General features: G+C 38.9%; 1 protein-coding gene and 1 pseudogene across 1 annotated transcript; both read right to left on the minus strand.

Annotated features, from left to right (window-relative positions):
* Window positions 1–31,349: 31,349 nt before the first annotated feature.
* On the minus strand, window positions 31,350–32,581 carry LOC129508236 (zinc transporter 6-like; annotated as a pseudogene).
* A 7,724-nt stretch (window positions 32,582–40,305) lies between these two features.
* LOC129508237 (40S ribosomal protein S2-like) lies at window positions 40,306–41,488 on the minus strand. Its single transcript, XM_055323249.1, has 3 exons — window positions 41,287–41,488; window positions 40,944–40,984; window positions 40,306–40,864 (listed from the first exon to the last, which is right to left on the minus strand). The coding sequence occupies exons 1-3, from the start codon at window positions 41,486–41,488 to the stop codon at window positions 40,346–40,348; spliced, it is 762 nt and encodes a 253-aa protein (XP_055179224.1). The 3' UTR covers window positions 40,306–40,345.
* Between the last annotated feature and the right edge of the window lie 30,601 nt (window positions 41,489–72,089).

Raw genomic sequence — 72,089 nt, forward strand, 5'->3', positions numbered from 1 at the left:
TGTTTCCTCCTCTTTAGCAAACAGTTACATGGAATTATGCAAACCAAGATGTGAATAAAGTATAATCCCAAGTCTAGCAATTTGGTTTTTTTTTTTAAGATTTTATTTATTTATTCGAGAGCGACAGGGAGAGAAAGTACACATGAGCAATGAGAGGGAGAAGAAGCAGACTTTCTGCTGAGCAGGAAGCCCAACATGGGACTTGATCCCAGGACCCTGGATCATGACCTGAGCTGAAGGCAGACACTTCACCAACTAAGCCACCCAGGTGCCCCTGGAATTTTATTTCTTATCTCTTCAGTAATCTTATCTTTAAACTAAAAGATAAATATTAGAAAATTACTTCTCCAATGTACAGTACTCAACTTTTAAATATAAAAGCCCAACATAATAATACAGTATGCGTGGCAACAAACAAAATATCCCCATAAGTATGCCATAACTTGAGGAAAAGCCCATAAAAGCAATAAGCCTTTTGGAACCTCAGAATCAACTCTCTATATAAGTTCACAATAAAGTAAACTTTTGAGTCTCAAGTTTATATAGAGAAATGGACTTCAGATTAAAAAATCATGTGACCAGGGGGATCCCTGGGTGGCTCAGTGGTTTAGTGCCTGCCTTCAGCCCAGGGTGTGATCCTGGAGTCCCAGGATTGAGTCCTACAACAGTCTCCCTGCATGGAGCCTGCTTATTCCTCTGCCTGTGTCCCTGCCTCTCTCTCTCTCTGTGTCTCATGAATAAATAAATAAAATCTTAAAAAAAAAAATCATGTGACTAAAAACTAGTAAAAAAATTTCCAATTTTCTTTAGAGATTCCAATTTTCTTATTATTTAGGTTCCCATCTTTCAGAAGTTTTGTTTTTTTCATATTATTTGATTATTTTTAATTCATGTTACTCATCGAGTAGCTTTTCAATTGAATTGAATATGTGTATCTTTGAAATGTCTGTACCAGAAACTCCACTAAAATATGGAAAGGTCTGTAATGAAATACAATTCTAGTAGTTGATACTAGTCACTAGATGAATCCAGCTCTTCTCCTGTGTTCAGACAAACACTAACAGGCTCAGAATTGTGGATTGGTAACCCTTGATTTGAATAGATGTATCTTATTTAAAGACTCGCATTTTTTTATCTATATAAATAATATTATTGGTACTGTTACCTCCTTTACAGATTTGTTGAGTTCCTATTACCACAATTCTGCAGCCCATGGAATTTTCAGGATTTAGTAAAATGATGATCAGATTCACATATTCTACACCATAATCACTTTCACTTGATGAACACTGGCTTCTCTCCAAAACTTTCAATATTAAGCCTCATGGTATCTGACTTTATGGGCTTTTTTGTTTTCCGTATCCAAATGACATATGAAAACAACCTTTTAACAATTAAAAAAAATTTAAAGATACATGTAATGATGATTGAAAGTCTCCTTTCTGTACAACCATCTGAATAGTTTACTGTACAGGTTTCCAGACTTTGTGTTTTTCCTATTTACATGGATACATGCTATCCTGAGACCTTCTTTTCCACATAAATTGAATCTAATTACATGTCTCTTTATGGTGTTCCTCAATCATTTTTTATTGGTCACACAAACTTCAATCAATGTATATGAATGGACTTATTCAACTGATATATAGTTAAGTTTTAGGTCTTTGATTTAGGGGGAAAAAACTGCAATTCTGTATGGGCTAATCTTTGTGCAAACGTAAGCAGTTCAGTTTTTAGAAGTGTTATTATTCAATTAACGCCTGAATTTGTGTCTGAAATTCTTCCAAGCAGACAAGTGCTTTGACTTTTAGTTTTGATCATCAAATCACTGCAAATGTTACATGAATAATTTAAATAAATCACAGTTTAAAAACAAAAATCATCCTATAGTTAAAACTGACAAAATACCATAAATGCTTACTCTCCTGACCTCTCTTTTTTCCTGTCCCTCTTCTATCACTCCTAATTTATTTCCAGCCAATTGTATTAACTTACAAGATCATTTTTTAATGAAAACTACAGATAATTCTTAAAATATGACTTAGCAAATATCAATCAACTTAATAATATATTGAATCAGATGTTCTAAAAATCCATCATCATGACGTCAATTAAACATCCATTTATAACTTACTGGAAAACATGTAACAATATAGTTATGTCTTAAGAACAGGCCATGTAGGAGGATCCTGGGAAGATGGGGTAGGAAGCACTGGGAATGTTTCCTTCTCTATACAACCATTGTATGTGCAGAATGAATGTGATGCAAGAATGCTGGAATTCTGGAATCTACAGAAGGCTTGGAACATTCCAGGGAAATGTACTTGGACAGTAAACTGAGGTAATGTCAGTTCATTTCAGCTCTTAGCCTACTGGCAGACACTCACCCCCACCCCTCACCCTCACCCCTCAACCCATGTCAGACAGCTTGCATGTGTTCTCCTGGAGCATCTTTCACACAGCTAGTCACAGTCCAGGTGAGTAAACAAGGATCCTGGCCTCTAAACATCATGGATCTTGTGAGGACTGCTGCTTCTGAGCTCAGAGCTGCAAAGAGATGGATGGCTACTGTCATTGCAAATCCCTCTACGCCTTGTCGAAAGTGCCTTCCAGAGGACTTAAAGAGCCAACTCCCTTTCCTCCTGTATATTTTTTTCTGTCCTGTCTTGGGAGCCAGACATCAAAGACTAAGACATTCACAAGCAAATGCATATACAGGGGAAATCAGAAAGTCACTGCAAGCCCAGGACAAGGTGCACACTTAGAAGAGACTACAGCTGACCCCACAGACCGATCTGCACAGAGATCCCACAACCAACCAACAAAGTAATAAAACAGCAAAACTTGGAAAATGACAAAAATGTGACTTCCATATTCACATTATTAGATTCAAATGTCAGTTTTTCAGCAACAACAGAAACCAAAAAGTATACAAAAGAAGAAGAAACTATGGCACATTCAAAGAAAAAAAAAACATCAACAAATCTGTCCCTGAAAAACATCTGTCCCTGAAAAGGATCAGCTACACAGAGACTTTAAAACAACAGTCTTAATTAAGGGGGCTGAGGAGCTGAAGGAAGATACAGAGAAAGGAAAGCAAATGTTGTGTGGACAAAATGGAAATATAAGAAGACAGAAAGCCTGATATGCAACCTTTATTCGAAGGATTCAAAGGCAGATTTGAGCATGCAAAAGAAAGAATCCATCACCTTGAAGTTAAAACAATGGAAATCACCAAGGCTGAGGAACAACAAGAGAAAAGATTGAGGAAAATATAAAAGGGAACAGAACCGAAGGGATCTGGAGACCATCAAGTAGCACAACAGGTGCATTGTGGGGGCCCCAGAAGGAGGGCAAAGGGCAGAAGGGATATTTGAGGAAATAATGACTGAAATAATGTAGTTTTATGAAATGTATGAATATAAATAAGAAGCTCATGAAACTTGAAGTAAAATGAACTCAGAGACTCAGAGACTCACACTGACATGCATTATATTCACTTTTTTTTTTTTTGAGAAAGAGAGAGAGAAAGAGAGTAGGGAGGTGAGGAGACGCCAAGGGAAAGAGAATTTTAAACAAGCTCCATCTTCAGTGTGGAGCCCAGTGGGCTCGGTTTCATGACCCTGAGCCTAGATCAAGAGTCTGATGCTTAACTGACTGAGCCCCCCAGGAACCCCTCATTATACTCACTTTTAAAAACCAAGGGAAAAAAAGACAGAATTTTGAAAGAAACAAGAGAAGCGATTACATACAAAATATCCTCAATACAATCATCAATAGATTTCTTATCACAAAGTTGAGAGACCGGAAGGTCATAGGCTAGTATAGTCAAAATACTAAAATAGATAGATAGATAGATAGATAGATAGATAGATAGATAGGCAGATAAAATTGTCAACAAAGAATCCTCTTTCTGGCAAAAGTGTCTTTCAAAGGTGAGGAAGGAATGAAGACATTTCAGGATAAAGGAAAGCTTAGGGAAAATATTACCACTGGATCTACCTCATATGAAAGGGAGTCCTGCAGGTCAAAATGAAAAGACACTGAATGATAACTCAAAGTTATATAAACAAATGAAGATAACAGTAAAGGTGAAGACACAGGTAAATACAAAAGCCAGTGTTATTTTAAGTTTTGACTCCTTTTCTGTTTGTTTTACATGATTTAAGAGATTGACACATTTACAAAAACATAGTAAAAATATTACTGTAACATTGGTTTGTAACTCCATCCTGTTTTCTCCATAAATTCAGAGACTAACACAATTAACATAATTCTTTGTGTTTTGAGACACACAATGCATAAATATTTTTGGGACAGCAATATCAAAAGAGCTATAAAGGAGTAGAGCTTCATATGTTATCAAAGTTAAGCTGGTATAAATCTGAATGCTATAATTTTAGGATATTAAATATAATTGCCATGAAACCACAAAAGATACAGCTATAGAATTTACACAAAGGACATTTGAAAGGAGTTCAAGTATTTATTGACAAAGAAATAAGCTAAATACAAAAAAATGATGATATTCCAAGAAATAAATGACCAAAGGGGGTTGGTAAAAGCAATAAGGCACACAGTAAACAAATAACAAATGATAGAAGTGGCTCCTTATCAGTGATTATGCTAAATGTAAATAGATTAAGTCTGATCAAAATCAGAGGTAAATAAACAAAGATTAAAACAAAATATGATAACCTGCCTATGTGCTATGAGACACTCAAATTAGATCTAATGACACAGATTAAAAATAAAATAAAATAAAATAAAATAAAATAAATAAGATATTTTACATTAATAGTAACAAAAAGGGAGCAGGGGTAGCCATACTAATATTACTCAAAATAGATTTTAAGTCAAAAAGTTTGTAAGAGATAATTATATGTAATATATATAATATATTATATATATATAATCTGTGAGACAAAATATGTAAAAATTATAAACATTTACTCACCTAATAACAAACCGCATGTGTGTGTGTGTATGTGTGTGTTTGTGTGTGTGTGTGAGAAAATTGATGGAATTGAGATGAGAAGTCAATATTTCCACAATAGTAGTTGGAGACTTCAATATCCCACTCTCAATAATGGACGGGCCAGAAAAAAGGAGGAAATAAATGACGTGAATAATACAATAAACTAACTAGATTTAAGACATATACAGACCACTGTGTGCCAAAACAACAGACTACAAGTTAGTCTAATACATTTGGAAAATTTTCCAGGTTAGGTCATACATTGGGCTAAAAAGAAGTCACAATAGAGTAAACAGAAATATGAAATATTAGGAAAATTCACAAATTGATAGAGTGGAAAGTAAACAATACTTCCTGTATTATTGTGTTATTCAATTCTTTTATTTCCTTATTTCTCTTTTTATCTGGTTGTTCTATCCATTATTAAGAGTGTTTTTTTTTCTAAGATTTTATTTATTTATTCATGAGAGACAGAAAGAGGCAGAGACACAGGCAGAGCAAGAATCAGGCTTCCTGTGGGGAGTCTGATACAGGACTCAATCCTAGGACCCTGTGATCATGCCCTGAGCCAAAGGCAGATGCTCAATCACTGAGCCACCCAGGTATACCAAAAGTTAGATACTGAACCAGTGGATCAAAGAATAAATCAAAAGGGAAATTAGAAATCACTTAAAAAAAACAGTAATACAGTATACTGGAACTATAGGACACAGAAAAAAATGATACTAAGGGAGAAACGCATAGCTTAAAAAAGCTTACATTAAATAAACAAGAATGATTGGGGCACCTGGGTGGCTCAGTTAGTTAAATATCTGGCTCTTAATTTTAGCTCAGTTCATGGCCTCAGGATTGAGATATGAAGCCCCACATTGGGCTCCCTACTCAGCACAGTTTGCTTGAAATTCTCTCTCTCCCTCTGCACCTCCCCCTGCTTGCTCTCTCTCTCTCTCTCTCTCTCTCTCAATAATAATCTTAAAAAAAAACAAGAATGATCTCAAAACAATATAACTTACAGCTTAAACTAAAGAGCAAATTAAATTCAAAGTTAACAGAAGGAAGTAATAGATTAGAGCAGAGATAAAGCAAATGGAGAACAGAAAGATACAGAAAAATCAACAAAACCAACACTGATTCTTTGAAAAGATTAATAAAGCATTCTTTTTTTAAGATTTTGCTTATTTGAGAGAGGGACAGACATACCACAAACCAGGGGCAGGGGTGAGGGAGAAAGAGAAGGAGACTCCCCACTGAGTAGGGAACCCAATGTGGGGCTCTTTCCAAGACCCTAGTATCATGCATGACCTTAGCCAAAAGCAGATGTTTGATCCACTCAGGCATCACAAAAATTAATAAATCCTTAGCAAAGTTGACTGAAAAGAGGATTCAAAGTACTGAAATCAGAAAGGAAATTAGGACATTAAAACTGATATTACAGAAATGAAGAGGATTATAAGTGCATACTCTAATTGTATGCCAATAAATCATACAATCTGGATGAAATAAACACATTTTTAGAAACACAAAACCTACCAAAAATAAATCACAAGGAAACAGAAAAATCTGAATAGACCTGTAGCTAATAAGGACAATTAATCAAAACTTCTAGCAATGGAAAGTCCTAGACCTGATAGCTTTACTGGTAGACTCTACCAAACATGTAGGAGAGAATTAACTCCAGTTGTAATTCTAATATTTTTCAAATAAATACTAACAACAACAATAATAGAAAGGAAGGACTATTTCCTAATTCATTCTTTAAGGCCAATATTAATTATTCTGATATAGAAACCAAACTAAAACACTATAAGAACAAAATACAGACAAACATGAACACTGATCCAAAAATCCTCAGCATAATAGTAGCAAACCATAATAACCAGAATATTAAAGGGATTATACAGCATGAGCAAATTAAATTTATCTGTGGAATGCAAGGATGTTTCAAATAAAAATAGATCAATGTAATACACATCAAGAGAATGAAGGACAAAAATCACAGGATTATCTTAACTGATGCAGAAAAAGCATTTGACAAAGTTCAATATTCTTTTATGATAAAAAGTATTCAACAAACTAGGTACAGAAGGAAACTACCTCAACATAATAAAAGCCATACATGAAAATCCACAGTGATCATCACGCTCAATGCTGAAAGATTTAAAGTACTGCATCTAAGGTCAGGGACAAGACAAGAAGGCTTGCTTTCACCACTTCTATTCACTATAGCTCTAGAAGTTCTAGCTATGATAATTCAGGAAGAAGAAGAAACAAAAGGCATCCAATAATAAGGAAAGAAATCAAAATGTATCTGTTTATAGATAATTTATATATAGAAGAATTTATTCAACAAAAAATATGAGGCCAAAGTCAACCACCAAAAATAAGTTGCATTTATATACACTAACCATGAACAATCTGTAAATAACTTATACAATGAAAAGTATAAAAATACTGCTTAAAGAGATTAAAGAAGACATAAATAAATAGAAAGACATCTCATGTTCATGGATTGGAAGACTTAGTCTTATTGACACGTCAATACTACCCAAAGTGATGTACAGATTTAGTGCAATCCCTGCACAAATCCCAATGATATATTTTTTTACAGAAACAGAAAAATTTAGAAGATTTCTTCACAAAAATATAATTAAGAACATGCATGCAAATTTTTGCATGTAAACATCCAGGGTGTCTTGTATCTCTGTAAGAGTTAGGGGAACTGAGACTAAGAATCATTGCATGAAACCAATTAAATGGCAGTTTTACAAGAATGTTGCTTTTTCTCAGAAACCATATTCACTCTTTTCATAATGTCCTGATGGTGATATAATATTATATCAATATATATTGATATATATCAATATATAATATACATTGATACCCATATCCATATTATTGATATATATCAATATATATTGAGATATATCAATATCTCAATATTATTATATAATATCCATTATGATGATCACAAGGGCATCATGGGTATCTGGCAAGCGAGAGAAGTTCTGGGCAGGGGTGGCTGTAACCTAGGGTAGTTTACTCCTGAACTGGGATTAACGTCAGTAACATAGGTCCTCACCTAAGCCATCCAGGTCTTCTCACCTATAGGTGAAGTGGTTTCATTCATCTCGAGGCTGTATTTCTGAGCAATACCTGCCTGTGGTGCTATCATGACATTTACAACTCTAACCAGATTACCCACAGAGCACTGCAGGTAATTTATGACTCGCGTGTCTCCAGCACCATCCATGTGCTGGGGATAGAGGGTGAGGGTCCCATATATTATCCCTCACCCTCTCTACACTCACACTACCCACTTTGGAGTCCTATTGTGACGATCCCAGAAACACCTGAACACACTAATAAAGCTCAAAACACTATTTAATGATAATGAATAATATTACCACTTGCATATTGTGTAGTGTCTTCCACACCCCCGAATGGTTTGCAGATTTTTTTTCCCCATCTGACCTTGAGAAATGCCTTATGAGCTAGTGTGGAAATCTCCATTTTACAAAGTTATGAGCTTCAGAGAGACTGAGGTGCCCTGTTGATGAATTACAGACATGGGACGTGAGCTAATACCAATATCCTTTCACTATTCACTCTAAGATATTATTGGCACTATCCTATAAAGAAATACAGAAAATTAGATTCTATTTTTAAAGTAGAATCAAATCCAGTGCCTTCAAGATATTGCCTCTACATTATAATATTTGTGATTTTGAGCCACAATTAGCAAATGGGATACGGTGAGGAAGAGTTTCTTTCCTATCAATTTGAACATACCATTTGAAAACTTTCTTAAACTAATTAAAGTTCTTTCAACAAGATGATTTGTGACTTTAAACCCTGCTCAAGGTTTTTTGAATAGCTCATTAGTTAAGTTCTTTCTAAACTGCCTCTAAATGGTATCTCACAGAAGAGATTTACGGAGTCAGGTGTTTGGTTTTGTGCCACAGCTCAAGGCACAAAATTCTCACTCTCAGCCAACATAACTCGTGTACACCCCCTTCCATAGTGCGGAGTCAAGGCTAGAGAACATTCCTCCCCTTTGTGAGAACATCTCAAGCAGAGGTGACCACTGAATGCACACACCCAAGGACCTGCTGCCCGAGGACAAGTTAAGTTTCTACTGTGCTGAGACACTCAAGTCTCGGTGTTCACTGCAGCAGGGTATGCGAGTTACCAAATACAACTGTTCAATTCTTAAAATTACCTCCTAATTATAAAAAATATATATATTCACAATGTTCATCAGCAAAATCTGCCTTTGCAACTGCATTTCTGGATAGTAATGTGGCCCACTCTCCACACTTAAAAAGAAGTCTTCAAAGAATAAATATGTATCAACGTCTTTTTTTTAAATTACAGTATTTAAGCCCAGGCAGTCCAGGCAAAAGACAGACTGAAAAATGGAACAAGACAGAAAATGCAGAAACTCACATGTATTAACGATAATGCAGTTGTAAGGTATGTGGTTTTCTGTCCCAATTAATTGCATTAGATCTTTCTGCTATCTCTATGAAAATGTTTTATTTTATTTTTAAAGATTTTATTTATGAGAGACACAGAGAGAGGCAGAGACACAGGCAGAGGGAGAAGCAGGCTCCCTATGGGAAGCCTGATGCGGGACTCGATCCCAGGACCCCAGTATCATGGCCTGAGCCGGAGGCAGACACTCAACCACTGAGCCACCCAGGCATCCCTGGTGCCCAATTTGATTAATTGTCATAAGAAGGTTGATTAAAACCATAACAGGGTATCTCTAAGGCCTCACCACAGAGCCTTGAAGGAAGCCGCAGGGATATCCAAGGACTGGATCTCTTTCAGACAATGTAGAGCTTGGTCATATCACCCTGGGTACCATCTTCATGGTCGACCTAAACAGCACACACACACATTGCCTGGGACCCAGCGGGTCCCCCCCTTGCATATACTACACACAGGTGCATAGAGAAGATCACAGAAAACAGAGGCATAAGGATGTTCACAGAAACACTCATTAAAATATCTCAAACCAGAAAAAACCCAAGTGGGTGGCAACAGTAAAAAGATGAAGGAATGTGGAATTCAGACAATACTACTACCCAGTGATAAAATGAATGTTCTTCAATGATAGCCAAAATCATGGAGGAATCCCAAAACCATGTGGGGTAAAATAAGCCATTCACAAAATAGGACATTCTGTGATTTCATAAAGTTCAGAAATACACACTGCTATTCTAGGGTGTTGGAAGTCTGGAAAGTGGCTACCCTTGGTGTGGTAAACTGAGGCAAGGTAAGGCTTAAGGGTGCTTCCTGGTGACAGTGTTTATCTGCCGCTGCTGGTTACCAACGTTCACCTTATAAATTTTCATCGTCATGGACCTTTGTGTTCTTGTATTAAACAAAAAGTAAAAATAGTCAAATGCTACAAAAAAAAAATCAGTTAGCCATGATTCTGCTGTGTGGTTTCATCTGAATTTGTAATCTATGAGATTCATATTCTAAGCACAAAGTTCAGAAATTTGATAAGCCTCTTCTAACGGTATTTTTCATTACATACAACCTTAGTGTTTACTGTGCTATGATTTGATTTTAAAAGTCTCCAAATAACCTAAGATAAAGGGATATTTGATAGGTGCCAACCATCGAAAATAGTTTCAAATGTATGAGCAATAATGTTTCTGCAAATGAGATAATAAAAGATAAAACGATGTAGGGAATATGTGCACTTCATCAACAGAACATTAGCTAAACTATCGAAGGCACAGGAGACATTTATTTATTTTTTAAACCATCAAGCCTTAGTACAGAACCGATGGGAGCCAGAGGAAGTGATATTTTATCACAGATGAAAAGACCCAGAGACAGTAACAGAGGAATAGGCTTATTGGGGAAACTGAGGTACAGGGTGACATGACCTGAGGCAAAATCAAGAATTGGATGCTCAACTGATGGAGCCCCCAGGAGCCCCAGTAATGGCATCTTAAAGTCATCTGGGCACTCACTCACTCTCCCTTCCCCCTGCTTGCATCATTCCCTCTGAAGGAACCCACAGCCATGTCATAAGCCGCTCTATGGAAGGCCCATGAGGTGAGGACCTGCGGCCTCCTGCCAACAGTTCTGTGGGTGGGCATGGAAGTGGAACCCCTAAGCCAGGTCAGGCCTTCAGATGATTGCAGCGTTGGCTAACTGTTTAACCGCAAACTGGTGAGAGGCTATTCTATCCCGTAGGGGCTTCCTTCCTATCCCCTGACCAGCCAAAAGTAGGCCGAAGTATGCTCTTCCTATCTTCACTGGAAATGCATGCAACATTTATTTTTATATATTTTTTAAGATTTTATTTATTCATGAGAGTCACAGAGAGAGGCAGAGACACAGGCAGAGGGAGAAGTAGGCTCCATGTTGGGAACCTAATACGGGACTCGATCCCAGGACCCCAGGGTCATGCCCTGGGCCGAAGGCAGGTGCTAAACCGCTGAGCCACCCAGGCATCCCCAACATTTTTTTAAATTTTGTTTTTAACAGTGGGGTAACAGTTACAATAAGAGATCCACAAAATAAAACATAAGTAATTCTAATGCTACTGACTCGCTTTTACATTTGTTTGTAGGCTAATCATAAGCATTAGAGACAATTGCTTTAAAACTACATAAAATGTTGATGAAGCCATTCACATTCCTCTCCCTGATAATAAAGCGCTTCCTTTCCAGACAGGAGATAAGGCACGACGCATATATGGTCATCAGATGTCTCACGCAGACCTAAGAGATTTTTCTTAGCAAACTTCCATAAGCTGTCACACTCTTGCAAGCTAACTATAATAAGCTGAGAATATTTCAAAACAGGAGCTAATATATCCTTTCTCATGGTGCATAAGCATCGCTAACCCGGTTGTTTATTAGATTCCGACATCATGATCCTTAATAACAACAGTGATCTCAGACGTTTCGTATTGCCATCTTTTGAGTCCTGTAGCTCAGATGCCAACTCTAGTCTCTAGCACCTGGCACCTCTGCAGCTGGCACAGCAGTAGAGACCTCAATGCAGAATTTGACACTTAAAAAAAATTTTAAAAAAATCCAAAGATACACCCATCCTCTTCAAAGTGCTTTCCTATGTTTTTTTGCTGTGTGTTGCTGTATCTCTCATTTGATTCTATAAAAATTTCATAGGGGAGTTCGGGGAGGGGGGTTACTTTCGACATTGTGCATTTCTGTGTGTCTCTCTCCTGTCTGGAATCAGGAGGACCTTGGAAAAGGCAGATGTCCGTGTCCCTCTGTCCCAGGCCACTGGCTTTCTTACCTCCTCCACACCTCCCTTCCTCCACACTCATATAGAGTTGGTCACTTGGAGCTTTAATATTCTTAACCTTCTAAGAAAAGTTTAATAGTGTTCACTATTTCTTCCAAATACAGGGTTTCCTAAATAGTGATTCAAGCATAAAACTCTTGATAAGTAAAGATTCAATCTATTTGGGGCACCTGGCTCAGTTGGTTAGGTGTCTGCCTTTGGCTCAGGTCATGATCTCAGGGTCCTGGGATGGAGTCCTGTGTTGGGCTCCCTGCTCCTCTCTCTCCCTCTGCCTCTCCCTCTGCTCATGCTCATTCTCTCTCTTTCTCAAATAAATTTAAAAAAAAAAAAAAAGATTAAGTCTCCTTAATGTCTTTGTTTTCTGTTAGTTATGACTTACAGTTGAATATTCCAGATGTTTATTCGATACAGGGCAAAACACCTCAGAAATCGTATCATGAGCAAAAATACAAAACATTCCTTTTCTCTTCTGAATAGATGTCATTTTTGTCAATAGCTCCATATAAATAAGAGCAAGGAATAAATTTTAAAAGTTCAAATCGTATCATTTATGCTAAATTTAAAAAAATGTCAAAAGTATTGTCGTGCGTGCACACACACGTAAGTTACAAACACACACAACCTCCTCCAATTTGGCATATTTACAAATTAAAAATGACTACCTTTAAGAAGTTCTGCAGTCGATTTCCTTAGAAATTACCTTAACTCACCCTGGAAGCCTAAGAAACTCTAAAGCTCTGTGTGATCTTAAAATATGTCCGCGTTTAGTATTGATTGCTCTATCTGCAGAACAGATAGCTCTCAGAATCACTCAGAAAGGCCCGTGTCTGCTGGAGTATACAGTCTGAATTCTAAAAGGTATTTGCCATTATTTATAATTTGTGGAATGGATAGCTAATAATATCTGTAATCTTGGTAGTTCTGAGAATAATACTATAGTCTACACAGTAAGACTTAATCAGTATTGGCTGAAAGCCCTGTAAGTACGTATAATGTGCCCCTTCCACTGCTATGAATAACTCTAAGAAAATGTCACTATTTCACATTTGGATCAGGTGTAGTGCTCACTGAATGCTTTACTGAGACCGTACGAATGTGATACTTCTATGTAGGCAACTACAGGATGCTTAAGAATGATGTGTGTAGAGATCATTAATTAGGAAGCAGACAGAAGTTGGTATCCTGGGTAGTTTACATAAAACTCCCATGTATTACTTGTGATACAGCTTGGACGGGTCCTCAACTCACTTTTGAGAGGAAGGAACCACGTGAGGAACATCACACACATGCCTGTGGTCGGAAGGTCACACACCGTTCTCTTCATCCCAGGGTCATTTTCAAGACCTGTTATGTCACAAGACCGGTTATGTCACCAGATTCGCGTGTATCCACAGTGTTGTTAGATAATTAGTGATGGAACCTCATCAGTGAAATCGAGTAGGAGTTACTGACACAGAAACTTCTCAAAGCTTGGCATACTCCCCAGGAGGAAACCCAGCTCTTCAACTAATATGTAAAATTGTTCATAATGCAGGTACCGTGGTTCTCCACTCACTTGTAGGGGCAATTTCCCTTCTATCAAGCAGCTGACTCTCTACATCAACTGGTTCCAATAAAATTAAAAGATGCCCTAGGTCTCTGTAAGTAACAGAGCCACCTAACACATGGAAATTGATAAGGTGTATATCGAATATCTACAGTAGGCAAGACCAGATGGTATTAGTATAATGCAAAAAAAAAAAAAAGTGGTGACGCTGAGAAGAGCATTTCTTGGGCAGGACAGTGGAGCATATGAACTAATGTTTCGCTTTGCATGGCGTCAAATCACCGACAACAGACCAGACTACACACAAACTAGAAACATAACATAGAATATACCATAATTTATCTTTTTTTCCAAGTAGATTCATTCCCGAATCTTTAATTTTTGATTCCTATAAATTTAAAAGTTAACAGCCCCGTTCCACTCAGACCTCTTCCACTGCAGCGTGAAATCATTTCATCTCTTACTGTACTAATTGCACGGTTATGCCCTGTATCTAGAATGACCACAGAAATGGGCATCCGGTTGTGTACAATTTGCAGAGTTAAAGGAGGAATATCAATAATTACATCAGAACAACAGGTGTAAACAGGGCCTGTCCTGGGACTGAGACATATGGCTATCCCAATGAACCAGGTTTCTCTTTGGATAGGAATCAAAATGGTCAAATACTGCCAACAGCTTGAGAAATATCAGGGACCAGCCATCAAATGATACGGGCACAACTGGGTGTGATCAGAGGAAAAACTTAGATATTCTAAATGTTTGCTGTGTTGTAGGCCGTGATACCCATTTGTGGGGAAAGTTTGCAAATAACCAAAGAACCTCAGAAATGAACGCTTTTCCTTAAATCTCATGCAAATGAAGCTTCCCTTTGTCCTTTTAAAGTAAACAAGGGGACACAGAGGCCATCACATAATCACTAAATTACAAAGAACAGATGTGAGCCATTTGCGGGTAAATGTGCATGCTGGCAGAGAGGAAACAAGATAAAACAGCACGCCAACCAGATTGGCTTTTGAATGACTCATACATGTGTGATTACTAAAGACAGCAACAAAAATAAAACTGTTCACTTGACTAAGGCTAATATACTTTAGTTACTTTAAATTAACTGCTAATTATGCCATCTTCTGTGTCATACATCCCTTTTTTGACAGCCAAATAGAAATGCACCTTTTCAGAAATTATAGGAGCAAAGACATCATTGGTTCCCTTGGGGTAGGTCATTACTGGTTTTGTGACCAACTGTTCTTATGGATAAATGTGTGCTTTCCTAAATCATATTTTTTTTTATTCAGAATCACTTCTGTAGCTCATACTCATAATTAATGGTATATTTAGTGATCTTTACAAATCTCTTAGTTTGATGTTAGTATCTTTTTTAAAAATTTATTTATTTATTTATTTATTTATTTATTTATTTATTTATTTATTTATTTATGATAGTCACACACACACACACAGAGAGAGAGAGAGGGGCAGAGACATAGGCAGAGGGAGAAGCAGGCTCCATGCACCGGGAGCCCAACGTGGGATTCGATCCCTGGGCCAAAGGCAGGCACTAAACCACTGTGCCACCCAGGGATCCCAGTATCTTTTTTTTTATTTTTTATTTTTTTTGGAAATAAAGCAGGGAAGGATATTATCTTTGAAGTAAGTACAACTTAAAGGCAGAGTTGCTGACCAACCTCCGTTCCCCATCCTTATTCCCACACCCACTGCATTCCAGTTCACACCGCCTCTAACCTGTAGCCCATCAACAGTCTCGTTCCACTGAGGTTGCTTCTCAGCACGCCAAATAGAAAACATGGGCCTTGGTCTTAAATTATGTCATCACTTTATGAGTGTAAACATGTATATGTTACAAGAGATAATAGTTAAGTCTGTATTTATTACAGAGACTACACGCTATGTGATTTCGGGGCAGAGAGAGGGCTTTCCAAAGTTTCATTTGAATTTCAGCAGTGGAGCAAAATCAGGGTTCAGCCAAAATGATAACAAGGGCTCACTTGGCAAAACCCCCTAACTTTTCCCACTGCTTCTCTCCAGCCACCAGGGCCTTGTGAAGATGCCCCATCTGACACACCATTCCAGAAGCTCAGTCTTCTCCAAACAACTGTGAGTACTGCACAGGAAATGGATTTAAGCAAAATTGAGAAGAGATGCTAATGTGGGTTATATACCCTCCAAGGGAAACCATGAAGTATTTTTTATATAAGCACCTTGCTAGATGAGTGCTCCCTAAAACACACCTTAAAAGTACTGCTCCAGGGGCACCTGGGTGGCTCGCATGGTGGAGCATCTGCCTTCAGGTCGGGTCATGACCTCAGGGTCCTGGGATCGAGTCCCGCATTGGGCTCCCTGTTCAGGGGGGAGTCTCCTTCTCCCTCTCTGCTCCTCCCCAACCCTCTCCATCTCTCAAATTAATAAAATCTTTTAAAAAAAGCACTGATCTATAGTTTCTCCAAACAGAAAGGCTCTCTCCTGTTCATGTCTAGAGGACATCAGGGGAAAGAAAATTTAAGTTAGTGCGTGGTAGTGAGACTACACCACGATAAGTATGTTTTAGTAGCTTTTCTGAGCCTAGTCCTGAGCTAGACAGTAAGATTCAAAACACAATACAGGGTGGCTGACCTCAAGAAATTCTTAGTTCAGTGAGGTTACTGCGTTTCTCCTCTAAGCCAATAAAACTGGGTCTTTTTAAAGAGATATTTTGAAAGCAATGTCATTCATAAAAGGGAATTCTACAGATGAAATATGGTAATATTTAGTTTGGACACATGAGAACATATTTGATTCTTTTTTAAAAAAATATTTTATTTATTTGAGACAGCAGGCCTGCCAGCAAGCATGGGGTAGAGAGGGAGAGGGAGAGGATCTCATGCTGACTCCCTGCTGAGCAGGGAGCACCATGTGGGGATCAATCCCACAACCCTGAGATCATGACCTGAGCCAAAACCAAGAGGAAGATGCTCAACCAACTGAGCCACCCAGATGCCCCTTCATTCTTTTCCGTTTTTCTGACCTTCAAGATCTAAAGTCCTCATGGGAACTAGGAGAGACATTAGTGTTTCTCAAATTCCCTCATAAGTATCCAATTCCACTCACATTTGTATCAAGAAATATTTGTAATTGCAAATAAACCAACTTTTCAATCAGAAAAATAAACCTCTATTAGAGCAAATGTGCATGGTAAATAAAGCTAGTCTTATTACTTTTCCATTTGTGATGCCTATAAACAGAGAAATGACAGAACACTAGAACTGTAATATCTGGTAAAAATCTTTTATGAAAGGAGTACTATCCCTCAAGTAAGACTTTTCCTTACTTTTGGCACTGGACAAACTCCCAGACTAAAGTCAAATCAAAGTCAGGATTTAGACTGACCTTCCCATGGTGACGAATCTAAAGTTCTCTCATGCATGGTGCCTATAAAATTAAGTTTCTGGACATTTAATTTAAATTAAATTTAGCAAGCAAGCAGTTTTTGAGCACATTTCATATGCAAAGCATGATGATGTCAAGCATTGCCAGAAAAATAGATAAAAATTCTGTTGAGGTGTGAGTCTTAAAAAAATACCATATAAAATACATGTTAAAATATCAAAACCATATTGATAAAAATGCTATTTTTCTATACAAAGGGTTTTGTTCATTGAAGTAGCACAAAAGATTATTTACTTATTTTAAAGGCAATCTAGTATAGCTAAAAGAAACGGTATTGGTTATACAATCTTCATCTCATATAAAATAATGTGATTTTTGTGGTTTCCTTTTTAATGTTTCTTGACTCATTTTCGTATTCACAGAAATTGAGCAGCACATTCACCTCACCAGAATTACAAAGTTAAGCTTTCAACAAATACTTATCTACTAAAGTCAGAAAGACATACAAGATTATTTGTGTCCATTAATTCCTCCATTCCTCTGCAAAGTTTAAGGAAATATGGGAGGGCACTGTGTTACATAGCATGATGCAAGGGTAAGACAATCTTATCTTTATTTATCTTATCGGAGGTGAAAAAACAAACATGTGCCACATTAAAATGTGAATAAATACTATACAGGAAGTTCTGGTTTTTATGGGATGGTAATCATCTCACCCAGGATTCTGTGTTTTATGGGGACTTAGCAATAAAAACTGCATCTACCTTGGGACTAAGAAATTAGCCAAGTGAAGATGTAGGAGATGGTCAAGGAAGCAGATTCCCAGTACTGAGTAGGGTGACTCTTTTTGCTATGCACCCCAGTCCCTGACCCCCTGAGTTCAAAACTGGCCTCATTTACATTAACGATCAAAAGTAAGACAAGAAAATAAAAAAAAAAGTAAAACAACAATCATGGAGTACTGGGGTGGCTCAGTAGGCTAAGCCTCCGAGTCTCGATTTTGGCTCAGATCATGATCTCAGGGTCTTGAGATCAAGCTCCATAGCTGGCTCTGCACTCAGCGGGGGGTTTGCTTGAGATTCCCTCTCCCTGCTCCCTCTGCCCCTCCCCACCCCTGCACTTGTATGTGCCCGCTCTAAAATAAATCTTTAAGGGCAGCCGGGGTGGCTCAGCGGTTTGGTGCCACCTTCAGCCCAGGGCGTGACCCTGGAGTCCTGGGATCGAGTCCCAGGTCGGGCTCCCTGCATGGAGCCTGCTTCTCCCTCTGCCTGGGTCTCTGCCTCTCTCTCTCTGTCTCTCTGTCTCTCATGAATAAATACATAAAATCTTTAAAAATAAATAAATAAATCTTTAAGAATAAATAAATAAAAATAAACATAAATCTCCCTGCCCCACTTGCAAATTTTCCTAGAGGGGATAAACCTCACCAGAGTAACCAACAGTCGCAAATGCCCAGAGTTATGAATGCAGCACGCCAGAATCTCCTGGAAACACTACAATGTTACATTACACAACGTTGTTGAGGACTCTGTCTTCATAATGTAAAAAAAAAAACAAAAAAAAAACTGGATAGATTTCCTCCAGGAAAGAACACTCTACTCACGTTCATCTCATCTACATTCACTCCCAAGACTTAATAAACACTAGGAACACACAATACTCCATGCGAGAGCTTTGAAATGTTACCTGGATAAAAGGAAACACATTCTGGAAAAGAGTTTATCACCTACATGATATCAGTTTTGATAGTACTTATCAACAGCATTTACAAAGGTGATTGCAAGTTGGGAAAGCTTGAGAGGAGGCTCTACCTATAAAAAGGAAGGGTTTCTGTAAATTTGCAAAATGGGAGGGTCTCTAGGGGCTTATCAATGTTCTAACAAGAACCAGTAACTTGGAGATCGCAACAACCCTCCCAGGCAGGTAGGTAGAGAGTCAAATATGTGTCTTGGGGATTCATCAGAGGAAGGAATAACTTTGTGCTGTCAGGAGCAAAAGCTCCATCCCTGAGGGGTGATGTGTTAGACCTTCAACAATTTGGAAGTAACATTTGCCACAGAAGGCCCAGGATTTCTTTAGCCACAGTGAAGTCAACTGGTTAGCTGGAACAGGTCTTTCTATTGGGGGAAAATCTAGTGGTAGATTGAGAACAGGATTCCTCCTATAAATGGGAAATGGAAGTTGGGACATGCACTAAACAAGGAAGCGTAGACTTTCATGGTGGTTACATAAACACTGAGCGTGAGTGTGGCCAGAATGTACTAAAACAGCGAAGGCCAGAACAGGTAGGGATTGAGGACAGAGGGTCACCCATGGTCATCTATGTTGCTGAGAGACCAGAGAGGACCTCAGGTAATCTCGTGGATTAACTGCAGCTGATGACAAGCAGCATCTACTCGAGAGGGGCCAACCCCAGACAAGGAAACCACTTACAGGTCCATACGGATTTCATCTCAAATTTATAAATAAAGAAAAGATGTACCTGTATATCAAGAAAACAAGACTCTGCTCAGTCACTACCATAAATACCAAAAGGGATGAGGGGGATGTAATATTTTAATCATTAACTTATTTTTGAAATGCTGGAATGCCACGCTCGTTGAAGAAATGGAGGAGAGGAAGGATGGTCAGTACATGGCACCTAACTGGCATGTCACAACTTTGTAGAAGCTTAATTAACCAAAAAAAAAAAAAAAAAAAAAAAAAAGGATAAAAGGATAAATGAACTGAGAATTCATCTGACCCATAATATAAAGATACCATAGAAGGGAAGCTCTATGAAGTGTACTCCTAGTTAATCACTACGATGAACCATGTTAACATCTGTACAAAGGCTGGACTCTAAGTACCAGCTAACAATCTTCTGTCGTCCCATCCGTGGCCTGTGAGGCCGTTTTCCCATCCTCATCGCCATATGTAAGTTGGGTTGCTTACGCACAGGTTATTTAAAGCAGGCAAATGACTTCTTTTGATATTGACTTTGGTGTCAAAGCCAGTTTTGGGGTGTGCCACAGAAAGGGCTAAGGCATAATGGTTTTGATTTTCCTCCGCCAAAAAGCATTGACTATGTGGCCGCTTTTCCAGTGAGTGTGCTCGAAAGGTGCCAAATCTCATTAAGGAAAAATAAAACATAGATGGTCTGGGAGTGACATTTAAGAAGAGTTCTAAGTGAAGAATTCTATGATTAAAATTAGTCAAAACTAGTGATACCTACAATATAGGATGTTGTTATAATGAATTGTGACTTCCTGAGACAGTCACATCATCACCATTGGTCTTTACTTTCTTTCTTTAAAAAAAAAATATTTATTTATTCATGAGACACACAAAGAGAGAGAGAGGCAGAGACACAGGCAGAGGGAGAAGCAGGCTCCATGCAGGGAGCCCGATGTGGACTCCATCCCAGGACCCCGAAGTCACACCCTGAGTCAAAGGCAGACAGTCGACCACTGAACCGCCCAGGTGCCCTGATCTTTACTTTCTTTCCCTCTTTTTTTTTTTTTTTTTTAAATTGGAGTTCAATTTGCCAAAATATAGCATAACACCCAGTGGTCTTTACTTTCAATTATGTTTCCTGTAACCCTCGTGTACCCAAGTTTTTCTAAAATTCCCATGTTAAATTTTGTCTGCATCATCACTATTTCTAAATAGGAAACTCCTGTCACAACATCTAACATCTTGTTCTTTTAATCTCTAAATGCAGAGGGGAGGGTTTTTTTTTTTTCCTCTCCACCTAATTAACATATTCGACATTAACATTTGCCCTTGAAAATGACACCCACAGTAATGGAAAGAAAATTTAATGAACACCAGTAAAATAGGAATAGAAGCTTTTGATTTTCTTTAAAACTACAGTCCTTTACGTGAAACTTAGAAAAGTAGGTAACATTCAAAAGTAACATGGAAATAATTATAATAGTTTTTAAAAGTGTAGCTTGAAGTAGAAGGCTTTAGCTCTAAAGAAGCAATATCACATTTCAAGTCTATATTTATCAAATTGAGATCATGGCTCTTACACACTTGTATTCCTTAGGCAGTTATTAAAAACGGTAACAGTTTACAGATAATTATTTCCTAAGATTTGAAGTTTTCATCTTTGCTGCCCTTTATCTAGAAGTCTTACTCAAAATGACATCTGATAGTGTATGGAACTCTGCAGACAACCAAGTACCATGTAGAAAAAAAAAACAATCTTTAATTCTCTACTTCTTATAAGAAAATTCACTATTTAATTAGATAAATGATAAGTATGTTACCCACCGGACTTGCAGGATTTTGAGCCATGCTACTATGAGAAAATTGGACATCAAAAGAGCTCTTGCCCTTGGCTTCTCAGGTGCCACCATGTATGGAAGGTGATTCTTTTTGGCTTCTATTTAAGCTTATCTCTCTGTCCTTGGTTTTTAAAGCAAAGCTTCCTTTCCACAAGGAGCAGGGATGTTTCATCTGGCGTTTGACTTACAGTATCTGAATCATGTTCCACTTCTATTTGCCAGAGACTCTCAATTTTAGCATTGATTACTCAGAGAAGAAGGTATGTAATATTCCTGCATGACCTTTCAGTAATTAATATTTTAATTTTTTTGGATTTTTTTCAACTATACTTTCCTACAGGCTCAAGATTCCAAATTCGATATTACTCTTCTTGTTCTCGGGGAGACAATGTACCCGTTAATGGATTCTTAAAATAAAATTGGAAATAACACCAAAAAATATAGGCCCTGTCTAAAAATGGGTTAAACATTTCAGGTACGTTATTCATCAAAATTAGTGGCTTCAGATTTAGCAAGTAGGTCAAAATGAGGCATTAACACTTTATTTGGTGGGATGTAAATAGTAGAAACTTCTAAGCCTCAAAGTTAAATATTTGCTTCTTGGCCTAAGATTATTCGCCTATTAAAAAAAAAAAAAAGGTTAACTATTTAGCCAAATTTTAAAAGAAAATTCTTTCCGAATAGTAAGCAAGACATTTAAGTGTTTAAATGATGAAGAAACACCACCAGTATGAACACTTCACTCGTCTACAAAAGTGTCACAGCTGCAAATGCTCTGAACCTCGTAGTAAGTTTCCTCTCTTTTTTTTTTTTTTTAATATTTTATATATTTATTTGAGAGAAAGAGAGAGTGGAGGGGCAGAGGGAGAGGGAGAAGCAGGCTCCTCCCTGAGCAGGAAGCCTGACTTGGGACTCAATTCCAGGATCATGACCTGAGCTGAAGGCAGACACTTAACCAACCGAGCCACCCAGGTGCCTAGTTTTCCCTCATTTCAAAAGACAGACTGGAAATCCTGTCACCAGGAGACTGCAGTACACCCCAGGCCTGGGACGTCACATCCTCAACGCAATTTTGTGACAGCAAAAAGAGGGAAGCATTATTCTGTAATCATTTTCTTTGCTATGGGTTATAAGGATTTTATTTTCTACATTATATTGCCTCTACTGAAGAACAGAGGAGGACTGTATTTCAAATTCTAACACGTTAAAATAAGTTATTCACTAACTCGTAGTCTGGAAAGGAAAACAGGTCTTCTTGAGGTTTATCTTTGAAACAGGATCACTTTGGTTTGCATAAACTTTTCTATGCAAAATAGCCTACTACTGCTATGTTTCCAAATCTCCATAAAAGACTACAGAACAGGGGATCCCTGGGTGGCTCAGGGGTTTAGCGCTGCCTTCGGCCTAGGCGTGATCCTGAAGACGCGTGATCCTGAAGACCCGGGATCGAGTCCCACATCAGGCTCCCTGCATGGGGCCTGCTTCTCCCTCTGACTGTGTCTCTGCCTCTCTCTCTGTGTCTCTCATGAATGAATAAATAAAATCTTTAAAAAAAAAAAAAGGCTATAGAACAAAGCATTCCTCACGTATGCATTCGATCATTACATTGAGCTCCTGGTGGTCGGTACACCTTGGTTTACCTTGGACTAACTTGATTAGTATGACTAATCAATATTCTCATATGCTGTTATTTCAGCATCCTTTCTGAAGCATCTACTGTGAAAGACACTATCCCAGTGACTGGCAGGGGTTTTCAAAAGGAGGTAGCCATCAAACCTGTCTTCAAGCAGCTTATAGAACATACTTGAAAATGAGACAAATACCTAAGCAGCTATCAAAAGGGAGAAAGATCAACGGCCCCGGGAATTCAGAAGAAAGAGGTCAGTATTGCAATTCAATGTAATTCTCAGACTTTGTTCTGTGTATGTTGTGAGGCAGGAATAAATCTCTCTTTAAAGGAAACTCCACGTTTGAAACGCTACTTCACTTAGCAAAGGAGTTAAAGGCAGTTGCTTAACTTTCTTTCCATAGACTGATTTTTTTTCCCCCATTTTTGGTAAAGGCTCAGAGGCCAAAGTACCAGTATCAGAAAAGGAAATGAATGATAGCAATGAAGCCTAGTATATAACTTTTACCTCCCCTTTATATAGCTAAGTAGTTTTAAATTAAGTCCTCTAAACCTGATCGTTAGTGAAAATGTTCACATATTTTTAAATTTAGCCATGTTTTAAGATTTTATTAACAGATATGGAACATTGAGGCAAAATTATTGGCTTAGAAATATATGTATATATTATACTTTTCATATTAAAGTATGTTTTAGGGGCCCCTGGGTGGCTCAGTTGGTTACGTGTCTGCCTTTGGCTTAGGTCATGATCTCAGGGTCCTGGGATCGAGTTCCGCATTGGGCTTCCTGCTCAGTGGGGAGTCTGCTTCTCCCTCTCCCTCTGCCCCTGCTGCTGCTTCTGTTCTAAAATAAATCCTTTTAAAAAGAAATAATAAACTATCAGGTTTTAATTGGGGAAAACCAGTAATATTAATGGTCTTGATAATTAGAAACTAAACCAGTATAGCCTAAAAGTTAACACAATATTAGAAATATTTTAGGAAAGGAATGAAAGTATATCTGTAACCATTTGTTTCCAGAATGAAACACAACACTTTCATCAGTTCCATAGCTGTAGACAGCATTGAGTGAATGGATAAAACGACCAGAACTGCAATCCATGAGCTTGGCCAAATGAGGTGTAACCACCTATAGACTAGCACCTGCCCTTTGAACAGATGTAAAACGATCATCTATGTATCTGTCCATCCATTACCTATGCAGATGTCTTTGGGTTTGGGTCTTAATCTCTTATAAAGAGAACTGAAAATGTAACACAGCATATCCCATGGACTCTCTGATCCACCCTTCCAGGCTCCAGGATCAGCACTTAAGATGCAGATTATTTTCTAGCTCAATGCATGTTACACGTTCTGAGACTTCCGTAAGTTGTACTATGGATGAAAGTTTGCTGACTTCAGCTTTCTTAGATGGTTTGTTTTTGCTCTTATATGGAACTCTTCAGTGTTCTAAAATCTGTTTATAGTCACTTTCCTCTTCCTGGTACTTATTTTCATTATCTTTTCTCACTTCTAGCCAAAGGACACATTAATTATATTAAATATCAAAATAAAAGTATACTCTCTCACCTATATTTTTCTGGCTTTCTTAAAGCTTTCAGGATATTTATTCCAATAATACGTGAATCATTTTGTTCCTAAAACTTCAGTATTGTTTTTGGCCTTTGCTCACTAGCAAAAACATTGAACTGTGGAGGCTATGTCTGTCTCCCTGTGGATTGTTCACCACTCAGACGGGCTGAAAGTCAAAGTACAAGAGAAATAGAAGTCTCCCTCCCCAAGTCCTGCCTGCCTGTCTCTTATTCCTATTTTTCTCTCTCCCTTCCCAATATCCCATCACCTCTTCCTCCTGAAGCTACTCTACCAATTCTTAAAAAAAGAAAAAATAATAAACATTTTTTGGGGACACTGTAAAAATATTAACTTATTTGTTCATTGCCCTACTCATCATTGTTGTGATGTTCGGGAGAAACGGTCACTTGGGCCTATTTTTTAGAACAAAACCTTAACAAACATCAGAGTGCCAGGCACAAGTACTCATCCATGTGAGATGGTGTCATATGTGCTGATACATGTGAAGGCAAGATGATTTCATGTGTGTTCATACATGTAAAGAGGAGATGGTATCATATGTATTCATATATGTGAAGGTGAGATGGTGTCATATGTGTTCATACATGTGAAGGTGAGATGATGTCTATTAATGTTTTAATCAAGAAAACAAATCTTCACTTGTTGATAGAACATTTCTGTCATCTGTCCACATCAAGCATCTATATTCCATACAATGGAATATTCCTCAGCCATTAGAAATGACAAATACCCACCATTTGCTTCAATGTGGATGGAACTGGAGGGTATTATGCTGAGTGAAATAAGTCGATTGAAAAAGGATAAACATTATATGGTCTCATTCATTTGGGGAATATAAAAATTAGTGAAAGGGAATAAAGGGGAAAGGAGAGAAAATGAGTGAAAATATCAGTGAGGGTGACAAAACATGAGAGACACCTAACTCTGGGAAATGAACAAGGGGTGGTGGAAAGGAAGGTAGGGGAAGGGTTGGGGTGACTGGGTGATGGGCACTGAGGGCGGCACTTGGCGGGATGAGCACTGGGTGTTATGCTAAATGTTGGCAAATTGAACTCCAATACAAAAATTAAAAAAAAAAAGAACCTACATTCCCCCTACAGATAGAATAGTAAAGAATCCTTCCCTTGGCACCCTAAGGTACTTGGTGAGTATAGATGCTTTCCTCAATGTGATTATTCTCCTAAAGTTCTCCTGTAGATGTTCTAACAGTCTAAAGGTCTGGAACCAAGGTTAAGAAGACAATTTAATGAAAAGGTAAAAACAAAGAAGGAGAAAGTTGACTATATGTGTGAAAAAGCAATACATGTGAAATATATTGTTTGAATTTAGTATTAGGCATTTTGTATTTATAAACTTAATAAATAGTGACTTATCCAGTACATAGTAAATTGCACTTCACAAATGTCAGTTCATTTTATACTTTTAAAAACACTACTTCATGTATGAGCACATTAACACAGAGATAAGTAATTTTCCCCAAGACTATATAGCTAAATGATTATCAGAAATATAGGTCAAACTCACGTAGTAGGACTCCAAAATCTCACCCTTAAATCCTATATTTACCTGCAATTGCCTTGGTCCTTACTGGTTGAAAACAGGGAGTGTAGCTTGGCTTTCTGAAAGGTTAGTTCCCATGTGTGAAGCAGTGCTAATGAGTTTATTACAGAAAAGTGGGGAAAATTAGGAAGCACCCAAAGCAATCTACACAGCCAGTTCAATTCCTATAAATACCAACAGCATTTTCACAGAACTAGAACACTACTAAAATTTGTATGGAATTATAAAAGACCTCAAAAAGCAAAAAAAAAAAAAATCTTAAGAAAGAAAAAGCTTGAGGGATAACAATCCCATATTTCGAGATATACTACAAAGCAACAGTCAACAAAACAGTGTGGTATTAGCATGATAATAGACCCATAAATCAATGGAACAGAGTCCAGAAATAAACCCACAATTATATGGTCAATTGATATATGCCACCGGAGGCATGAATATACAACAGGGAAAACACAGTCTTTAATAAATGGTGTTCGGCAAAAGAATGAAACTGGACCACTTTCTCAGATCATGCACAAAAATAAAATCAAATGGATTACAAACTTAAATGTGAGCCATGAAAGCATAAAAATCCTAGAAGAGAGCACTGGCAGTAATTTCTTTGACACTGGCCAAAGCAACAATATTTCTAGATAGGTCTCCCCAGGCAAGAAAAACAATAGCAAACAAACTATTGATACTGCACCAAAATAAAAAAGCTTTTGCACAGTGAGGAAGGATGCAATCAACAAAAGAAAAGGCGACATACTGAAGGGGAGAAGATAAATGCAAATGACATACCGACAAGGAGCTCCTACCCAAAATATATAAAGAACTACAACTCAACACCAAATCAATCAACCCATCAAATCAATCAACCAAACAAACAATAAATAAATAATCTGATTAAAAACAGGCAGCAGAGGAGGGGGCGCCTCGGTGGCTCAGGAGGTGAAGCATCTGACTTTGGCTCAGGTCATGATCAGCACTGTGTTGGGCTCCTCCCTGGGCATGGAGCCTGTTTAAGATTATTTCTGTGCCTCTCCCCCAACCCATGCCTGGCTCATGCTCTCTGATACACACACACACACACACACACACACACACACACACACAGTAGTTTTGTTTTCTTAAAGGGGAAAACAATAGAAAACACAACCCTAATTTTGTTTCCTTTGGCTGGTGAACATCAGACTTCCCATACTGTTTCTATCACAGAAGAAGTCGTTCTAGAAGAGCTAAGAGTGTTGACAGCAAAGAAAAAGCAATAACCACCCAAGAACAAAGCACTGTAAATGTCGGCTAAGCAACCAAGGAAAGTCAGTAACTTATTGCCAAAAGAGGATAAAAGAAGTGAGACAGATATAGGCTGGCGCAAACTCTTAGAGAAAAGTGACTATAATCAGAACTTGTGCCCATACAAAAAAAATAAATGCATGCCCATTACCCTCAATCTGTCAACTTCTCATGAAATGACAGGCATGGTACGGAGGCAGGAAGAATTATAGAGTGAGTGCTTATTGTTGCAGTTGTCCAAATACTCAGTGGCCAATAACAGATTAAAATAACCCTAAAAATATATAGGGAAATTAAAAAAAATATGTGAATAAATTGGTTTGAGGCCACAGTTTAAAGAGTTTAAGAGCTCTCTGATACTACAAGCCAGATGATAACTAATAAAGGAGTTAAGCAAAATAATAGTCTCCAGAGGAACCTGGGAGTATATTACATTACAGGAAAAAAGAGAATTAAGGTCTGTTCATCAGCAGATGTGAACGCAGAGAGATTATCCTGTACTGTCCTGATGGGCCCCAAACAATTATGGGGGTACTACTGACAAGTGGATGAGGAAAACAGAGAGGGGGGCAGAGCAACGCAGCGTGAGAAGTACTCTCTCTACCCACCTCTGCTGGCTCTGAAGACAGAGGATGGAAAGGGATTCTCAGCTAGAGTGTCCAGAGAAGCACACAGCCCAGCTGATGTCTTGCTGTGAACCCAACGAAACCTACGTCAGACTGTTTCCTGTGCAACTCCTAGGAAACAGATCGATGTCATTTAAGCTAAGTTTCTGGAAATCTGTAGAAAATTCAGGTGGTGGCCATGAATCTCTCTGTAGGAGCTGCATCCTGGTGCTGGGAGTACTGACTAGGAAATCAGGTCCCATGGCACCGTGAGCTGGAGTCAGCTGTGGAGAAGAGGAGGAGCTCCTTCACCACTCTTCATAGGTTGTCCTTGGGCTTGGAAGCAGCCGCCTCAATCTCTGTGATGCTCACAATCACTTACATTACTGTGCCTTGATCCCCATTTCCTGTTGCCCTGAACTATTTCTTATACTTGAAAACACACCAGATTGGGCTAAGGTAACTGGAGCCCATGTCACTCCCTCTTGTGTTGGAGAACCCAGACGTTTATGTTATAGGTAACTTGGAGTAAACGTGCTTGCGATAGCACACAAAAAACCACATCCAAGAATATACACAATTTTGTGTTAACCATATGCCGTAATTGCAAATGTAAGAGAATACAAGTATCGGTTATTACGTAAAAAAGCATTAAGAGAGCAGAATGTTTCATATTCCCAGTGCATTAGATAGATAAAATGGCTCCTTAATAGGTAATAAATGGGTATCAAATGATAATCCAATGACTTGCTTTCATTTCTTGCAAAAGCCTGCCTGTGGAAAGAGTCTGAGGTCAGTCGTGGACTGCATTGTTCGACTCACCACCTACGCCCTTCGGGAGTGTGGCCACGATTTTGAGAAGATCTGAAACTCTTCTGATTTTGAAGAAAACCATGTCCCAAAAGTTTAAACTGAGACTCGTAACATTCCACCAGCATATGATCTGATATATTGTAGCTTACTTTGTAAAAATTTAATATACTAATGTTTTAAGATTCAACCTCAAGGGCGTCTGGGTGGCTCAGTTGGTTGAACATCGACTCTTGATTTCAGCTCAGGTCATGTCCTCATGGGGGGTGGGATCGAGCCCTACGTGGGTTCCACATTGAGCTCCATGCTCGGTGCGGGGGGAGTCTGCTTGAGATTTTCTCTTTTTCTGCACCCCCCCCCCCGCTCATGTACACATGCACGCTTTCTCTAAAAAATAAATCTTTAAAAACAAAACAAAATTTAACCTCAAAGGCAGGCTATGAAATACTCAAGCTGTAACTATCTCAAATGAAAACTCTCAACTTGTGGTTGATTATAAATGAAATTTTAAACACCCATATTCTGATGGAGAAACGAATCATTATTGCCCAAAGAATTTGACTTGAATTATCTAATTTTTGGTAAGAAGTAAATAAATATCTCTTCTCTGCTTGTTTTCCTTTCTCTTAGTCCTCTCTTGTCTTCTTTAGGTTTAGCTTATTGAACAATCTGCCTAAGAAAATATTCGAAATTTTTTTTTCTTTAAAATACTGCCTTGTCACTGCTTGTGAATGTTATAAGGAATACTAGCCATATGGCAAGTTCTTAACATTTGCATTTAGAAAAAAAACAAAAAATAATCCACATGATTCTCATAACTTCATCAGTTAACAATTTATGATTTTGACAAAGCAAAACAAAATAACTTAGAAATTGACTGTTATAGATCTAAAATATTATATTCTATATTTTTTAAGATTTTTTAAATTTTTTTTAATTTTTTATTTTATGATAGTCACACACACACACACAGAGAGAGAGAAAGAGGGAGAGGCAGAGACACAGGCAGAGGGAGAAGCAGGCTCCATGCACCAGGAGCCCAACGTGGGATTCGATCCCAGGTCTCCAGGATCGCGCCCTGGGCCAAAGGCAGGCACCAAACCACTGTGCCACCCAGGGATTCCTAAAGATTTTTTTAAAAAGATTTTATTTATTCAATCATGAGAGACACAGAGAGAGAGAGAAGCAGAGACACAGGCAGAGGGAGAAGCAGGCTCCCTGTGGGGAGCCTGACGTGGGACTCGATCCACAGGTGGAGGCCACAGGTGGCACTAAACCACTGAGTCACCCAGGCTGCCCTTAAAGATTTTATTTATTTATTCACGAGAGACACAGAGGGAGGCAGAGACATAGGCAGAGGAAGAAGCAGAAAAAAATATAAAATCCCATATTATTATGCATGGAATCCCATGTATTCTGTAATGTATTTGATATTTTGTTCATAGAGAATCGAAAGTCAACCAATGAAAAGGTGACAAAAAAGATATTCCATCATTATGTCAATAGTTGGGGTCTTTTTTATTATGTCTTTTTAAAAAATTTTAGTATTTGATTAAACGTAAGATAGAAAACTGGAATTCTTTCATGCACACTATGAAAGGATTTGGTATTCATCTAACCAAAATAAAACACTTTGAGAACCACAGATTATCTATAAAAGTACTGAAATATTTTAATGAGAAAAACTATAAAAATTGATTAAAATTTTAAAATCATTCTAGATAATAAAATATGTTCTAAAATTTCTGGTAAAAAGGGGATCCCCTGGGTGGCTCAGCGGTTTAGCGCCGCCTTTGGCCCAGGGTGTGATCCTGGGGTCCCAGGATTGAGTCCCATGTCGGGCTCCCTGCATGGAGCCTGCTTCTCCCTCTGCCTGTGTCTCTGCCTCTCTCTCACTCTGTGTCTCATGAATAAATAAATAAAATCTTAAAAAAAAATTCTGGTAAAAATTGTTGGTCTTCTTTTGCAAGACATAAAAGAGACCTTTACTTTTAGAATGAACATGTTTTCCCTTTCCTAAAGTGTTTATTATTTAAGAAGCATGTTTATAAATTTCACTGAAATTATATTTTTAATAACATGACAGATCTGCTCCCTCAAGTAGTTCTCTTATCTAGATAGTATCTATCACACTGCAGTCAACTACAAAATCAAAAATACTAAAATTCAAATTTAGAATTTCTCTTCCTAAGGGGAGCCTATTTGAACTCTATAATATTTAGAAATTTCTCACAGCCACAAATACATTCTTCAAAAATATAGTTTCATCAGTTTCATGTAATGTGGACAAACCCATTCTCTACCATTTTGAGTAAATGATTGAACAGTCAATGCAGTTGGATTACTAAATAAATTGAAAGTCAAGGAGTCAATATTTCTCATAAAAATAAATTAAATTACGGTACATCATAGTCTCCATTGTTAGTTCCAGATCTACTTGGCACATTTTAAAACCAGTCCTGAATCCTGCAATTCCAAGTCTTTGATTAAGCCTGCTACCATAAGGTGTGTGTCCATTATTATGACCCAAGCCATAAAGTCTTGGGGGTTTTAGAAGAATAACAGGGCTCACAGTTTTTCCGGGGGTGTTAAACGAACATTCTGGAATACTGGGTTTAGCTGGAGTCAACGTGATGGGATTTGAATCATCAGTACCCTTTAAAGGAGGCATTGGAATTATGCGAGGACATTGGCTGTGACAGGCCCAGACAGGAAGGCAGATCTAATCCAATCACCCCTGAGAATCTGCACAGAGTAGACATTATCGTGTACAGCCTGTTGGTCACATGGGCAAGGACCATGTGTTCATTTGCATCTTGTCAAATTCTTCCCTATGCCCTAATCTAGCCAATGAGCCACAACCTAGGGATGAAACATGCTCCTTTTGAACTTCTAAAGCTCCACCCAAGGTAGACAGCTCTCTGATAAGCCCGTCCAACTGACCAATAGCACGGGTGGTGTTCGGTCTGGTGTAATGCTTGCACACTGCACACGCTCATGCGATCCACGGTGCCAGATGTCACCAGAGCTGTGACCATGGCAGCAGCACTGTCTACAGCGAACTAGTTATTAATTTCAATTAGCATATATGTAACACAAAGAGCAAATGCCCCAGCAAGATGAGTCACAATATATAGATGCATTCAGGGAAAGAAGACACTAAGTCCTAGAATAATTCCACAAGCTTCTACTAAGAACCCCAACATGCTCTTGAAGCCAACTCGTCCTAGTGGCTTCGGAGCCACAAGAGAAACGTTTATTCCACATAAGCATCAAGAATTAGTTAAAAGAAAGAGGCATAGACGTACCAATGAATAATCTTCCCGTGTGCATCTCAGGCCGCTCTATAAAGCCTTCTTAAACACTAAAGAGAGCTCCCAGGAGAGGTACACCAGGGCTGTGGAAACAAATACAGCCCAGGCTTCTAATCTTTCAAATCCGAGTAGACAGGGTTGGGTTTCCTCATCACTACCCAGTAACTTGCCAAACATGTCATTAAACTGAAAAGATCAAGTGGTCAAGTAAGGACGGCAGGTAAAGCTATACTGTTGGTGGAACTGAGCCCCGTGAGCAGGACGTCAGGACTTACTGGGTTTACTGCACCAAAGAGCGACACCTTCCAGGTCCTTCGGTCTGTCAGTGGCTACAAGTCTAAATTCCTATAATAACTTGCAAAAAAAAAAAAAGATGATTGTGGTTATCCAAAGAGATGAATTGTTCACATGATAAGGAACAGCATAGCTCCTGCCAGAAGATGCTCCGTGAGCTGGTTTTCCCTCAAATGATTGTTCCAACCTTTAACGGTAAGCAGTATTTTTGTGGTATTTTGTTAAAAAGTGGATGGAATTAAGACCTAGAATAGATCAGATTTGGGAATCTCCTCTCCATTGTGCTAACGCAGGACACCCACTGTGGATCAAAGATGTGGAAAGGATATGTGTTCACAGACTCAACAACTATGCTAAATCCTAAGTGAAAATCACCTTTAATGTAGGAAATCATAACATGTGCTATTATGATGAAGCTCAAGACAAAGAATGACATGATAGAAAAAAATTCTGTACATTTCCAGAAAGTAAATGTGTTAGGCAAATGGTATCATATGCAAAATACAGTGACTCAAGAAAGGTTATAGGCTATGTGATATTTGACAGCTTATAAGCAATTTTTTTCTATAACGTAGAATTTTCCTAAACTCACATGACCTTAAGATAAACATTTCCTTTTGTTTTTTAAATTTATTTGAGATAGAGAGACAGAGATAGTGAGGGAGACCTCAAATGGGGAGGAGAGGGAGAAGCAGGATGCAGGACTCAATGCCAGGAGCATGGGATCATGACCTGAACTGAAGGCAGACGCTTCCCTGACTGAGCCACCCAGGTGCCCTAAGGCAAGTATTTTCAATTAAACTATTTAAAGGTCCATATTTGATAATGATGCAATGATTTAAATTAAAAATTATTTTTGGGGGCAGCCCGGGTGGCTCTGTGGTTTAGCGCCACCTTCGGCCCAGGGCTTTATCCTGGAGACCCGGGATCGAGTCCCATGTTAGGCTCCCTGCATGGGGCCTGCTTCTCCCTCTGCCTGTGTCTCTGCCTCTGTGTGTGTGTGTGTGTGTGTGTGTGTGTGTGTGTGTCACACACGAATAAATAAATAAAATCTTTTAAAAAATAAATAAATAAAAAATAAAAAATATTTTTTGGGTCGCGAGGGGCCCTAGTCATTCCCCTTGAGTTCCATAACCTTGAGCCCTAACCTTTCTTCAGATACATTCTTTTACTAAAAGCTCTTAATAAACTTCATCTTATTTCTAACTCAACGTCAGAGAATTAAAATGTTTGTATCGGAATGTGATTATTAATCCCAGTGTAATTAAAAGATATATATGGAACCACTTAATAGAACAAGGGGTGTAGATGGAGAAGAATCTAAGAACTAGATTCTCTACCTGAAAGTTCTCTACCTGAACAGAAAACTGTTTTTTTCTGATCTCTCTGCTAATTCAATCCATGGCCCCCAGAACGGAACTGTGGGTGCTCTATTTCATTCTGTCTTTAATGAACCTGAACTGAGCAATTGGAACAGATAGCCACTTATTCACAAACGCCGTCTAGTTCTAATTCTTGGCCAAATAAGCTCTCAGAAAGATGATTTAAAAAAGAATCTGAGCACCCATATATATGACAAAGGTATTTTGGCTTATGAGGAATGAACATAGCTTCTGTCCTGGCAAGATCTGTTGTTAAAAGATGAAAATCAGCATCATCCTTACAGGAAATAATTCCTTACCCCCTCTGTCTGAAGCACAGTCACAAATCATTTCAAAGTCCTCGCTCCCAGTGGCGATGCTCACAGTCTCCTGGGCTTTCTACTTTATTGGGATTTGAAAGAAAAAAAAATCAATGAGATAATTTTGTTAAGAATAAAAACATGAGCCTCTTGGACTTGGGGAGGAGCAGATGACACCGGAGCCCATCAGTATTTTCCATGTGGTTCCCGCTGGTACAGTGGTTCAAGAATGTTAAAAAACAAATCCCCCAAAACCAGGGATGAGAGATATTGGCTAATCAGAGCAGAAAGGTTATATCCAGACAGCACCTACACCACTCCACACCTGCTCAAGCCCTGCAGCTTAGTGCAGTAGGGTTTGGGGGAAGCTCCTGAAAACACCAATAGATCCGTGTCCCCATGACATAGCGAGGACGGGTGAGGAGCACGAAGGAAAGCCCACGTGTCATGGACCCAAACAAATGTAGGTTCAGTTGTCCACTCTGCCAGTGGTCAGCTCTATGACCTTGGGCAAGCGAGGTGCCCCTTTTAACCTCAGTCTTGCCATCTGAACAATGAGGCTAACAGCACCTACTTTGTAGGGTCCCGATTAGGGGTGGTGAGCCCGTGGAGGAGAAGTCAGACTCCCTGGATTCGAGTCTGGGCTCAGCTACACACCCGCTGCACAGCCTGCCTGGGTGATGTGTGTTCTCGGAGCTTCAGCAGTTCTGCTGAAAACTGCAGATCATTCTATTGGTTCTATCTTCATCATTGTTCAATTTTCAAATCCAGGGGAGATTCATGAATGGGAGAAAAAGACTTTTCAGGCTAATATTAAGTATGGCAGAGAAGTAGTCTTTAAAGGCCTTTTGGGATCCCTGGGTGGCGCAGCAGTTTAGCGCCTGCCTTTGGCCCAGGGCGCGATCCTGGAGACCCGGGATCGAATCCCACATCAGGCTCCCGGTGCATGGAGCCTGCTTCTCCCTCGCCTATGTCTGTCTCTCTCTCTCTCTCTGTGACTATCATAAATAAATAAATAAATAAAATTTAAAAAAAAATAAAAAAAATAAAGGCCTTTTTACTTCCAAAGAACCCTCCAGACTCTTTAGAACAAAAAAAAAAAAAAAAATGCATGGAAAAAAAAAGCATGTATTTACATCATATTCTTTACTTTGAAAAGGTTTAATATTTGTTCGTGAAAAGGTCTAATTAACCTTAAAAAGTTTAATGCTTACTGAGATCAATTATCTTCACTTATATCAGCTAAATTAATAAAAGTGAGATTAAAAGGGTATTTGTATAATATTTGTCTTGAAATCTCTCATTCTGTACTAAGTCATTTTGTTCCATCTAAAGAGAGAGATTTTTTTATAAATTTATTTTTTATTGGTGTTCAATTTGCCAACATATAGAATAACACCCAGTGCTCATCCCATCAAGTGCCCCCTAAAGAGAGAGATTTTAGTAAGGTAGTATTTTCCACCGAGAATGACTTTTTAAAATAATAATCTTGTCTGATTGTGAAGCCTCTTGGGTTTATCCTTTAGATTTCAAGCAAAGTAACCCGCCCGGGTTTCTATATTAACTGCAATACATGCCCCAAAAAAGCCCTTTATAATGAGGTATTATTCATAGATGCTTTTAAACAATCGCTAAATCTGACTCCTTAAACAAGTATCTAAAGAGAAAACAGTCATTATGTTATTTCAGAGGAACCTCAGAAGGCATGTTAGGACTGGTGGGGTTTCTTGAACATAATACAAGTTCTTTGACATTGAACCAAGAGCTAAAAAATACTGCATTTTAAAAAAAGAAAGCTATCTGAGGTTATGATGCACTTGATTTACACCAGGAATGTTTTTTTAAAAATTTTTTTAAAGATTTTATTTATTCATTCATGAGAGACACAGAGAGAGAGGGAGAGGCAGAGACACAGGCAGAGGGAGAAGCAGGCTCCCCACAGGGAGTATGATGATTGAGGACCCCGGGATCATGACCTGAGCCAAAGGCAGATGCTCAACCACCGAGTCACCCAGGGGTCCCTATACCAGGAGTGTTTAAAATATTCATAAAAGAATGATGAGCTGCTCAGTAGGTATTTTTTTCCCCTGGGGTGAGGAGAGCTCTCTGCAATACAAATTTGAGCTGAAGAAAACCAAATATTCAAAAAGCTACGGAGGTTAAACAAGTTTGGTTAATTCAGCTTTACAAGAAAATCCATGTCAGATGTGCTCAATTGCTTGTGTCGCTCTTCGTTAACATGGCACGGGCTTTGCAACAGGTGGAGTCATCACTCCTGCTTCCGTTCACCCAACATGTACTGAACACCTGTTAGCTCTCTGTTTCTAGGCCCCCACCCAGTTCCCGAAGGAAAGCAAGCATACAAAGTTACTCATCTCTGGAGGATCACATTCTAGAAGTGAGGGGAAATCAATGAACGTGTGCTTATGTTAGGTGGGGGTGTCTGCTAGAGGGAAAACCAAGGAGTGGAGCAGACGGCGAAACCAGTGGTGGGAACAGGCGAGGTAGCAGCCCAAAACTAAATTAATTTTAACTTTAAAGCAGCATCTGAAGTTCGTAGCGACCAGAGCCAGTGTCTGAAGCATGCAACCGTGTGTCCCAGAAGCTGATTACAGACTCCAAATTTGTCAGTGACTGGACACCCGGGAGACCTCAAAAAAAACCAAAAAACAAAACAAAAAAAACAAAAACAAAACAACACAAAAACAATGACAATGCCCAAAACAGAAGTTGTTTGTTGAAAACATATTGAAAATCTAGATGCCACATTAGACATTTTATGTATATTATTTTTTTTGTTATGGCATTTTTGGGATTTATTTTAGGTTTTTCCATTTCAGAGATTAATAGATGAAATACAGCCACGTCTAACTTGCAACTCCCACCACCGAGAAGTGGAACTTATGTCACTGCACCTTGAATCTGGTTTTTGTTAGGAGATGGCGGGAGAAGTAACATCGTGGGAGTCCTAAGGCCTGACTTCAATAGAACCTCAGTTTCTGCCTTCGTGCTCTTGGGACCTTGAGGGGGCCATGCAGTGAGGGAGCTTGCAGCGGAAGGCCACCCACAGGAAGGCTCCAGAAGATTCAGCTGTCCCAGGGGTGCTTGGGCTCAGGCAAGCAAGCAATTTCTGAGCAAATCTGAGTGAGATTGGCAGAAAAACCTCCCAGGTAACCACACAGTCCATAGATAGAGTAAGCCTTTGTTGTCAGAAGCCTCTAAGCTTTGGGGCAGTGTTTTATGCTGGATGAGAAAACTGTGGCCTAGGCAGAGAAAGCAAAGCCGACTGTGTTCAGAAGCTCAGGGCAAGAAGGTACAGAGGCAGGACTGCAGGTCTCGTCTGTCTGTCTAAAGCCACCCACCTTTGTAGCACTGCATTTCCCATTTTCCTGCAAATCCATTTTTTTTATCATGGAAAAAAATGATGTTAAGGTAATGCATACATGTCTACCATACTCAAAATTTCTATGATTCTGTGAATCTATGAGCACTTAGGTACGTACATTCCCCTCCTGAGCCCCTTCCTCAAATAATCACACCATCCTGGCAATTTCCAGGAAAAAAAAAAATGTTCTTATGTCACTAAATAAAATTCCAGCTACACCTGGAATTTTAGAAGCTATCTAACTGAAGACAAATTCCTCTATTTCCAATATGAAAAAAGAAAAGAAAAGAAAGAGAAAGAAAGAAAGAAAGAAAGAAAGAAAGAAAGAAAGAGAAAGGAAAGGAAAAAAGCAAAGAAAAGACAAAAAGAAAAGGAAAAGAAAGAAAAGAAAAGAAAAAAAGAAAAGAAAGAAAAGAAAAGAAAAGAAAAAAGAAAAGAAAGAAAAGAAAAGAAAGAAAAGAAAAGAAAAAAGGCAGGGGAAATTATAATAGCCACCCAATATAGCTATGAGGAGATGGACTAAGGGGTAGGAAATGCCTTAGTGCGTGCATAGGATGACATTCGGTGCAGTGGGGCACTGCATGGTCCTTGCATCTGTGTACATACGTATATAGTCTTAAGTGATTCATCCCAAGTAATACCCTCTGGTCACAAGGCACCGAGATTAAAGACAGTCCCAAATCATTGGATGGTCCTTTCATTGAGGTCCAAGGTTTAGGTTTTCTCTCCTTGTATGTCTTGGAATTCTATGTCACCATGTAAGAAATCTCACTTTTCTGAGACTACCAGGCTGTGGAGGAGGTCCAGTTAGTCACATGAAGGAGCCCCCTCAGTGCAGCCATCTCGATCCAGGTGACAAAGGTACACCAGCTAGAGCTGCCAGGGCACATGGGGCCTAGAGACAGTAGCCTACTTCCACCCACCAAGCCCCAAATCATTAACGATGTCACATTGTTCTTTTGTGGCAGCTTATTGTGTTGAAATAGATAATCAGGACACACGCGCTTCTAATTCAAGACAAAAATCCTTAAAATTTCTGTCACAGTTAATAACTTCATGGCTGCTTGGAACAGATCTGTCTCCATTTCCCACCTGCCCTCCCACCAGCCGACCGACACACACACCCTCCCCTACCTACAAATCTCAAGCCACACAAACACAGAAAATTGTATTAAGTTGCCCCCAAACTATGAATCTATAGTTAGAAGCGTATTGTGAAGTGGAGGATAAAATATACTAAAAATGACGGCAAACACAAATTTGACTCTTAAACTCGATCATGGGGAAAAAAAAAAAAAACTCGATCATGAAACTTAACAACCACCATGAAAAGGAAACCACCATGAAAAAAGGAAAGTTAATAGACTATATATCTCTTGTTACTGAAAGGGAAGAAACATTACTTACTATTCCAGGTATACAATGTTTTCCTGGAAACAAAGGAAAATTCTTTCGATGGTTCATTCTACCTGGACCACTTGATAATATATATATAGAAAAATGTCAGACGTTAATAAGAACTCACAGTTTTTACATCAAAATCAAAAACCATATAAAAGTTCAATGTAAACTCATAAATACCATTAAAAAAAAACAGAAAGTGTTAAACTTTTTGTTCCCCAAACTATATAGAAAGGAGTAGTTTCCTTAATATTAGGAAGGTGCGTATAAATAAATTAGAAAAAAAAGAGAAAAAAGAGAAAAAAGAGAAAATTAGAAATTGGGATAATGACATGAACAGGCAGTTTATAGGGGAAAAAATGAAATGGCTTTGAAATATATGAAAATACAGTCTACTAGCTATTAGTGAATGCAACTTAAAATAAAAAAAAGAAGATCTGGTATTCTCAGATCTCTGATGAAGATAAATTAGATTTGATGGCACAGCGCATGCTGGCAGAGATAGAGGTACCATCCCTCTCATGCCACCATGGATTGTCGTCTCCACTGCTCGTTGGGGGGCATTTCTGCAAATTCTCCACCCTACATAACTGCACGCATTTGCAAATATTTCCGAAAATATGGTCATTAAATCACAATAGATATTGTAGTCTAAACACGGAGAGTCTGTTAATGATTGGTAAAATATTGACCCTCAAATATTGAAATTTTACACAATGTTTAATAGATCTAAGTATATACTCAAACACAGAGAACTCTAATATTTATTCTTAGGAGCATAAAGCAAAGTACAAGTCAGTATGCTTTTTACTTTCTCACTCAAAAAGGGGGAATGGGATGTGTATATATGCACATATGTGTGCAGACACGTGCGTGGAATATTTTTTGAAAGATCCACAGAAACTATCAATAAACTGAGGACTACAACAGGGATATAAAATGGGCAACAGCCTCATTTTTATATAACTTTTTTTTTTTTACTATATATTTAGACTTGCATTTTTTTATCATGTGCCATTACTTCTAAAATTAGCGGGGTGGAGAGAAGGTCAATGATTTCCCAAAGGCTTTCAAATAACGTGCAAGAAAATAACTAATATACAATGCAGGATTTTGGGTGCAGGTTATGTAGTTACATTCCAGAGAACCCGAGTCCCCCAAAGTTTACGTGGCACCGCTGCAGAATCTGATGGGGGGGGGCGAGTGGTCGAAATTATACTTCTCACCCCCACTTCAATCAAAGCACCTGCTTTTACCTGTTTTTGTTTTTGTTTTTTTTAACAAGCTTTAATTCACTTTTATTTTTCTTGTATAAAACTATGTGGTAGCCACAGCTGGAGCCGGGGTCCTCTGCACGGAGACTGTGGTGTGGGTCTTTACAAGATGGTCAGTGAATTCCTGATAGGGAGACTTGGTGAACACAGTCTCTTTCCAGAGATCAGGGGTGAGATAGCTGTAGGTCTTGGAGATTGCATCAAAAGTAGCCTTGGCAAAGTTCCCCAGGGTGGCAGTGCGGCCCCTGGCCGAAGTGTAGCAGTCGTCAATACCAGCCATCATCAGTAGCTTCTTAGGCACTGGGGCTGAGACAATGCCAGTGCCTCTGGGGGCAGGGAGATGCACCAGCACAGAACCACAGCGACCAGTCACCTTGCATGGGACAGTGTGGGGCTTGCCGATCTTGTTCCCCCAGTAGCCTCGTCGCACGGGGACGATGGAAAGCTTGGCCAGGATGATGGCCCCATGGATGGCGGTGGCTACCTCCTTGGAGCCCTTGACGCCCAGACCTATGTGTCCATTGTAATCTCCGATGGCAACAAATGCCTTGAACCTGGTCCGCTAGCCATGGACGAGGAGAGGTGCCCTCACTCGCCCTGTGCTGACCAAGGAGCAGCTGGACAACCAGTTGGATGCATACATGTCGAAAACAAAAGGACACCTGGATGCCGAGTTGGATGCCTACACGGCACAAACAGATCCAGAAACCAATGATTGAAACCCGTCCACCCTACTGTGAGAGACTCTTATTCAAAAGTCACCACATCTGTAAATAACCCTGAGATGACAGATGGAGAAGAAACCTGATCAATGCTGGAAGGACCTATCACAATAGGCTATGGACTTATTTGCCACCAGTTTGTGCATTTAGTGTGTTCCTTTTATTTTTTTTTTTTTTTTTTGATACTGTGTTGTATGAAACCTTTCTTTCCTCTGGGGAAAAAAAAAAAAAAGAAAGAAAGAAAAAAAAAAAAAAACATTACAAGCACTGCACTTGCCAGTGCACTGATTGAGAATCACTGAGAATTCCACTTCATCTCCAGCCTGTAGCTCAATGCAATCTTGAACTTCTTTCACATGGAAAAAGAGCTTCTTGCTATCTCCTACTTCATAAATAATGAAGCCAAACTGGTCCTTCACACACTCCACTGTGGCTCTACGCAGGGGTGTGATGTTGTAGGCCATAGTCTGTGCATTCTGGCCCAGGACACACAACTGGAACTTGACACTCTCTCCTTTCTGTAGGCAATCCCCTTTGTTGGGGATTACGTGGCAGCCACAGAAAATGCTTTGTTTGAATGGGGAAAATCTACTGTTAGACAAGTTTGAGAATTCTTGACATATGGGAATTCACTAACAACATATCCCCCAGCTGTCAACTAGGATACAGGAGACAGCTGGCTAGTTTGATTTTAGCCTACATCACTCCGTGATACTTGAAGGACTCTTATAAACATATGCAGCTGCCACAAGCCATAAAGTCTCCTACTGACCTGTCTTGTTGGAGCACATTCGATTATGGGCAGTATCTATAAAAAGCATTTGCAATTTATTTGCCAAATTTCCAAACAGGAGAAAGACTCCCAAACACGAAAATACGTGTTCTGTATTTAATTCTGTACGGTTTCCAGTTTAATGTAACAGAATCATTCCTCTCCAGCCTTGATAACTTTGTCACATTTCCTGAGGAACCAGTTGTTGGAATCTTTGACTTCATAGACGAGAATGCGACGTTTTCCTTAATAAAACGTTTTCATATGCCAAGTTTTGGCTTAGTTACTATTGGTCTTTGCTTGCCTTGCATTCCTTTTCTGACTGCACTAAACAGGTCTTCTTTCTTAGGTCATTTATGGGTATTATCTGAAATGCCTTGGTCCAAGATGCCTGGGTTGAACATCTGCCTTTGGCTCAGGTCATGATCCTGGGGGTCCTGGGATCGAGTCCCACATCGGGCCTCTCCACAGGGAGCCTGCCTCTCCTTCCGCCTGGGTCTCGGCCTCAGTGTTGCTCATGAATAAATAAATAAAATCTTTTTAAAAAAATAAAATAAAATGCATTGACTCCAATATTTTATTGCTGAATGCACAACCTGCTTCTACATCAGAGCCCACGTCTGCTTCCTCAAGAAAACGCCCTGTGAAGCAGAGGGCTGCTCCTGACACCACTTTCTTCCTAACTTTTGTCATTTGGACAGGAGGATTTTTTCCTGATGTTCCTGTTACAAACAGGTGAAATATCAGTCTTTCCCACAAGGCATAATTTCTATAAATTGTGTCCCCCCTCTTATGTTTAACATCCTTTTTTCAGCCACATTAGTCTACTGGATTCTACACAGATGTCTAATAACTCTTAGGAACAGATCCATATCTAGGGTCGACCTGCATTTCTGCACTTAATTTTCATCAGTGTTACTCTTCCCTTGATCCCTTTCCACGGGTCAGCCCCCTGTGGCTCTTCTTGGACTTTCCGACCCCAAGGCAAAGTGATGGCTTCATTTGTTCTCAGCTCCAGTGAGATCCCAAATAAGACTTCTATCCACCTGGAAGGACAGGTCTCACATAGGGTTTTTCTTTTTTTTTTTTTTTTCACATAGGATTTTCAAACAAAATTCAGGTTTGGATATTCTGTGTGGTTACTAAGCAGGTTTCAATTCCTGAATGTTATCCTATAGGTATAATCACAGAGACTCTCCATTAGCATCCGACTAGATGTGAATGGGAACTTAACAAAAGCTCATACCCCCCAGAAACCATATTTTCACCGAAAAATTAAATGGAAGTTTTCTCCACCATAATCTATTGTACACTTGATTTTTACAGTGAAAATCAACCTATTCCCTATAACTTCACTGATCTGACAGGTAGAGCAGGGCCAAGTAGTTTGTAGGAATGGATTCAACTTCAATGCCTCCCCATCACCTGGAACTGAGCCACCAGAAATCTGCAAGCTGTCCTGCTTTTTTTTTTTTTTTTTTTTAATAGGTAGAGGGCAGGGAGGGGAATCAGACCACCAGAGGTAACCAGTTCCCTCCCTGACTAATTCTGGGAGACGACTGAGCTGGATTAAAAACACCGATCGCATGCCTCTCTTACAGCTGTGTTAATATAACTGCATACGCACATCCAAACAATAGAGTGAGGAATGGTGTAAAGCCGAAATGAAGGCCCGACGGAGAATCAATCTCTTGCAGAGTCAGAGCTGACATTTCAGCTTCCCTGAGGGAGACTGTAGGGAAAGTGAGGGGCAGACGGTGGCAGGCTGTCTGCAAGAGGGAGGTGAACTGAAGAGCTGTCAGCTGGGTGGGGAGGTGGGGAGGAGGTAGGAAATATTCAGCTGTGCTTTCCTGCTTGAAACAAGCCAGCAAAATTACTATTTTTTTTTCCATTTCAAAAGATAACTCCTCCCTAGAATACATCCTTGCTTACTTCTCTCTCAATGATGGATGTACAGTTTCGCATCTAATCTTCACGCTAATTTGCAACAACGTCACTCTGAAGCATCAAGGGGGTGGTTGATAAGAGGAAGAATGGAAGACGGTTGTGAGTGAAGTTAAAAATAGAAATACAGGACATCCTTACAGAACATGTTCAAAACCTCAAAACCCATGCACATCTCCCAGGAAGCCAGATTTCCCAATGTCTCTGCAATCCTGGACGGACCCTTCTGGCATTCTGGGGAGTTGCCTCCCTAGAGGAACACGTTATCAAGATACCCACAGAGCCTCTTCAACTCTCAACTGTAATTTCCAGTCACCTCCATTCCTGTCTCAAAGCCAGCATCTCAAGCAGTACTCATGTACTATCTTTGAAGTCTAGGAGGAGTTTAAATACCCAAATATAATGTCTTTATGAAAAAAATTTTAAAATAAACACCCGGGGGGGGGGACTTTGGTATCTTGCAAACTGGTGAATACATTATAAATCCCAAGTTAGTAGTTGAATTCAGCATTTTCAACTCTTTTAATAAAAATATTAATTTGGGGATATTTTTATTTAGAGATTTTGATAGAGTGAGCACACAGGAGCGGGGGAGGGGGAAGGCAGCAGGAGAGGGAGAAGCAGACTCCTCGCTGAGCAGGGAGCCCGATGTGGGGCTCGATCCCAGGATCCTGAGATCATGACCTGAGCCGAAGGCAGACAAGTGTCACCGATGGAGCCACTCAGGTGCCCTGGAATATTTTCAGATTTTCAGAAAACCTGGGGACAGAGTTTCCACATACTCCATACCCAGTGTGTCCTATTATTAAAATCTTACACGATGATTCATTTGTCACAACTATGAATCAGTATCGATCTACTATCTTAATCTTAAGTTCATGCTTTATTTAGATTTTCTAGTTGATACCCAAGGTCCTTCTTACTCTTTCATGGCTCCAGCCTGCCATCTGGAATACCATGCATTTGTTGTCATGTCTCCCTAGGCTTTTGGAGGTGACAGTTTCTCAAACTTTGTTTCTGATGCCCGTGACAATTCTAAAGTATATGGATCAGGTATTTTGTAGAATGCTCTTCAACTGAGATCCTTTAACTGTTTCCCCATGGTTCAGTTGAGGTTTCTGGTTTTGGGGAGGACAACCACAGAGGTAATGTGCCCTGTTCATCTGTTCAGGTTTATCCACCGTAAACATATTTTCCTGCCTTTTCATATAGTACTTTTTGTAGAGAAGTCATTACCAGGCCACACTTCACGAGGGGGAGTTACATCCCTTCATCCCCCCAGAGACTGGAGGACTCATAAAATATTTGTGGTTCTTCCACAGGAGAAGCTTGTCTTCTCTCCCCCACTTGCTTATTCGATTCTTTCTTTCTATCAGCATGGGGTGTAAGGATATTTATTTTATACTCTGGGTTATACTATCCAAGGTCAATCTATCGTGCACATCGTTCCATATTTGGCCATCAGGAGCTCTTTCAGGAATCATCTGAGTCCCCTTCATATGACCCCATGACTGTGGGCTTTGTTTTCTGAACTTCCTAGCTTTCTGGAAAAATCAGATTTTCCAGGCTCCTGTAACATGTTCCTTGTCTGAGTCCTAGTGAGCTCACTAGTGGAGGCACATCTCTCTCTGTATGTGTTTCTCCATGTACCTGACCAGATCTACAGTGAGCTAAAGAGGAGCTCATCATGCACAGACCGTTCTAGACTTCTCCCTCCAGCAATGAGAAACTTGGCTCCCACAGACCACCAGCCTTTCAAAATTATTTGCTTGGGGACGCCTGGGTGGTTCAGTCAGTTGAGTGTCTGGTCAGGATCCTGGGGTCTAGGGATGGAGACCGATGTCAGGCTCCCTGCTCAGTGGGGTGTCTGCTTTTCTCTGCCCTTCCCCACACTGATGCTCTCACTCCCACTCACTTTTTCAAATAAAACCTTTAAAAAATTATTTGCTTATCAGATTCTGTAGCTTTCAAAGTCTACCGGTGGAGCCTGGGTGGATACACACACACTTTAAAAGACTTCCGAGATCATTAGGTCCATCCTCCCTCCTACATAGGTGGGGATTGAGGCTTACATGACTTATCAAAGGTCATAAAACTAACTGTGGATGTATTTACAACAAAAGTCAGCTGTCTTCTCATTAAAATTATTGAGCATCTTAGGCTTTAGAATGATTCAGCCAAATATTTGTATTACAGATGAAGAAACTTTACACCCACAGAGTTTAATGTTTTACAACTTGTTAATGACAGACTAAAGGACATGTAAAACAGGGAATAATGTGAATAATGTAAAACAAGAAATAATGACAAGCAAATCCCATACTTACCTGAAAAAAATCAAAATTTTAGTGATCAAAATGCCATCTTTGGCTAACCTATGAGTTCATATCACCCTATTTTAGAGACAGATACTTAAAGTAAATGTAAAATTATAGCTAAAATATTTTGAAGTAGATAATGATCCGTGGCTCAGCACTGAAGGAAAGTGAATCCATTTAGGTAATTACAGAATTACTCACTGAGATACAATGGTTAGCTTAAATTCTTCTCATTTCTACATAACTGGAAACAATGTCATTCCAATGGTCTTGACCACCTCACCATCAGTTATAAAGGAAATAAATGTTGATATAGGTCTGCCAAAGTGATGGGATCAAAGACTTACTATTATTTGCTTTACATAAGAGTTAATATTTATGGAAAATATTAATTTCATTACAAGTAAGCAATTTCTTGGTTACTAGCATAAGTCATATTAGAAAGTACAAAATGGAATTTTTCTAAGAAGTAATTTTTATGGCCTTTCTCATAGTAAAATTTTCAGAGGACATTTGCAAAGTAACATAAGTGAGTAACAGAAACTAAAACTTAACGTTTATTTAGCTCACGTATTGGGCACTATTCTAAAGTTTTATATATGTATTAGCTTATTTAATATTCAATGAAAATCATTTTCCTTATTTTTGAGGAACCTGTAGCACAAAACAAAATAAACCCAAGAGGTAAGGTGTGTGTATTCTAGTTTTTATTGAATTTCAACTTTTCTTTTTAAATGAAATTTTAGGGGCCTTGAGGTGAGAGATCAGTTTGTCCAGGGGTTCTCCATGGTACCTCTGTATTAGAAAGACCTACAGACCTAAAATAGAGCACCACCATGGGACCTCCTGGAGATGTGGTTCTCAATTTTATGCAGAGTCACAAGAATGTTTTTCTAAAAGCACTAATCACTGGGGCCCAGTTTCCACATACTCCATATCCAGTGTGTCCTATTATTAAAATCTTACACGATGGTTCATTTGTCACTCTGGGTTTCTGATTTAGTAGTTCTGGAGTGGATTCTGATGATCTGTGTTTCAAAGAAGTGCCCAGGTGACGTCAGTGGTCTGGACATCACAATTGAAACCACAGATTCAGGGTACTGAATTAGAGTCTCTAGAATTCGTAGAATTGGAGCCTAAGCCAAATCTGCTGGTTTTTTAAAAAACTTTTTTTTTTTTAATTTATTTATGAGAGGTGGGAGGGGGACAGAGGGAGAAGCAGGCTCCGTGCAGAGAGCCCAATGTAGGACTTGATCCCAGGACTCCAGGATGATGCCCTGGGCTAAAGGCAGGTGCTAAACCGCTGAGCCACCCGGGAATCCCCACATCGGTTGGTTTTTAATTGAACTTTGCAACCCTACAAAATGTATGGAGATTTAACCCCATGTACTAATTAACCAATGTCAACAGTTATGCACCATCTTGTTTTACAGATTACAAACTTTTTTTTTTTTGAGGGGGGTGTTCCTTTTCTCCTATTTCCTTCATTTTTCTTTTCCTTAGGTTTTCTCCACCCCCCCTTCTTTCTGGAGAATATTTGAAAGCAAACCCCAGATGTGATTTCCTTCATAAAGAATTTAGAGCAGCCCAGGTGGCTCAGTGGTTTAGTGCTACCTTCAGCCCAGGGATCGATTCCCACGTCGGGCTCCCTGCATGGAGCCTGCTTCTACCTCTGCCTGTGTCTCTGTCTCTCTCTCTCTCTCTCTCTGTGCCTCTCATGAATAAATAAGTAAAATCTTAAAAAAAATAAAAAGAATTTACATGCATTTCTAAGATTTTTTTTTCTTAAATAACCACTCTGCCATTATTAACAAGTGCCTCTAAAACACACGTTGCCCACATTTCAATACATAGCCAGGACCAGGAACCTCTAATACTAGTCTCACTCCCTTATTTCACATAATTCAGGAAAAACCGAAAGAGGCAAAATGACTTAAGGCCATTTAGAATATAGGTTGGAGGTCTGGAATTAGAGGTCTCAACCCCTAATCCTCAATCTTTTAAACTACATTTTCCCATAGAAAATTTTAAAAACAACACTTGTACAGGAAGGAAAACTTAAACCGTGTAATAGGAGTGAAGAAGTAATGGTAAGAAGAAAGGTTATTGGGTTATGTTTGGATTGTGTGACAACATATTTTAATAGATCAACAAATGATGGTCTCTACAGATGTGCTTATTTACTGATATCGGTATCTACGGTGTCCTGGAAAGTTGACTTAGGTCAGAACACATGCGTTCATCTCTAGCTCACCAAATACTCGCCAGTCCTAAGTCCTAGGCTAAATTACCCAAGTTTCAGTTTCCTGAAACTGGGCAATATAAATAAGAAGCAGCTAAGAAAACACCTGTAATGATCAAAACACCTGCAGTGATCTTTATAAAAACAATGCTAACACATGAAATTGACAAATGACAAAATACTTATTTGATTATGACTTTGTTTTAGGGACTACAAATGACTGTGAGTATGTCCATTTAAAAATGTATATGGGGATCCCTGGGTGGCTCAATGGTTTAGCACCTGCCTTCGGCCCAGAGCATGATCCTGGAGTCCCGAGATCGAGTCCCACATCGAGCTCCCTGCACGGAGCCTGCTTATGTCTCTGCCTGTGTTTCTACCTCTCTTTCGCTCTATGTCTCTCGTGAATAAATAATTAAAAAATAAATAAAATTTTAAAAATGTATATGTATGGTTTTAATGGGCAAAGTATTATGGTTCTAACTGTAAAATGTTACGTTTAAGGACTTGTTGTATTGGACTTAAGCTATTCCACTAAATATATCAGTTACTAAGACCTGAATCTGATCTTCCAACAACTATTCAATTTCTATTATTTTAGGTTCTCATTTATAGATCATTAAATTATGTATGAAAATCAGATCATCTCCTTTCTAGTTTACTGACAGGTACTGATTATAAAATTTCATATTAAAAATTTAAAGAGCTTATATTAATGGTTCCTCAATGATGAATAAATTAAGAAAATTAAGACTGAACCCTTTAAACTTGCCAGAGTTGAATATTTTTATATGTTTTAAATATACAGTCTGAGTTTTCTCTAGCTTGTATAATTTAGGATAGGGGAAACTTTCAGTTTAAAATTATCCAATGAAAAAAAGAAAAATACAAAATAAATAAAATTATCCAATAAAATCCACCTTCCTTGGATTATCGAATACTGTTAAGTACAGGCAGGAGTGAATGTGTGCCAGCACACGTATGAAGGAAACCATCTTCTCTTGGGTTTTCCTTCCAGTTCAAACTTAGGTTCATCATCCTGTCTCCAAAAGCTCTCCAAAGCACTGCAGCATGCACAGTGTAATTATAATCTTAGAGGAATGTCTGGATTTGATCTGAATTCAATTAGAGGGACCTCATATGTCTGCCTGCTGCAATTAATCTCATGAATGCTACACAGATAAGCATGGTGATGCAATCTAATATAAAATATTAAAAATAAATTTCAGTATCATTTGGATTCAGGAGTGTAAAACAAAAAACCAAAACCAAAACAAAACAAAAAATCGAAGGACATATGTATCAATGTCTTTGGTACTTAGTGCAATTGATTTATTGCTTTCCAGGAAAGCTCCTTGCTTTCTCAGGTGAACTATGTTGCAGCAACCGTAGAATTAAAGGCAGCACTGAGAGCTCCCCTGTCATTCCAACACTTTGAAAACCCTTCCCCTCTGCCTTACTAACCTAGCAGAGGAAAGAAAGATGCCGGCCTAGGTTATTCTAAGGAAATCCAGCAAAGGATGGCCTTTGGCTGGTGGAAGCATTTTATCTCTACAAACTAAATTTCTTCCCCTTTTGTTGATACTCACATGGGCCAAAATACAACTGGATGGGTTTTCATCAAAGGTTGACGTTTTCAGAGTTTGATCTAAGATATGGTTTATGTGGTGTCTCTAAGATTTACAGGAAGGTGGCTTCAGATGGGGGCAGTCATCCCTCAGAGTTGCTAAAATTGAAGTCGAGTCAGAGACAGGCAGGGTTGCCAGAAGAGCCACACCAGAAATATTGGGAAGACACAGGCAGAGGAGACACACTTGGGACCCATATGTTAGCAGCCGTTCAAAACCACAAGGGCTGGGCAGCCCGGGTGGCTCTGTGGTTTAGCACCACCTTCAGCCCAGGGTGTGATCCTGGAGGCCCCGGGATCGAGTCCCATGTCGGGCTTCCTATAGGGAGCCAGCTTCTCCCTCTGCCTGGGTCTCTGCTCTCTCTCTCTGAATATTAATAATATTTATATTTATTCATTTATATAAATATATATGAATAAATGAATCCATTTATGAATAAATAACATTTTATTATGAATAAATAAATAAATTAATTAAAAAAAACCATAAAGACATACACTTTGATTTACAGTCTCAGGTTCTAGGAAAGATGCTTCTTATTTGGGCTGTTCCATAGGAGGAAGAGATGAGAATCATCAGGAATTTATTTGTCTAATGACGGTTAAGTTGAAGCCAAAAACAGCAATAACGTCTCCCATCATAGTCTACAAAAACCTTCATAAGACCAATTCTGACCAGGAGCCTCCCCCCGCTCCCCCCCCCCGCCCCGGAACCTCACCTGGAGTTGTATCAGACACTGAGGTGGATCAGTTTCCCCATGAAAAAGAAAAATTAAAAAAAAATTTTAAAAAAAGAAAAAGAAAAATTGCTCTTCTATAACTGACTCCACACAGAGGCATTCTGGCTCTGACAATAGATCACACGGTGTGCACGTCCTTGGAACGGGAATGTGCCAGTATTGGGGGATTAAGTTCAACCCATTTAAGGATATTCTATGCTCTGACCCCACACACATCAATTACTCAACAACTATGGGAACCAGGCACCATAGTCAAAATTGCATATAAATCATCAAAGATTGGTTTGATGCACCTGCTTAGTTATCATTGATAATATTCATTCTTAAGCTTGAGGACAACAAACCACTCTTAAAATAAAATTTAGTCAACAGAATATTCAGCCCAAACATTTCGAATTTGTTCCACACTGAGAATGGTCATCATTTCATTATTGTAGTTATGGGCAGCCCAGATGGCTCAGTGGCCTTAGCGCCACCTTCAGCCCAGGGCATGATCCTGGAGTCCCAGGATCAAGTCCCACAAGTCTGCCTGTGTCTCTGCCTCTGCCTTTCTCTCTGTCTCTCATGAATAAATATAAAATCTTAAAAAATATATATGATTTAAAAAAATAAAAATAAAGAAATCTGAATTTATCACACTTGGGTTTAATTGGACAGGTTAAAGAATAATTCAGCTCTCTAAATGTGGTTTTCTTTTGCTTTAAAAATATATTCACCAGGGCACATGGGTGGCTCAGTGAACCATCTGCCTTCATTCAAAGTCATGATTTCAGGGTCCTGGGATCGAGTCCTGCATTCAGCCTCCTTGCTTAGCAGGGAGTCTGCTTCTCCCTCGGTGTCTCCCTCCCCCATCGTTCCTTCTCTCTCTCAAATATTTAAAAAAAAATAAAACAGTCACACGGATGTTACACATAATTGTTTCGCAGAAAAGCACAAGGCATCCCTTTGTCACTTATCACACTGTGTGTGTTTTTGTTTTTCATAGCAAGTTCTTTAAGGAAATAAAGACTCTTTATTGATCTTATTCATTTGTGTCTTTGTGTTTCATTTTTTGACAACGCTGCCTTTCAAACTGCAGCCCAGTGGCTGAACTGAGAGTAGATGCTAATGAAGTAACTAATCTTCCAAAAGGGCTGATGAAGAGGAATAATCTTATTTCCATTTCTAACACTGCCAACGGTAAAAAGAACATTATTTTTATTTGTTGACATACGATGTGGTAAGTCTATTTGTTAGAATAGGATATGAAATATAGGCACATCTGACTTTACTGTGCTTTGCTTTGTACTTCAATTATTCCTTTTTTTTTTTTAATAAATTAAAGTTTCAAGACTTCAGGGGAGGAAGTCACCACAGTTGTGGTGGGAACAGCAAGAGAACAGGGATCAGAAGTGGGACCTGAACATGGGACCAGATCGCTGCAGTCTCAGGATGGAACTTGAACAGACAAGTGGCTTCCTATGGATGAGCGAAGAAGTGGTTTCTGAGATGAGTCTCTTCCTGGTGAGGATGCTGTGAAGATGGTTGAAATGACAGCAAAGGATTGAGAAGATCATGTAAATCAGGTAAACTGAGTCAATAAAGCAGCAGCAGCGTTTGTGAGGATGGACTCCAATCCTGAGAGGAGTTCTGCTGTGGGTAAAATGCTACCAAAAAGCATCACATGCTGCAGGGAAATCGTTCATGGAAGAAGAGCCAATCGATGCAGCAAACTTCAGGGTTGTCTCATCATAAGAACTTGTCACAGCCACCCCAGCCTTCGGCAGCCACCACCCTGGTCGGTCAGCAGCATCCACCAATGAGGCAGGATCCTCAGTAGCAAAAACGATGACAACTCCTTGAAAGCTCAAATGATGCTTAGCATTTTTAGTAATAAGCTACTCTTTTAATTAAGGTAGGTACATATTTTTAGACATGACGCTATTGCACATTTACCAGATTACATTGTAGTACAAACATAACTTTTATATGCACTGGGAAACCAAAAAAAAATCATTTTACTTGCTTTATTGCAATGTTGGTTTTATTGTGGTGTCTGTAACCGAGTCTGCGGTATCTCTGGAGTGTGCCTGTGGTCCTGTAATTCACACCCTAACTCAAATGATCTCCTTTTTATTATTTCGGATGTCACAAATTTCATCTGTTCTGTTATATAAAAAAAGAATTCCCTAAAGGTTTTATTTTTGTGTTTTAACACTTGAAAAATGAATGGCTGGAGCTCAGCATGGAAACCCTTTAGCCTGCTGGATGAACCCAAGAGCGGCAAGAAAATAAATAGGAGGGAGAGAGATTTAAAGTATTCAGTTTTATCACTTCTCTGGAGGACAGACCCACAGATGCTGAGCTAGGTCAACAGAAAGTGCTCTGGTGCTTTCTGATTGGATACACATGATGAACACAATCCAAGAAAATGTTAGTTCTACGCGGATGAGACATTTCTTAAATCACATCGTTAAGTGTAAGATGCCTTTCTGGAAAATTCTCTCTTTTCTCCTCCTTCCCTCCCAGCAGGTTTTAAACAATTTAATAGTTTTAAATAAATAAATCCATAATTTTCTAAGTATAATTTGCCAGTTCAAAGAATCAGACTTAACCATAACAGGGCCATTCTCTTTTCTGATTTTATTTCCCTTCATTGAACCCTCACCATCTGGCATATTATATGCTTGGCTCATTTAATTGTTTACTGTCCATCTCATCACACTAAAATTACCCTTGCTGAATATAGAACTTTTTACATGTCTTTTATATGGTAGTTACATAGTACATACTCAATAAATAGTTGCTCAATTACTAAAAGGATGGATAAATAAACAATGTTATCTGACAAGGAGTAAAACCTTCATATTTTCTGACATACACAAAGGGAAAAATGTAACTTAATGAGCCACTCATATCATGCCATGATTATTCAACCTTGTCAAAAAAATCAGGTTGCTTACTAAAAATTTTAAATTAAAAAAAAAATAATAAATAAAAAATAAAAATAAATAAATAAATAAATTTTAATGTCTAAGGAAAAACAGTATTTTCAGAAATAGTTTATTCCAAAATATTATATGAGAATACATTTGTGTGTGTATATATATATATATATATATGTATAATAGAAAAAAAAGGTAAAACCAACATTGTAAATATTTTATTAAAGGATTTTTGTCTTTACCTACAAAAACCCTGAGACTTTGTCAGCAAATACCAAGAATCAGAATTTAACTCATCTCGAATTTCAAATATTTTTATTTTTCATTTTATTTTTTTTTTTAATTTACTTATGATAGTCACAGAGAGAGAGAGAGAGGCAGAGACACAGGCAGAGGGAGAAGCAGGCTCCATGCACCGGAGCCCGACGTGGGATTCGATCCCAGGTCTCCAGGATCACGCCCTGGGCCAAAGGCAGGCGCCAAACCGCTGCGCCACCCAGGGATCCCTCATTTTAATTTTTATTTCAAGTTTTTATTTCAAAATAGTCTTCTACTTGGATATTAAAATTTGCACCATGAACCTCTCAGTACACAGAATTTTAAAATTAAAAAAAAAAATTGTGAGCATTTTACACCCAATAAATTGAAATATTTTCTTTTAAAATGAACAGATTTTTTTTTTCAAAAGATTATAAATAAGGTGATAATGAGCACTAAGCACTCTCTGCATGATGAGTTTTCCTTCAGGCCCAAGAGGGTGTGAAAATCAGAGGGACTGTAGCTTCTGAACTCACTCACTGTAGTAAATCTCACTTCACAATGCATGCTTGATTTTGCACAAGAAAGGAAATGGATCAAGGGTGCCTGAGGAAGAGGTGATACATGAGAGCGGCCTCTTGTGCTATCCAAGGACAAAAGCAAAATCACAAAATTGATTCTCTATCATATTGGCAGCAGGAGAAGACATCAAGTCAATTCCTTCAGTTAGAGCATATTTTTCTTATGAGAAAAATTCACGGTTTGGTTCAATGAAACACATAAATACAGTTCTATAACACGGGTAAAAAATAGCTTATAAAAACACTCTCAGAATCCAACCGCAATCATTATTCAGGTATTTGAGCTTGCAATCCTTGCTTATTATCTTCTCTTAGCACCTATCTGAGATCTTCAAAGTTAGCAGCAGAAATCTGCAGAGGAGTCAATACTCCTTATGTATAGTTTGTTAATCTATGTGTGCCAGTCTTAAAAACTTCACCAAATATTTCTAGTTTCCTTCCCAGGCATTCATCTCACCTCACTTCTAGGTACACAGTAAAGATGGCACCCCTGGTCCTCTCCTGGTTGGGGAAGACACGTGATTAGTTATGGCTGATGGGTTGAATGAAACATGGGCCACTTCCAGGCTGAGGCCTACACAGCCAGAGTGGGATCTTCTTGAGGTTTCTCTACCCAGCATGACCACAGACACTATTGTGACCTTGGCTGAGCTGTTAGACCTTGTGATTCTGAGTGATTGCACTCATTGGGAACTCTGTGTTCCAGCCCTGCTGCCAAACTGTGATGGATATGTAATAGGAGTGAGAAATAAAACTTTGTTAAGTCATTAAAGTTTGTGTGGTCGTTACACAATATAACTTAGACTGCCCTATGTATAAAGCTTTCCAGAATCCATACCTGGGCGCTCTCATGGCCATTCCCAGGCATGCCCAGAGCTGTTATCAATTAGTCAGTCACCTGAAGGGCTCTTCCAGCAGAGGTCCAAGGGTCTCACACTCTAACAAAGCTTCTTTACACAGTCTACTCAGTGCTTTTTTTTTTTCTTTTTCATTTTTGTATTTTGGTGTTTTTTGTACAAATCACTCTCCTATGCTTCCTTATTTAGAGTTTCCTAAATCCCCCTTTTTCATTGCCCAGAGGAAGCCTTGACTAAACAGTACCTATCTCTGCACTCTCAAAATCCAGGTACTTAGGAGTTGGGATATGTTCATGTGTGTGCGCTTGAGACAAAGAGGGAGATAAGATGGAGTTATCTGCCTCCCCCTCTGGTAAAAAAAATATATATTCCCGTTGAAACTAATAAATCAAGTCTATTTTATCCAGCTTGGTTAGGTTCTAGATTAATGTTTATTATGGATTAAGTAGGCATGTTATAGGTTGTCCTGGGAACCTAACCATTTTTAATATTGTTTCTATGAGAAAATGTATTCCAAGTTCCAAACAATTGATTCATAAATTAACTTCTGGAACACTACCAGCTTTTAATAGGTGGACTCTTCTATGGCAAAATGAGCGAGGCACAGCAACCAAGCGATAATACCCAGGTTTGCTATCTTCTATGTTCAAGGATGGTAGCTTAATAACGATAAGACTATCTGCCGGAGCAGCCTGTCGATTATATATTTACTTAACATTCACTTATGAGATCCAGTTTTCTCCTGTCAGTTTCTGTTATGTAATTCACAGCCATATGGGAGGAGTTTGGCCCTAGAAATGATAAAAAGTGACAGGATATATGGTATCATGATCCGTCCATGGGACATCACCATATTTGTAATCCAGAGGCCCATGCCCTGACCGTTTTCTCCAGAAGATGGTTTCTGTGCCAGAGAACGGACAGAGAATTACGATAGGCAGAGTTGACTATGTTTTCGTGAACTGTTTTGTCACACTGACATTTGATAGACTTGTGTTGTACTGAATATCCATTCTTTTACACAAATCTGTGTTAAAATGAGAACCCTGATTTAGAGAAAGACAAGACAACCAAAGGTCAGGTCAAAATTTCTACGAGCATACCGAGTATACGTTTGGTATACACCATATGCATAGACAAAACCATTCACTGTTTGGATACTGATCAAGCTTGGTATGAAATTTCTGCCACTAGATGAGATTTCCAGAAGTGAGAGGAATTAGGAGCTACAGTTCTCGTTAAGACGTTTAGTTTTAATCCAAGCAATACTGGCATATTTACAGAATGGAAGCAACACTGAAAAATAATTGAGTCTATTACAGATTGTAAAGAAAAGCCAGGACTCCACTGTCCACTGAACATGCTAATTGAATCCGACCTTGCAAAAAGATGAAGCAAAGAATGTTTTCTCTAATTGCAAAGGTCTCTGGCTGGATACATATTCCTATTTATCACTTCACACTTGGATGATACATGGTGCTTCATATAGATCCTCTTTCTTAGGAAAAGATTCTTAATTTGCAGAATAAGCCCATTGCTCTTTTTATTGATGCCTCATAGAGGAATTTGGCACGAATCCTTGGGGAAGAAAACGCGAATTAATTTCAAGGGATCTTTTTAATTTCTAAGTTGTGGATAACTTCAGGGAACAATTTTCAGAGCCAATGATAGCTATTCAAGTAGCTTCCCAGATTAAATACCAGATGAAAGAAGCCGATTACCTTTCTGTTGACTGCACTCACTTTCTAGGAGTTGTCTCTTGTAACAGAAGTTGGGATGGTTATAAATCCCTTCTCTAAAGAGTTAAAGGTGGAAGACAGTCATTTCACACTGGATGTTACACATGTTATCACCAGCAATTACTAATTGATAGATGCAACCAACATGGAATTTTAAAAATTAGATCCATAAAAATATTTCCAATTTCCCTTTTGGTCTATTGGAGTAACTAGGAGAGGCAGAGCCTTGAGCATATATCCATTATCCCCACACCAGAAGATAAGTTCACTAACCAAATCAGTGGAGTAGCCCATGTTGACAAAGATCAAGAACATTTTACATCAATGGAGTGACTACCACAGGATCCAATGAGCCAGATGCTCTGTCAATTCCATGACTATTGTCCCAGGGAGACAGCACTCTTCTATACTACTGGGATATATTGGTGGAAAAAAAAAGACAAAAATTCCTGCTTTTTTTTTGGAGATTATGATTCTAGCAGTGGAACCTAGACAATACAAATACATGTAATAGGGAAAATATTTAGCTTAGAAATGTTATGGAAACAACATCCAGATAAGTGGAAAAGGGAATCTAAGTGGTAGGAGGAGGAAGATATGGTTTGCAACCGAGTAGGGTCACCCTTCATGAGAAAGTGACATCTGAGCAAAAACCTGAAGGACCCAAAGGTGTTAGCTGGGTGTTCCAGTCTAAGGTCCCAAAATGAGAGTCTAGCTAAGCTCTGGAATAGGATGATGTCAGTGTCTGCAGAACGTGGCTTAGCAATCCAGCAGATGAGGCCAGGAAAACCAGAGGAGCCTGAATGGTGTAAGAGCCTCAGCCACTGCAGGAGAAGACGGTGGCCTGTGCCAGAAATGAGGACATTTAATGTTTGACAGATGGGTTACGTGAACACCCACCTGCACAGAGGCCAACTATGGTTATGTGTGGAGTAGAGTAGAATCAGGGAGACTACGCACACTCCACTGCAATACTCAATGAGAGAAGAGGATCATCTGGATGTTGGTTACAGTGAAAATCGTAAGAATTGGTCAGAACTTGGATATATTTTGAGAAATCTTATAATATGTTCATCATCTATGGAGAAGCAATGGTAGGAGTGAAATATGACTCAAGGGTTTGGGGACTGGACCAGCCAGTGAGATGGGGGTACAGCAGGTCAACAGGCTGTGACCAGATGGACACACAGACGTGGAACAGTGGTGGAAGGTCCCAGAGCCGAGTTCAGGAGAGAGATCTGAACTGGAGACTGGAGTCGTGGACTCACTACGTACAGAGAGCATTCAAGGCATGAAGTGGGTGAACACCAGGGAAGTACAAGCCTGTGGCACCTCAACACCGACAAGTAGAAAACGAGATGGAGTGACAGGTGAGATACAAACCATGACCAGTAGAGAAAATAGGCTCAAAAAATAAAAATAAAAAAATAAAAAAGGAAGTTGGGTCCAACTATGGAAAACAGTTCTTACAGGTTGACAAAGCTGAGAACTGAAAACTGACCATGGAGTGAAAGTGAGAATCCCTGTGAGCTTAACAAGATGGGCTACGGTGATGGGATAGGGATGAAGTTCTGCTGGGAAAGGGTGAAGGGAAGAATGCAAGCTGTAGAGCTCGCAACAGTTGAGTGGCTTTGCAGAAAACATTAGCAGAGATATGGGAAGCCCACTGATGGGCAACATGGGTCAAGGGAAGGTTTGACTCCTTTTACTGGGGAAAAATAACTGCCTATCTGTGCACTGTTCAGATGATTTGACAGCAGAGAAAAACTGAGAGCAAACCCTTCTGTGATTGAGAGCCCAAAGACTTAGTTCACCAAATCCCTTGCCAGCGAGATGTTTCTGGGGGAGTTTCTGGATCTGAGATGGGCATTTCACATGGAGAATTGCATACATACAAAGCTTTCATGGTTAAAAATAGGTCTACTTAAAAATCAGAATTGCTATAGGTGTGAATGTCTAATACATGTCTTTAGTGTAAAACCCTTGTGAACCAAAATGCCAAATAAAATAATCAGTGGGTGTGTGTATATGTATGTATGTGTGTGTGTGTGTGTATAATATACCTTCACATAAAAATATCTGAAATGTGATCTTAGTGCCAAACCAATGAAAACAGATTTGAATTTTTTTCAAAGGCTAAAAAAAAAAAAAAATCAACTAACCTAATTCAAAAATAGATTAAAATATTCAAGTGTAATTCATTGCAGATATAACAAAAGGTGATTATATAATCAGTGTATCTGTTAAAATAACTCCTATCAATGAACTGAAATATTGCCATTATTTTGTCAGATACAGAAAATTTGACAAAATTAACTTTCAATTATGATATAAATTCTCAGAAAAATCAGGCCTAGAAAAAAAACTTAATTTGATTTCAGAATGAACAGTAAAATTAATTCCACATATAAATATTTTAGAAGTATTGCCCTTATATTAAATGTACAAGATGATTTTTTTTATCATTGCCACTATTTAAATGGTACTAGTGATCGTCACTAAAATAATATCACATGAAATAGAAACAGGTAAATATGTAGCAATGTGAAAAACTTTTTGTGTGAGTGATATAAAATCTTGTAGAAAATGCAACAGAATCAAGAGAATGAGTATAACAGATTTGCTGAATGAAGGATTCACTTGGAAAAATCAGGAGTATCCCCTCCACCTCATCGTTAAAAATTACTAAGGCTGATAGAGGAAGAAATAAGACAGCTACAAACCAATATTGCATCTAGGAATCTGCTGAAAAAAATGGTGTGCAGTGCCATCCATCCCCTTACTTTCAGTTCTCTCTTTGATATAGTTGTGCAGGTACATAAACATGATGATCACGAAACAGATCCATGCATCTAGAAAAATGGCATATGACAAAGTACAGTGACATACAACCTATCAATGAGAAAATGATGAGCTGTGTGAGGGATTCCAGGATGAGTCCCACTGGTTTTAGCATCTCACAGGACCATATGGCATTGACTTGCCAGCATCTACACTCTGAGACTCTCTGTGGGGGCCAGAGTCTACCCTATCCACCTGCAGGGTAGCCCAGAAGTGGCAGCGAGTTCGACTCTCCCTCAGTGGGCAATAACCCCAGGTTGGTGGTAAGCTCCAGTCACATATGATGGTGGCTTGTGGAAGATGCATCTTCCACTGGCTCTCCTCTTTTCAAATAACCACTCCCCTGCAGATTTCTTCTAAGACGTTATCTCATAAATCACTTGCTCTGACTGGAATTCTTATCTAAGAGTTCCGTTTGGGTGGATCCAAACCAAGGTGGGGCTGTACTTAATTCTTCAAAGATGAAATTCAGTCGGATTTATACCCAAAATATCAAAACTAAAATTCAATCTAGAAAACTCACAGAGGAAAATTGAACCCCTGGGCAAGCAAAACGTGTTAAATGAAACCTCAGAAGGACAACTTGCTAGATAAAAATTAAAGATTATTGTTTATAATGTGTTCTGTGTGAACTAAGTTTGAGAGGGTAACCGACCACGAGAAAATACGGACATGTCTAAAACTGAAAATTGATCCATACCTGAAACTACAAAGAATGACAGAAAACAACACATGAAAAGGAGAATCATCAGCAGAAAAATGGGCAGAGTGACGAGGCAGTGCCAAGGAAAGGAAAAAGCAAATGGCTAGCAGAGAAAAAGAGGTGCTCTTCCACACACATCAGACAAATATAAATCAGAAACAGCTAGATGCTCTCTCTCTGAGGCTATTCTGAGTTCAAAAACTAGAAATTTTGATAACGCATTAGCAAGGGAGGATGTGGAAATGGTGACCTTCCAACACTGCTGATTTGACAAAAAACGTTATGATCACTCTGCTGAGAATTTACAGGACCTCGTGAAGCTAAGATTTGTATGACCTACGGCCCTTCAACGAAATTCTGCCTATGTGGCGATTTCTCACAAAACCAAATGTCCTCTTAGCATGTGATCCGGCAGTCACGCCTCTTGCTATCATGTACCCAAAGGGGTTGAAAACCGTCTACACAAAAACCCGCACACAGATTCACAGCAACTTTATTCTTAAGGTCTAAAACCAGAGAGCTACTAAAATTTCCTTCCCTGAAGGAGGGAGGAGATAAAGGAGAGGTGGTGCAACCAATGGAGTACTAGTGTGGAAAAGGAATGGAGCTGGGAAGCCATGAGAAGGCATGACAACATGAAAGAAGCCAATCTTGAAAGGTTACCTACTGCATGATTCCAACTATAGGACATTCTCGGAAAAGATCAGGGGTTGGGGGGAAGGGAGGGATAAACAGGAGCACAGAGGGCTCTTATTTACAGCCGTGTACCTACTCTCTGCACCATGCTACCATGATGGATACACGTCACATCATTATGGATGTGTCTAAACCCATAGAATGTACAACACAGAGTGAGTTCCCATTATGGACTCTGGTGAGAATGATGTGTCAATGTAGGTTTACCAATCATAAAAAAAAAAAAAAATGTACCATTCTGGTAAGGATGTGGATAGTTGGGGACAGTGGGGATAGTGGCAGTGGTGGGGGTGTGTGGGAACTCTATACCGTCTCCTCAATTCTGTGTACCTACAACTGCTCTAAACATTAAAAAAAAAAAAAAGAAGAAGTCCATGGATCCAGAGTATACCTTGCTCAGATATTAAGGTTGTATCTTAATACCATGAACTTGCAAATATTCAACCATGTTTGATCTACAAATGATGATTTCCAAGTACGTGGGCTCATCCCCGTGCAGAGTTTTGATAGCGGGGAGCAAAACAACACAAATGCCTATCATGAGGGGAGCGGCGCAATAAAATGTAGTGGGTAACAGTATCTTTTAGGATAGGTGCACATTCAGCACCACAGGGAGAGCTTTATAACACGGTGTCTAGTGAATCCATAAAAGAAACATCTCACAGCACTCACCTAAGGTAAAAACATATACAGCTCTGGGTTCAGCAAAGATACGTAAATACACGTTAGTACATTAACACGGTTAAGTGTTGATTTGCCTATGAACGAGATGATGGGCATGGAGATTAGGAAGAAACGAAGAAAATATTAAAAATGCATGCCTAGCAAGAAGGAGAGACTCGTGTGCCAAGAACTGAAGAGTATCATTACCTCAAATCTCTAAATCTGTGGTTAAAACAAAGCTAGAAATGATATTTCCTACTTAAGTAGGATTGTTGCGAAGATTAAGAGAAAATACATTGAAAGGCCTTAGCCCAGCTTAGTATATAGTGAATATTTAATGCATATTATGCCGTCATAATTATCATCGTTATTACATTTGCAGTGGGGTCTTTTTTTCACTCTTTAATGGACATTTGCACCGCTGCTGTTTTCCCCAAAAGTTCCTCTAAGACCAAGTATCACAAAAAGTGATTAATATAAAGCTGTGATTCACTTTTAGAAATACAGTAGGCGGTTTACCTTAATATTCTATTGGCTTCCCTAAATCTGAGAAGGGAGTTGGAAGAGGAGCACTTTTTAAACAAAGTGACAAGAGTGAATTTTCATTTGTCTTAAAACAAAAACAAACCATCTCCAGCCAGGTTTCAGAGGCTGGAGCGCAGCTGGTATGGGCACAGTGTGCTTGCCTCCTGGATTTTACTCTGGAGTTCCAGAGACCAGGGAAGGAAATGAGTTGTCAACAGGTTTGTACACTCAACCCATAATCAAAGCTGGTGTGCTGCAGGCTAATCCTCAGAAGTGCAAAACCTGTAGCTTTAGCCCAGCCCGTCAAAACTACTCTGATGAAGCAGTCCTCTCTGATGGGACCCACGCTGGAAGGAATCCCAGGTGACACCATGCAACATCTCCCAGGGCAGACAGGGTGGTCCATTGTGCCAAATGATGGCCACGTTCCCCATTGGGGACGTGGCCCTTGGGGAAGTGGCCCCAAGGAGAAGCTGTCTTTCAGGAGGCTGTCAGGAAGCAACCACCTGACCCCTTCTGCCCCTACCCCCCCACCTGCCGGGGCCCCCTCATGCAAGCCCATGTTTGCTTTTCCTACAAGTAACACCACAGGCATGCAGTGACCAATCCTGGCCCTTCTCGCTGCTTCCCCACGTTCACTGAGTCCTTCAGATGTGCCTACCACCTCCACAGCACAGACCACCAGGCGCTGAACATGGGCCGTACTTAGGTTTTACAGGCAATTTTAATTACATGACTAGTGAAGAAACTACAGTTGAAGAGGAGGAGAAAGAATAATAATATTAAAGAAATGAAGAACAAGAAGGAAACCAAGATTTAACATCTCTGGAGTGGCAATTCTAGGTGGTTAAACAGGCAGGATTTGAATTCAGAGACACAGTCAGAATCTTGACTCTACTCCATGCTTGTGAGTTGACCCTACAGAATTCAGGGAATGCCTCTACATCTTAGTTTACTCAGCTGTAAAACTGGGTCCAGTGTCACTAGAATAATTATAGTAAGTGACATTACCCCTAGAGTGATCAATCTAATGCCCAGTGCATGACAAGATTGATAAATATAATTATTTGCTAAAGTTAATAAATATGACTAATTATAAATAATATGCCGTATTATTTAATAAGTGTTTAAGCAACAACTACTAATCCCAGTACTACTTGTCAGATATTAGGCTATACTTTGTCCGAGTGATAGTCAACAATTCTGCCCCCCAAAATTTTCTAGCTTCTTGGCCCAATATTTGTCAAGGGGTATCTTTCGATGGCTATAAAAATGCATTAAGGTGCCATTAATATGGAATTTATTCTCCATACAATGACCCCCTTTTCATCTTTTGCCTCGGTGTTCAATACAGTGTATGTACCACACACTATGATGTAAACGCACTAAGAAGTAAGAGATTTAGCTTGGTTCTCCCCAAAAGTCACACCTGGTGGTGATTTAGTCAAAATAGCAAATGGCTATGGATTCGTTATAGGCCGAGTCCATGAGGCCACCATGGGCCGGCCCATCTTGCAGCCCCTTTCTAAGAAAGTACAGGAGGTCGGGGTAAAGAGATGCATGGATACCTGTCATAGCCCATGATGCCTGAGACTGTGGGCAGTGGAAACTTTCACAGAGAAACAGATGAAGACTATTCTGGTCAAAGGAGGAAATACAGACCCACGAATGTGAGCACACCAAACAGACAAGGGCTGAGGAAGTTCTCTGGTTTTCCACGCCTCATCCTGTGTCAAGTACCCACCAAACCACGTCCCTTTGTCTCACTGAGCATAGCACACGTTATTACCAGGAGAGGCTAGCGTTGCAGCGGATAGGCTGGGGTAGCAACACACTGTTTAGATGTGTCTATAAAGAAATACCAACTTTCATGTCTCCTATGGGCACATAGTTTTTTGGAGTCTCACAAAACTTGGGTTTTCCTACACTAAATAATTTCATGAGTCAATTCCATACATATATAATATATATAATAGGGGCATCTGTGTGGTCCAGTAGGTTAAGCATCTGCCTTCAGCTCAGACCATGATCCCAGGGTTCTGGGATCGAGCCCCGCATCGGGCTCCCTACTCAATGGGGAGCCTACTTCTCCCCATTTGTAGGTCTGGACAGTTCAGTACTCCTTCTATCCCATGCCTAGAATAACCTATAGATGCAAGCACCCTGGCAGATGAACAATAATGGGTAACGGGGAGTGTGGTTATGTATGGGGAGGTGTGCAAGGAAGAGTGAACCCAGAAATTCGTAAAAGGAGGTTTTGTTCAAAGAAAGTATGGTATAGGGGATCCCTGGGTGGTGCAGCGGTTTGGCACCTGCCTTTGGCCCAGGGCGCGATCCTGGAGACCCGGGATCAAATCCCACGTCGGGCTCCCGGTGCATGGAGCCTGCTTCTCCCTCTATCTCTCTGACTCTCTCTCTCTGTATGACTCTCACACAAAAAAAGAAAAGAAAAGAAAGAAAGAATGTATGGTATAATCAAGTATTAAGATTGAGGGGAGATGGAAATGATTTTAGGGGAAACATTATGAAGATTCGTCTTGTGCAGAAGACAGAGGGGTTGGTAAAACGGAAGACTAAAATAGGGAATAACACTTGAGAAATTAATATAGGAATCTAAAAAAAATGCTGTGTGCTTGCTGTGTTATCACGTCTATAAGAAAATAAAGCTCCACTGTGATGCGGGACATCAGCCAAAGTTTCATTTTTGTTTGGGGGAGATTTCAACTATTTGGGGAGTAAATGTGGTTATAGGCATCTCTTTAAATATTCTGTCCTCAGGTAAAACTTAATTCCTGCTCTAAGGTTTAATCGATAACAATAAAGCACACACATAGCAAATCTAACTGGGCTAGTGGCTTGCAAAATTAGAATGCAAAAGAACTAGTCACCCTAGAGCTTCAGGAGAAGGTTACATTATAAATGATGATCATTAGGTAGCAGGTTTATACATTATTGGGTATCCTGCAACTTGACGGAAAACAAAAACAATTTCGATCGTTCAACACATCTACTGTGTATTTTTAATACTATTTATAACTCTAATTCACCACAACTCTGAAAATATCTATTAAACGATAATGAATGGCCTGAATGTCTGTGTCCCTTCAAACTCATATGTTGAATTCTTAACCCAGCTGATGGTGTTAGAAGGTGGGCCTTTGGGAGCGAGAAGGTCATGAGCAGGGGCCCTTGTGGAGGACTTTACTGCTCTTAGGAAGGAGGCCACAGGGCCCCCTCATCCCTGCCACCACGTGTGGCCACAATGTGGGGCCTGGAAGAGGACCTTCACCTCCACCAAGCTGGCACCCCGATCTCAGACTTGCAGCTCCAAAGGGTAAGAAACAAATCCCTGTTGCTACGAAGCCACCCAACTCGTGGTATTTACTTACAGCAGCCTGACGGGATGAACACAAAGGCCCTCCAGCAACTATCATCAATCGGTCTGAGAGCAATCCAAATTAATTTGCATTCATTCGTTGAACATACATTTGTTGGCTACTTAATATCTTCCATCATTCTTAGTCCTGGAAATACGGCAGCAAACCAAACAAATCAGTGTCTCCATCTTCATGGCCCTTAGGTTCTAGAAGGGAATTATTGGTATCCTTAAAAGTGAAGAAGCATTGAAGTATAGTTTAAGAGGATGCCCATGGGTTACTAGAGTTTTTAAAAGAGCTAGGGAAATTCAAACGTTGAATTTTAAGTGAATAGATGAAGTCTGCTCCCCAATGGTCAGGGGGAGGTTTTCAAACACTCTGGGGACTAGTGAACTTCTAAGACACAATCTAAGGCCTTGTAAGCATATTCACCACACCTTCCATAAATCTCTGAGCTCTGACGGGATGAGCACTGGGTGTTATTCTGTACGTTGGCAAATTGAACACCAATAAAAAATAAATTTATTATTTAAAAAAAAATCTCTGAGCTCTGACTACCTCCTCATAAGGTTTCGTACTCTGCTTTGGTTTGGATATTGTAAGAGAAAGCTCAGGAGTTCTGAATACAGGTGTAGTCTTTAATAGGTTCCTAAAACTCAGGACTGCACAGATCTGGAATTTTTAATGAAACAGAGTTGATAAATAAAAGGACTTGACTTCACCAGATATTATCACCTACAGGTCATTTTCATGAGGCTGCAGAGAAGACATTCCAGAATTACGGACTCTCTAGTGTATTTAACAGAGGTGATACTACTTGGTACTTTTACAGTTACCAAAATAAAATAGAAGAGCAGAGAGCCAACTCAAAATGGTCTCCTTGGTCTCATTTGAATTAGTATGCACAACACATTTTTTTTTCTTAATTTACTAAACTACTGCTTGACCTTCTAATTTCATACTCCTTAACAAGTGATTTGAAAGTAACCTCCAGTATTTCTGACTTTAAAAATATATACAGATGTAAACAGATGTGCACATTTTTATGTTTTCGGTTTTAAAAACTCACTTCTTCTAACAAATAGCATATTTTTAGAGTATTTAATTCTATTTCTCTACAATGGTCCAGTCCTACTTGGATACTAAAGGATACATAAAACACTGTTTGAACTATAAGTTCTACCAGTAAGTGCTGAATTCTGTTACCTTCCCTCAGTCTCAGAGGTCTGTTGAATTTCTGAATGAAAAGTAGACCTGAAAAATGTATTCTCATTAGATCAGTGTAAGTTGGGTGAATACAAATTGAATGTTCAAACATTGAAAGATGGTCACATTTCCATCCAGCTTGACGCTAACTCACATTATAGAAAATGGCAGTCCATGAAAAACCTATGTTTATGCAGTAATTGGTTCAAGATATACAATAGTAAAATGCTGCACAAATTTTAGAGAAATCTATAACAGCTCTCAAGAGACAGGTAGATATTGCAGAACCAGTAACATTTAAAATTTCTTAGAAAGTGGCATTCAGTATGACCTAATGGAATAAAATTATTCTTTTGATCTCTTAAAAAATGTAATTACGACAAAATATTGCAGCTGACAAGTACTGTGGGTGTAACCAATTTAAAAAATTTGTTTACTTATAAGAAATGTGTTTTAGTATATTTTACTCTGTGATAATAGTTTAAAATATGAGTTAAATTCTAAGTATTTAAAAAATAGCTATGAATTAATTTGAAAATCATAACATGTTTTAATAGGCTTTTCTTGCCTTCCTTAAAAATAATGTCTTGGGGCACCTGGGTGGCTCAGTGATTGAGCAGCTATCTGTCTTCGGCTCAGGTCATGATCCCGGGGTCCTGGGATCGGGTCCGTGTCAGGCTCCCCCGCAGGGAGCCCGCTTCTCCCTCTGCCTATGTTTCTGCCCCTCTGTCTGTGTCTCTCATGAATAAATAAATAAATAAAATCTTTTTTTAAAAAAAGAACATCGGGCAGCCCAGGTGGCTCAGAGATTTAGCGCTGCCTTCAGCCCAGGGCCTAATGCTGGAGACCCAGGATTGAGTCCCATGTTGGGCTCCCTGCGTGGAGCCTGCTTCTCCCTCTGCCTGTGTCTCTGTCTCCCTCTGTTTTTCTGTGTGTCTTTCATGAATAAATAAAAATCTTAAAAAAAAAAAAGAATGCCTTTGTATTTAAGCATGCTTTCTCATTAAGAAAATACAAAATGTGGTAAAAATCCAGCTTAGATAACAAAAGTCCAAATGTTTGATCCTACTGTAGCAACACTTGAGTAGTTTGGTATTCTTCACCATTTACTGTTAAGTTGTAGTGCAAACTCATAGAGGGTAGTTCTACATATCAATCAAAACAATACACCAGTTATTTTTCTACAAATTTTTCTTTAGGTAAAATTATACATACAGAAATAATACATGCATAAATACATATACATATATATTGCATGCTTGTATATTTATATGATATAGGTCTATGTACATATAGATGTACACATATGCACACACATACATTGCAACATTTTTAAAAATCAAGAACTAGTGAAAACTTGAAAGTCCACCAAAATGAGACTGGTTAAATTATGCTATATTCATGTACTGGAATACTATGTAAAACAAAAAAGGAAATTTTGAATCACAGTAAACATATATTATTAAAAGAAAAACAAGGTGCAAGGCAGTGTATGCATTATGCTAACTTTAGTGTAAAAAGGGGATTATGTATTAAATGCATTTTAATATAAAACTTTTTCTCTAAGTAAACACAAACTAATAGAAGGCAGTATCTAAGAAGAAATAAACATGGTTAGGTTGTGGTGGACCAAGTTGGAAAAACGATTTCCCCATACATGCTCTTAATATATTAGCATTTTTTAAGTGTGTGATAGTTACCTATTAAGTGTAAGAACAAACTAATTAATGGTAAGGAAAATCAGCAGTCATTTTCCTTATTTCTGTAGTCTAGCTCTGACTCTCCTTCCTCATCATTACTCTTAGAGATGAAAACTACAGGGCTCTCAGACCTGGCTGTAGAGGTACCCACACACTGGGGGCCAGGGGTTGGGGGGAGAGGAAGTGCCCACCTAGTAGTATCTCCTAAGAATTCTTAGTTCTGTAGTCATTTTCAAATTTTCCTCCACTTCACGTGTTAAACTTGGCAAGATCAAGAGAATGAAAAGATAAGCCATAGAATGGGAGATGGTATCAGCAAAAGGCACAGCTGATGAAGAATTGTTCCCCAAATGACACAAAAACTCTTAGAACTCAACTACATAAGCAACTCCATTTAAAAAATTGACCAAAGATCTTAACACCTCACCAAAGAAGATACATGGCTGAAAAATAAGCATATGAAATGATTCTCCACACCATAGGTCATCAGGGAAAAACAATATAAGACAATGGGATACCACTACACAGCATTAAAATGGCCAAAACTTGAAATACTGACACCACCAAATGTGGGGAGGATATGGATCGGCAGGAATCCTCACACTCCTGGCAGGAATGCAAAATGGTGCAGCCACTTTGGAAGATTGTTTGTGGTTTCTTACAAAACTAAATATACTTTCATCAGATGATCCACCATGTGATCCAATCACATCCTGTGTTATTTCCCAAAATAGTTGAAAGTTTATGTTCACACTCAAACCTGCACACAGACGTCCAAAGCAGATATTAATTTGTAATCGCCAAAATTTAAAAGGAATCTAGATGTCCTCCACTGGGGTTATAGTTAAACACACTGTGGTATATCCATAGCCAACATCATATTCAAAGTGAGAAACTTTGCTTTTCCTCTAAGGTCAGGAATAAGACAAAGATGTCCACTCTCACCGCTATTATTCAACATACTATTAGAAGTCTTAGCCACGGCAATTAGACAAGAAAGGCATCCACATTGGTAAGGAAGAAGTAAAACTTTCACTCTTTGTGGATGACATGATACTATATACAGAGAACCCTAAAGACTCCACTGAAAAATTAGAACTGATAAATGAATTCAATATAGTTGTAGGATACAAAATTAACATATAGAAATCCATTGCATTTCCATGCAATAATGATGAAGCAGCAGGAAGAGAAATTAATAAAACAATCCTATTTACAATTGCCCCCCAAATAATAAAATGCCTAGGAATAAACTTGAAGAAGTGAAAGACCTATATTCCAAAAACTATAAAACACTGATGAAAGAAACTGAAAATGACACAAGCAAGTGGAAAGATATTCCATGCTCATAGATGGGAGGAACAAATACTGTTAAAAATGTCCATGCTACCCCAAACAATTTATAGATTTAATGCAATCCTTATCAGGATACCAACAGCATTTTTCACAGAACTAGAATAATCCTAAAATTTCTATGGAAACACAAAAGACTCAGAAAAGCCAAACCATTTTGAAGAGAAACAAAGCTGGACATACCACAATTCAAGATTTTAAGTTATACTACAAAGCTGTAGTAATCAAAACAGTATGGTACAGACATAAAAATAGAAACCTAGATCAATAGAAGATAATAGAAAATTCAAAGACAAAACCCAAAATTATATCACGAATTAATCTTTGATGAAGGAGGCAAAAATAAGCAATAGGAAAACGTCTTTTCAAAAATCATGTTGAGAAACCCAGACAGCTACATGCAAAAGAATGAAACTGGACCACTTTCTTACACCATACACAAAAATAAACTCAAAATGGATGAAAGACCTAAATGTGAGGCTAGAAACCTAAAAATCCTAGAAGACAGCACAGGCAGTAATTTTTCGGACTGTGATTGTAGCAACATTTTCTAGATATGTCTCCTGAGGCAAGGGAAATAAAAGCAAAAATGAACTATTGGGACTTCATCAAAATAAAAAGAGACTCATTTTAACTGATCCACTCAGACATCCCCTGTACTATCACTCTGTCAAAAAACAAAATCTGAGAGAGAAAGAGAGAGAGAGACTCATTTTAGACTTACAGACACCTGTAGATTGAAAATGAGGGGGATTCATCATGGAAATTGATGTCACAGGGAAACCAGAGTAGGAATACTTATACTGGACAAAGTACACTTTAAAACTTTTACAGAGACATAAGAAGGACACTTTATAATAATAAAGGGGTGGGATAGCCTGGGTAGTTCAGCAGTTTACTGCCACCTTCAGCCCAGGGTGTGATCCTGGAGACCTGGGATCGAGTCCCATGTTGGGCTCCCTGCATGGAGGCTGCTTTTCCCTCTGCCTGTGTCTCTGCCTCTCTCTCTTGTGCTCTCTCTCTCACTCTCTGTGTCTCTCATGAATAACTAAAATCTTAAGAAAAAAAAATAAAGGGGACAATTCAACAAGAAGATCTAACAATTTGAAATATTTCTGCATGCACCATGAAATCACCCAAATATACAATAATAAACATAAAGGAGCTGATAACACCATAATAGTAAGGGACTTAAACACTTCACTTGCACCAATGGACAGATTATCTAAACAGAAAACAAATAAGGAACAATAGGTTTGAATGACACACTGGACCAGATGGATTTAACTGATATATTCAGAACATTCCTTCCTAAACCAGCAGCATACACATTCTTTTCAAGGGGACATGGAACGTTCTCCAGAATAGTTCACATATTAGATCACAAAACAGGCCTCGACAAGTACAAAAAGAATGAGTCATGCCACGCACCTTTTCTGACCACAATGCTATGAGAAACTTGAAGTTAATCACAGGAAAAAATCTGGAAAGACCACAAATACATGGAGGTTAAAGAACATCTTATGAAACAATGAATAGGTCAATCAGGAAACCAAAGAAGAAATTTAAAAAGATACATGAGAACAAATGAAAATGAAAACAATGGTCTAAAACCTTTGAAATACAGCAAAAGTAGTCCTAAGATGGAAATGCATAGATAGTAACACAGGCCTACCTCAATAAGCAAGAAAAATCTCAAATAACCTAACCTTACAATAAAGGCGCTAGAAAAAGAACAAAGCCTAAAGCCAGAAGGAAGGAAATAATAAAGATTAGAACAGAAATAAATGAAATAGAAACAAACAAAAACAACAAGCAATAGAACAGATCAATGAAACCAGGAGTTGGTTCCTTAAAGATTTAATAAACTTGATAAGCCTAGGCCAGACTTACCAAAAAGAGAAAAACAGTAAAATAAAATAAAAAATGAGAAGGAAGAGATAACAACACCACAGAAATGCAAATAATCATGAGATAATATGATGAAAAACTATGTGTC

This window comes from Nyctereutes procyonoides, unplaced genomic scaffold (assembly GCF_905146905.1).
Source record: "Nyctereutes procyonoides isolate TBG_1078 unplaced genomic scaffold, NYPRO_anot_genome, whole genome shotgun sequence".
Lineage (NCBI taxonomy): Eukaryota > Metazoa > Chordata > Mammalia > Carnivora > Canidae > Nyctereutes > Nyctereutes procyonoides.

Bases quoted from the DNA above. Each gene is read 5' to 3' on its own strand.
- LOC129508237 (XM_055323249.1), bottom strand. From the start codon at position 41,488: ATGGCCTACAACATCACACCCCTGCGTAGAGCCACAGTGGAGTGTGTG. The intron at 40,985-41,286 runs GTAATGTTTTTT...TGTGCCGTGTAG, and splicing joins CACTGGCAAGTGCAGTGCTT to GCATCCAACTCGGCATCCAG. The intron at 40,865-40,943 runs GTATGCATCCAA...GTCCATGGCTAG, and splicing joins TGTCCTTTTGTTTTCGACAT to CGGACCAGGTTCAAGGCATT.